This window comes from Hemiscyllium ocellatum, chromosome 6 (genome assembly GCF_020745735.1).
Source record: "Hemiscyllium ocellatum isolate sHemOce1 chromosome 6, sHemOce1.pat.X.cur, whole genome shotgun sequence".
In the NCBI taxonomy this organism is placed as follows: domain Eukaryota; kingdom Metazoa; phylum Chordata; class Chondrichthyes; order Orectolobiformes; family Hemiscylliidae; genus Hemiscyllium; species Hemiscyllium ocellatum.
Window position 1 is genome coordinate 2,519,720 of NC_083406.1, and position 60,948 is coordinate 2,580,667.

The following is a 60,948-nucleotide window of genomic DNA, read 5'->3' on the forward strand; positions in this document are numbered from 1 at the left end:
TCCCACTTCCCTCTCGAGGGACTTACTCTATTTATTCGACACAACTCCTGGACGAATGTTTTTACTCTTCAAACATTGCGTTTTAAAACATACAGGCGCCTGCGCTCCTGCAGCTGCTAGCACACATTCCCACCGAGTCATAACTGCCACTCGTACTATCTTGCATTTGTATCAGTGTCCCAACTTTCATCTACCCCGTGTAGTGCTGCTGCTCAAATGGACACGGATTATCCTACTAATTGTCTTCCACAGTCTGCGCACACTTGATTTTAACTTTGTCAGAATATTGCGACTTGACACCGTTTGCGTGACTGCTCCCCGACACTGAACCAGTGTCGTGGTTGAGTTTTTTACATTTTTCCGCTGACTCTTCGTAATTCGACGAACATTAAAACACCTATAGTACAATCTGGCTACCCTTGCCTCGACTGCCTTTTTGTGGCAGCCCGTGCTGGGGAGCCTTTTTTCTCTGATTTGAGATCACGAATTCCTCTGACTTCCTTTGTGTAAAGTTGTACCCTTTCCCTTACATGAAACCACTCCTTCTACCTCACACAGAGTTCACTCTATTTTTATGTGACTCCTTTGGTGGATATTTGAAATACTGCCACGTACAGGTCCGCAACTCATAAGAATGGTTAAGGGTTTCACACTACCTTCATTATTTTCACCATTGTCTTTTTATATCTGCCCCCATTCCTCTTACACAAATGGTTGAGTACACTCTTCCTGGTTGCATTTGACTGTCCACATGAGCACAAACCTTATGTTCAGGAGTACTGACTGGAGAATTTGGGGACCGCCTCCCGTCCATTCCGGTCTCCCAGACATGCCACCCCAAACACCCTATGCAACACAACACTTTATTTCCCATAGTAGTCACATAGTTCCTGACTGACCCCGCCATATATCACCCTGGTGATGCGGGGACTCCTTTTTACTGCATTCCCACAGCCCCATCTCACTGGTTTAAAGGTGATGAGGTATCATTACTTTTCAACCGGACCCCCATACGTTGAGCTCCACCAGGAGACGCCGCTGCCACCAACTCCGACAACACGACAGCCTGTGTGTGACCTCCTACAAACGGACAGGGACATATCCAATACATGCTGTAATGCGACTTCCACTCGTGAGCCATGATACCGGGTTTCTTGCTTACGGCTGGTTGCGATAAGGGCGGGCGAGTGGGGACCTCCCAATTCTTTTCTTCATTGCTATAGTACCGCCGTTGCATGAGCTCGGGGTTCGGGCGTAGTAGAGGCTATCTCTCCGGGGCGTGTCGGCTCCCTCAATGGTTTTCTTTCGAATTCATATGATCCTGTTGTGCATCCTGTTGTGCTCATGACTAAATTTTCACCTTCATGTACATTGAATGAAGCCTGGTTGTCCAAAGAGCCCTTACTCATTTATTTTGCCCGTCTAAATTGGGGATATGTCAATTGATCCTTCCATAACAGCGGGTGGGGGAGATGTACTGTGTGCCTTGGCAATTGAGACACTGCTGTTCTCGCAAGCGGCCTTTGCGGACTGTCCAGTATTCCTGACTGGCCTCAGCCACCCTCGGAGGCCACTGACCATGCTACTGAGCTGCCCATGCCTGTCCTTGGGGTGGTGAAATGGATGTCGGCATCGAGTACTCAATGCAGCACGACTGGTAAGCCAATGACGGGTAAGATCCCTCGGGCGAGGGACAACCTAAGACAGGCACAGTCGCGCATTGACATCGGAACGCGTGGCCTCCGTTCGTCTCCATTTGATGAGATTTCTGCCTGCCTGCATCCGTGTCGGACGGTTGGACAGCACTGCTGCTCTCCGGAACATACTGATCTACGGGACCACCGGGGCACAGTACAGTTTCACACTGGGTTTCAGATCTCTAGCAGGTACCTACCTGCTGGTACCAGGCTGTTCCTACTCCCTTTCCAAACTTACAACGCCTATTTACATTTGCCGGCTCTTTGGACTACAGACTTGCGTTTACTAAATGGCTTACTCATTCTAACGCACTCGCGTACATTCCACCAGCTCTGAATGACTTATTGCAATGCTTGTCTAATCCTGTGCTTTTCGTTATTTCTGCAGACACTGCCTCAATTACTTCAACTATTAGTTTAGCTTAGCATGCAGCTGTGACCATCTATTGCTTAATTGTGTAGCGGCGCGTTTTTCAGGGCACCCTTCATCCCCACGTGACTGTCTCCTTAGAACCGGTGAGTCTGGTCGATACAACACCGGGCACCGGTCGCCTCGTGGGGTTGCGTTCCTTACGGGATAAGGGGGTGTGGCCTCTTTCGAGGCCAAGGGAGGGAATGTTGGGGATAATCTGCTATCGGGGTACCTACATTGGGGCTAGGGAGGGGAGCACCATTATTAAAGCAGACACTGTCAGATACCAGCTAAAACACAGCCATGTAAAGTAAACCCAGCCACTGCAGGACTGTCTGCCTGGGGCCACATTCCTGGGGGATTAGAACATGTCCGTCAGTTTCAGATCATCCTGTTACACTCTCATTGTTAATAAAGGAAACCAGTAACTATCGGATAGTGTAAATCGCACCGATACTACACTTGATTGATAAAGTACTTGCTAATGCCTCCGCTGACGTCAAACTCATTCGGGTCCTGTGTTAAATGATAATACCTGTATATTCAACTATGGAGAACTATTGTGAACACCCAGACAGCCAGGCGCATAGCAATGAGGAAACCCTTCCAAACAATAAACTTTTAAATTACAAGATCGGAAACTGCTGAACCCAGGATGTCTACCCATTGTTCAGCACAGCAGGAGCTGGACAGGTATCTCGGGGCAGCCAATAGAGACACTAATCCCTTCACAGACAGGTGAACCGACCAATGAGAGAACCGAACGAGGGGAACCTGACCGGGAACTCGAGGAAGCGCGAAGTATAACTGCACCAGATCCGAAGGGAAAGACAGAACGCCTTCTCCAACAAATTGCATGCCTTTGAATTCGTTGTATAGTTTGCCAGTCTTGATTCTGTAATAAACGGTGTTTTTGCTCCAAACTCTAGCCGGTCTGATCTCTCCTTCCAAAAGAACACGTGGAGACGAGACCCTACGGGTCCGTCCCAACAGACTCTATAACTCTAACCTAATCTAACCTAATCCAAACACCTGAAAATTGTTTAAGTGCTTAAATGCACCTTGTTGTGATTGCAAAATGACTGAGCAACTATGTGAGGCAAAGGTGCTGTGAAAAAATAATTAGTGCCCTGGAATGCTATGTTGCATTAAATGTTTCACAATGTCAAAATCTGACTAAGTTCTTCAAACGTACTTTATGTTCCATCATCTTTATTTATACTTCTTTGGTATATGTCATTATTAAACTATGATGTACGAAGGATACCTGTTGTAATTCCAGATATTAGAGGTGGAAACGTGAAAGAAGTGAAGCTATCACTGTATTCTAACAGATGAAAGGCTTAGCAGACAATCAATTTTTCAATGTATAATTTCAGTTACATCACACTGTAAATTTTTGCTATAAATTCTGTGTTACGATCGAGCCCTCCACTATCACCTGATGAAGGAGCATCACTCCGAAAGCTAGTGTGCTTCCAATTAAACCTCTTGGTCTCTAACCTGGTGTTGTGTGATTTTTAACTGTCTCCTACAATTAAGCCAATTTTTTTTCCAGCTGGCTTTCTCTCCCTGGATCCTAGGTGACCTAACTTACTGACGAATCCAGCATGCAGAACCTGGTCAAATGCTTTGCTGAAGTATTTGTAGACAATGTCTATCATTCTGCCTTTATCTATCTTCTTGGTCACCTCTTCAAAAAACTCAATCAAATTTGTGACTCCCCATTTACAAAGTCATGCTGACTACTCCTAACCAGTCCCTGCCTAACCAAATGCATGTAGATCCTGTCTCTCAGAATCCAGTCCAACAACTCACCCACTACTGATGTCAGGCTCACTGTCAGTAGTTCCATGACTTTTCCTTGCAATCTTTCTCAACAAATGGCTCAACATTAGACACTCTCCAGTCTTCTGACCCCTGCGACTTAGTTTAAACACACCTGTGCTGCAATGGCAGGACTATCATATGTTGAAAGATTGGAGCGACTGGGCTTGTATACACTTGAGTTTAGAAGGATGAGAGGGGATCTGATTGAGACATATAAAATTATTAAAGGATTGGACATTCTGGAGGCAGGAAGCATGTTTCCGCTGATGAGTGAGTGCAGAACAGAGGATACAGTTTAAAAGTAAGGGGTGGGCCATTTAGAACAGAGTTGAGGAGAAACTTCTTCACCCAGAGAGTGGTGGGTGTATGGAATGCTCTGCCCCAGAAGGCAGTGGAGGTCAAGTCACTGGATACTTTCAAGAAAGAGTTGGATAGAGCTCTTAAAGATACTGGAATCAAGGGTTATGGGGATAAGGCAGGAACAGGATACTGATTGAGGATGATCAGCCATGACCATAATGAATAGTAGTGCAGGCTCGAAGGGCAGAATGGCCTACTCCTGCACCTATTGTCTGTTGTCTTTTGTCTGTTGTCGAGACATCATGGCGGCACTTGATTATGTGTGATTTCATGAAGATCCAGTAACACTGGAATAATGGGTGTCGGGGGTAAACTCTCTGCTGGTTAGAGTCATATCTGGCACAAAGGAAGATGGTTGTAGTTGTGTAGAGTCAGCCATCTCAGCTCCAGGACATCTCTACAGGAGTCTCTCAGGGTAGTGACCTAGGCCCAACAATCTTCAGCTGCTTCCTCAATGACCTTGCCTCCATCATAGAATAGAATAGAAAAGTATAGCACAGATCAGGCCATTTGGCCCATGATGGTGTGCCAAGGTTTAATCCTAATGTAAAATATAGTAACTTAACCTACGCACCCCTCAACTCACTGCTGACCATGTGCATGTCCAGCAGTCGCTTAAATGTCCCCAATGACGCTGCTTCCACCACCACAGCTGTCAACACATCCCATACATTCACAACTCTCTACGTAAAGAACCTATCTCTGACATCTCCTTTATACCTTCCTCCTAATACCTTCAAATTATGATCCCTCGTGCCAGTCAAACCTGTCCTGGGGAAAAGTCTCTGGCTATTGACTCGATCTATTCCTCTCATTACCTTGTACACCTCGATCAGGTCTCCTCTCTTCCTCCTTCTCTCCAGAGAGAAAACTCGTGGCTTATTCAACCTTTCTTTGTAAGGCAAGCCCTCCAGTCCAGGCAGCATCCTGGTAAACCTTCTTTGCACCCTCTCCAAATCCTCTGTATCTTTCCTATAGTAGGGAGACCAGAACGGGACAATATTCCAAGTGTGATCTCATCAGGGCTGCAGCAAAACCTCGTGCCTCTTAAACTCGATCCCCCTGTTAACAAAAGCCAAAACACCATATGCTTTCTTAACAACCCTATCCACTTGGGTGGCAACTTTGAGGGATCTATGTACTTGCACACCCAGACCCCTCTGTTCCTCCACACTGCCAAGAATCCTGTCTTTAATCCTATATTAAGCATTCGAGTTTGACTTTCCAAAATGCATCACTTCACATTTATCCATGTTGAACTCCATCTGCCATTTCTCAGCCCAGCTCTGCATCCTGTCTGTGTCACGCTGCAGCCTGCAGTAGCCCTCTATTCTATCGACGACACCTCCAACCTTTGTGTCATCTGCAAATTTACTAACCCACCCCTCATCCAAGTCATTTATAAAAACTACAAAGAGCAGTGGCCCAAGAACAGAGCCCTGCGGGACCCCACTCAACCCTGACCTCCAGGCAGAATACTTTCCATCTACAACCACTCTCTGCCTTCTGTCAGCCAACCAATTCTGAATCCAGATAGCCAAATCTCCCTGTATCCCATACTTCCTGACTTTATGAATGAGCCTACCATGGGGAACCCTATCAAATGCTTTGCTGAAGTCCATATACACCACATCCACTGCTCAACTTTCATCAACCTGCCTTGTCACCCCCTCAAAGAATTCAATAAGATTTGTGAGGCATGACCTGCCCCTCACAAAGCCATGCTGACTGCCTTTAATCACACTATGCTTTGCCAAATAGTCATAAATCCTATCCCTCAGAATTCTTTCCAAAACTTTGCTGACCACAGACATAAGACTGACTGGTCTGTAATTGCCAGGGATTTCCCTATTACCCTTCTTGAAAAGAGGAACAACATTCGCCTCCTTCCAATTCTCCGGTATGACTCCCGTGGAGAGTGAGGAAGGAAAGATCTTTACCAGCGGCCTAGCAACCTCCTTTCTCACTTCCTGGAGCAGCCTAGGATAAATCTGGTCTGGACTTGGGGACTCATCAATCTTAATATTTGCCAGAATATCCAGCACTAAAGAAGGGCTTATGCCCGAAACGTCGAATCTCCTGTTCCCTGGATGCTGCCTGACCTGCTGTGCTTTTTCAGCAACAAACATTTTCAGTCCAGAATATCCAGCACATCAACCTTATCAATCTTGATTTGGTCAAGACTGTATCCCAGCTCCTCTAAGTTTTCATTTACAACAAGTTCCCTTTCCTTGGTGAAAACTGAAGCAAAAAACTCATTTAAGGCTTCCCCTATTGCTCAGACTCCACGCAAAAGTTCCCTACACTATCCCTGACCGGCCCTACCTTCTCCCTGATCATCCACTTATTCCTCACGTATGAGTAAAATGCCTTTAGGTTCTCCCTAATCCTTCTTGCCAAGCCTTTTCTGTGCCCCCTCCTAGTCCTCCTCGGTCTATTTCTGAGTTCCTTTCTAGCAAGCCTGTAATTATCTAAAACTATGCTAGATCCTTGCTTCCTCCACCTTATGTAAGCTGCCTTCTTCCTTTTGACGAGAAGCTTCTCTCTTCTCGTCATCCAAGATTCCCTAATCTTGCCCCTTCTTACCTGTCTCAGAGGAACAAATTTGTGCATCAATCACAACAACTGCTCCTTAAACAGTCTCCACATGTCTGCTGTGCCCTTTCTGTGGAACAATTGCTCCCAGTCTATACTTCCCAACTCCTGTCTGATAGTGTCATAATTTCCTATTCTCCAATTAAATATCTTCCCTTGGTAACTGCTCCTTTCCCTCTCCAAGGCTATGGTAAATGTGAGGAAGTTGTGATCACTTTCACCAAAGTGCTCTCCCACCGCGAGATCTGACACCTGTCCTGGCTCGTTGCCGACACCAAATCCAAAATGGCCTCTCCCCTCATTGGCCTGTCTACATACTAAGGAAACTCTCCTGAACACACCTGACAAAACGGCTCCATCCAAACCATCTGTATTTAGGAGGTTCCAGTTGATATTGGGAAAGTTGAAATCACCTATAACAACAACCCTGCGACATCTGCATTTTTCCAGAATCTGCCCACCTATGAGTTCTTCAATCTCTCTACTGGTATTGGGTGGTCTGTAGAAAGCCCCAATGTGGTGGCTGTTCCCTTGCTGTTCCTAACTCCCACCCATACTGACTCAGCAGACAAACCTTCCTCAACAACCTTCCTTTCTGTAGCTGTGATGCAGTCTCTGATTAGCAATGCTACACCCCCTCCTCTTTTTCCACCTTCCCTGTTCTTTTTAAATGCTCTAAACCCTGGATCATCAAGCAACCATTCCTGCCCCTGTGAAACCCACATCTCCGTTATGGCCACAACATCATAGCCCCAAGTACTGATCTATGCTCTAGGTTCATCACTCTTATTCCAGACACTCCTTGCAATAAAGCAGACACACTTCAACCGATCCCTTTGTTTCATCACGTGAGAAACCTTCCTGATAGATTCAGTATATCCTGTCACTGTCCTGTCTGCAACTGACCCCCTTTCAGACCGGTGGCTCCGATTCCCATCCTCCTGCCAAACCAGTTTAAACCCTCCCGAATCACACGAGCAAATCTCCCACCCAGGACATTTGTTCCCCTCCAGTTCAGGTGCAACCCGTCCTTCATGTACAGGTCCCAGCTTCCCCAGAAGGTATCCCAATGGTCTAGGTATCTGAAGCCCTCCCTCCTGCACCAGCCTCGCAGCCACGTGTTAAGCTGCACTCGCTCACTGTTCCTCACCTCACTATCTCGTGGCACCGGTAACAAACCTGAGACCACTACTCTACTCGTCCTGCTCTTCAGCTTCCAACCTAACTCTCTGTAGACACTTTTCAGATCCTCAATCCCTTTCCTAGCTATATTATTGGTGCCAATATGAACCATGAGTTCTAGCTGCTCACCCTCCCCCTTCAGTATCTTGTAAACCCGATCGGAGACATCCTGGACCCTGGCACCAGGGAGGCAACATACCTTCCGGGTGTCCCGTTCCTGACCACAAAATCTCCTGTCAATCTGTCTAACTATTGAGTCCCCTACCATTAGCATTTTTCTATTCTCCCCCCCTTCCTTTCTGAGCCCCAGTGCCAGGCTCAGTGCCAGAGACCTGACAACTCTGGCTTTCCCCTGATAGGCTGTTCCCACCAGCAGTATCCAAAACAGTATACTTATTGCTATGTGGAATGGCCCCAGGAGATCCCTGCTCTGACCGTTGGTTCCCTTTCCTCCCCCTGGCAGTAACCCGTCTGTCCTTATCCTGTGCCTGGGGAGTGACCACCTCCTTATACATCTTCTCAATTTCCCCCTCAGCCTCCCAGATGATCCGTAGTTCATCCAGCACCAGCTCCAGTTCTGGAGTTGGAGTTGTGTGTACTTCCCGCAGATATAGTCGACAGAGACATGTGAAGTGTCTCTCACCTGCCACATTCTGCAGGAGGACATCCATATCCCGCTATTCTGAAAGCCTGCACAGAACGACACAAAGGAAGAGAAGAAGAAGAAAAAAAGAAACCTGAAAACTTACCGAGTTTACAGACTCTTAGTAAGGTTAGAGGAGGTGAGTGGGAGGGAAGCCCTACGGTGTAGGGTTTCAGGTTTAGATCTCACCCACTTAAAAACTCCCCAGAAGTCCTTCGCTTCTCCCTCACACCTCTCGACAAAAGTCATAAGTCAGAGTGGGAATGGTCACCGATGATTGCATAACGTTCAGCACCATTCACAACTCCTCAGATACTGAAACAGTTCTTGTTCAAATGCGACAAGATCTGGACAATATCCAGGCTTGGACTGACATGGCAAGTAACATTCACCCACATATATGCCACACTATGACCGTCACCAATAAGAGACAATCTAACAACTACCCTTTAACATTCAATGATGTTACCATGACTGAATGCTTCACTATTAATATCCTGGGCATAGCCATTGACCATGAACTCAATGATACTCACCACATAAACACAGTGGCTACAAGAGCAGGTCAGAAGACAGGAATACTGCAGAGAGTAACTTACCTCCTGACACCCCAAAGCCTGTCCACCATCTACAAGGCACAGGTCAGGAGTGTGATCGAATACTCCCCACTTGCCTGGATGAGTGCAGCTCCAACAACACAAGAAGCTTGACACCACCCAGGACAAAGCAGACTGTTTGATTGGCACCATATGTGCAAACATCCCCTCCCTCTATCACTGACCCTCAGTAGCAGCAGGGTGTACCATCTACAAAATGCACCAAATATCCTCAGACAGCACCTTCCAAATCCACAGCCACTTCCATCTAGAAGGGCAAGGGCAGCAGATACATTGAAACACCACCCCCTGCAAGTTCGCCTCCAAGCCACTCGCCATCCCGACTTGAAAATATATCCCTGTTCCTTCACTGTTACTGGGTCAAAATCCTGGAATTCCCTTCCTAGGGACATTGTGGGTCAACCATCAGCAGGTGGACTGCAGTGGTTCAAGAAGGCAGCTCACCCCCACCTCCTCAAGGGGCAAATAATGGAAGGATGATTAACGCTAATCCAGTCAGCAATACTTACATCCTGTGAATGAATTTGAAACAGTGGAAACAAGCAAGGTCCCCTTGAAATACTACAGTTTCCATTTGGAAGATCCACTGAGAATGGAGCAGAGACTATGGCCTTCTTGTTGCTCAGAGGGAGAGGTTAATCAAAAAGGCAGCCAAGGCTTTAATTCCAAAGTTCTTGTCCTGAATCCTGCTCCTGCTGTCTACTCCGCGGGGTGGGGGCGCGCTGTCTACTCCGCAGGGTGGTGGGGGGAGGGGCGGCCTCTCTTCTGGGGTTTACGGAGGTAAGTAAAGTTCAGCTGTATCAGCCAGATTGGAGTTTTGTGAAGGGGATGTCCACACGTACACTTGTGTGTGTGAAACGTGGTGGGAGAAGCTCTCTTTTGCAGTTCTTTGAAGATGTAGATTATCCTCCTGGAGAGGAACGGTTTCTGTTTGAACTGGTCCCTGTACACCTTTTGGAAAGGTTAGGTGAGTTTTGGGAGAGTTCAAATATCTTCAGTCTGATTAAAAGTGAATGTAACTGACTATGAAATGCATATCAACTCTTTGGAACTATCGTGCTCAACAAAAGTGTTAAGGAAACTGTTAAGATAACACTCAAGTCATAAAGACCTTTCCACGTTCCATCTTTTAAATACAAAAAAATAGATTCTGGTATGTTAAAACAATTCTGTGCCTGGCTTCTGGCTCTATCAGCTGCTGCCAATCTCAGGATTAGAACAGCAACAGAAGATGTGACAGGTCAGAATTTTCACACCAGAGCATTGCACACAATCTCAGATCCCTGCACCACCCAATCTATAAATAGCTGGAATGGCAAAGGCAACGAAACAAAGGCTGACTAAATCATCATGTGGAAACAGTTTCGAATGACAGAAATGCCTCCCTCAAACAATTACAGAATATTTGAGAGTTTCCAGAACAGTTGACAAACATAAAGAGAATGTCCATCAACTTTGTGGTGACGGGACCCTGGTAAAATGTTGCAAGAATGAGCTTGAGACTGATATCTATAAAAGTGAAATAATCGCAACTAACTTACTACATTAGATTCCCTACAGTGTGGAACAGTCCCTTCGGCCCAACCAGTCCACACCGACCCTCCGAAGAGTAACCCACACAGACCCATTTCCCTCTGATTAATGCACCTATGGACAATTTAGCATGGCCAATTCACCTGATCTGCACATCTTTGGACTGTGGGAGGAAACTGGAGCACCTGGAGGAAACCCACGCAGACACGGGGAGAATGTGCAAACTCCACACAGACAGTCACCCGAGGAATGGAATTGAACCTAGGACCCTGGTGCTGTGAGTGCTAACCACTGAGCCACTGTACCACTCTAGCTACTGTTACCAATTAACAATCCATTTGGGTGCATCAACAAATGATTATTACATTCAGCAAATTTGACCCCAGTAGCAGAGCAGTAACAGCTTTGCCTTGAAACTCACATAACAATCCCCTTTATCCAGTGCAGCTACACATCTCCTGACAGCAAACTAGCCTCAATGAACCTTCAGATCCCAAACTCTCCAGTCATTCAATTCTCAATGCAAGGATAGACTCAAAGCTCAGACAATACAGAAACTTCAGGAGGATTGCATAGGTATACCTGCAGATTATTACCTGGCTTTCGATGAAAATGTAGGATCTCTGATGAGGTAATTTGTTCTTTGAAAAAGAAGTATTACATACAAAAAAATGTAACCCCTGATAGTGATGATGTTGGACTGAAGTGACAGCTTTTTCTGCCTGTGGTAGGACTACCTCGCTGACAGAGTACATATACAACAAGGACCACAGGCAATGCCCTGCTTTCAACCCCAGCCAGTCTCTGCCAGGCATAGCCAGCACACAGACTCAATATTGCCTAATTCCTCCAAACAATATCTGTCTCATCATTGACAGTTATTGTTCTCAGCAATGAAGGCCATCATGATCTCGACTAAGATTATTCTGAATATGTACAGGTATAGAGAAAGAGCAATGGAGAGTGAGAGGCAGATGTCGTCCATTAATATGTCTTGAAATATTTTGAAAGAAAATAAAGAGAAGCAGGTTCCAGAGGAGGATAGGCCAGTCACCGAAGGTTTAAGATAATTGACAAAAGAACATAACGTGAAAGAATGAATCATTTTTTGACACAAGTTATGATTTGGTATACATGGCTTGAAAGGGTGGGTGAAGTAGATTTAATAACCTTCCAAAGGAAATTTGATACATTAGATAAAGGGAGGATGGTTTTCATAGCAAAAGAGAAAGAGCAGTGGAATTGAACTATTTAATAGCTTCTTAAAGACCTGGCAGGCACATGGACTGAGTTGCCCCTTTCTGTGCTGTGGCTCACTTTCTTTGCTTATTCTGACTGTCTGGAGAATTTGAACTTAAGTCCCCTAAATATGAGTTGAGTTTCTGGATTAATAATCTAGTGACAAAAACCTCTAGGCCAGTGTCTCATCAAGGAGTCTAGGTTCGAATTTGAATTCTATGCTTTAAAACATTGGAATTAAGTGTCTAGTGATGACCATGAATCCATTGTCAATTGTAGGAAAAACCTATCTGATTCACGAATGCCCTTTCGGGAAGGAAAGTGCCATCCTTACCTGGGTCTCCAGACCCATAGCAATGTGATTGACACTTGGCTATCCTCTGGGATGGGTAACACATGCTGGGCCCCCCAAGACCCCCTCATCCTGTGAATGAATAAAAAGAAACCTGGGCCTCTGGACTAACAGTCGAACCATAATACCAGTCGGCCATCTTCTCCCCGTTATGATTATCTGCAAACTTAGAATACTCTCCAGTCTAAAAATCTCATATTGCTCTTAAAGATTTGCCTACTAAATAAATTACCATATTCAGTAAATACCTGCACTATCTCATGTTTTTAAAATGATTTTCCTCATGGACTCTTTTAGTTTTGCCTTCTTATTTTCTCACATTTTTCTTTTGTTTTTGAATTAATTTTCACCTTAAAACATTTTGGTTTGTCCATGGTATCTTAAAAGCAGGAATAGATTCTTCATTGTACTTAATAAATACCTGTCCATGCAATCTCTCTAAAACCATTCCACGGTTGTACTGTGTGGCAGTTTCCTCCTCCAGCATGTCATTCCCTCCCAATCAGACAGAATGATTGAATCTGACTTGCTTTTCTAATCACTTTTTAATTGGATGGTACATACTATGGTCAGTACTCATGAGATGTTCAGGCACACCTAGCTGGTATTTTCCATGAGTCATAAAGAAGATCATGTTGCCCATTTAAGGAGCCAGTATTAGACACAATACTCTGAGTGGCACTCTGTAACTCTGACAGAGGATTTCTACATTAATTTTCTGGATTGATTTTCCCTTAATTCTGATCAATAGATAATTAAAGTAGCCCAAAACACAACTTTATCATAAATCTATAACCAGGTTAGAGTGATGATTGGAATAATAACATTCAATTCTGGGTAACTTTTGGCAGGTTATTGAATCTACTTCACCCTTTCAAGCCATGTATACCAAATCATCACTTACCTTATGTTTATTGTCGATTACCTTAAACTTTGGAACCTGTTTCTCTTCATTTTCTTTCAAGATCTTTCAAGACATGTGACTGAAAGGCATCAGCCTCTCACTCTCTATTGCTCTTTCTCAATACCTGCAACTATATTGCCAGGGTTGGAGGGTTTGAGCTTATAGGGAGAGGCTGTTTTCCCTGGAGCATCGGAGGCCGAGGGGTGACCTTATAGAGAGGTGTATAAAATCATGAGAGCATGGATAGGGTAAATAGGCAAAGTCTTTTCTTTGGGGTTGGGGAGTCCAGAACTAGAGGACATAGATTTAAGGTAAAAGGGGGAAAGATACAAGAGACCTAAGGGACAACTGTTTCACATAGAGGAAGTGGTGGAGGCTGGTACAGTTGCAACATTTAAAAGGCATCTGGATGGGTATATGAATAGGAAGGGTTTGGAGGGATATGGGCCGGGTGGGACTAGATTAGATTAGGATACCTGGTTGGCATGGATGAGTTGGACCGAAGGGTTTGTTTCCGAGCTGTACACCTCTATGACTCAATGGTGAATAATGTATGAGTTCTAATCCTACATTGAAGGTAAGATACTGAATTGGAACAATGTCCTTTTTGAAATGTTTGTTGCAAGTCGCTAGCTCACCCATGCTATTGGATTGGCTGTACACATTGACAGTGGGCCTGCCTTCCTGAGTTGTCAGCCTGCTCCTCTAAATACATTGCAGTCACAAGAGTTGGAGGCAGATGCTTCAGAAGACAAGCTGGGTGCTAATGCTTGGAACAATGCACGACCATCTGATCGAGCCAGCATGCAGGTTATCACACAATACAGTGGGTGTCTCAGCGGAAGAGCTGGAAAGGAGGGGAGTGATCAGTGAGAACCGAAAGGTCAGCTCAGGAGACTCTTGAAACAGAAGTGCCACAGGTCAAGAAGGTGAATGCAGTGGAGGAAGTATCACGATGAAATCACATGAGTTATCATCTTTAAACTGCACCACCTGCCTTACACCTCCCTCAATTCTCCACATCCACTTACCAAATCATTTTATCAATACTCAACTTAACAACCATACATTTAGCATGACTCATCACGCTCCCTGGCCTGCATGCTGACAACTCTTCGATATTCAAGGGGGAACAATCCTGATAGACCGCAAGACACTGACTACACACTCTGCTCCTTCACAGAGTAGACCATGGGAGACGATTCCAAGCACTAGCACAGACCTGGAGGAGGCTAACGGCACCTGCATGGCGAAGTGGCTGCTGCCCACTTTGTATAAGGACATCAGTGAGCTCTGGTCACTAGTCAGGATACGGGAATTGGGGATGCATCTGTCAGCTGACCAACATCTTTCTGTCATTCCTTCCACCTCACCTTGGTTAGGCCACTGTTGGAATACTGCGTGCAATTCTGGTCTCCTTCCTATTGGAAGGATGTTGTGAAACCAACCCTGCCCCCTGTAAAAACGCCATCCCTTATTCCCAATTCCTTCGTCTCCGCCGCATCTGCTCCCAGGAGGACCAGTTCCAATACCGTACAGCCCAGATGGCCTCCTTCTTCAAGGACCGCAGATTCCCTCCAGACGTGATCGACGATGCCCTCCACCGCATCTCCTCCACTTCCCGCTCCTCCGCCCTTGAGCCCCGCTCCTCCAACCGCCACCAAGACAGAACCCCACTGGTTCTCACCTACCACCCCACCAACCTCCGCATACAGCGTATCATCCGCCGTCATTTCCGCCACCTCCAAACGGACCCCACCACCAGCGATATATTTCCCTCCCCTCCCCATCAGCGTTCTGCAAAGACCATTCCCTTTGTGACTCCCTCGTCAGGTCCACACCCCCCACCAACCCAACCTCCACTCCCGGCACCTTCCCCTGCAACCGCAGGAAATGCAAAACTTGCGCCCACACCTCCTCCCTCACTTCTCTCCAAGGCCCCAAGGGATCCTTCCATATCCGCCACAAATTCACCTGCACCTCCACACACATCATCTATTGCATCCGCTGCACCCGATGTGGCCTCTTCTACATTGGGGAGACGGGCCGCCTACTTGCGGAATGCTTCAGGGAATACCTCTGGGACGCCCGGACCAACCAACCCAACCACCCCGTGGCTCAACACTTTAACTCTCCCTCCCACTCCACCGAGGACATGCAGGTCCTTGGACTCCTCCATCGCCAGAACATAACAACACGACGGTTGGAGGAAGATCGCCTCATCTTCCGCCTGGGAACCCTCCAACCACAAGGAATGAACTCAGATTTCTCCAGTTTCCTCATTTCCCCTTCCCCCACCTTGTCTCAGTCGGTTCCCTCAACTCAGCACCGCCCTCCTAACCTGCAATCTTCTTCCTGACCTCTCCGCGCCCACCCCACTCCGGCCTATCACCCTCACCTTGACCTCCTTCCACCTATCACATCTCCATCGCCCCTCCCCCAAGTCCCTCCTCCTTACCTTTTATCTTAGCCTGCCTGGCACCCTCTCCTCATTCCTGATGAAGGGCTCTGGCCCGAAACGTCGAATTTCCTGTTCCTAGGATGCTGCCTAACCTGCTGTGCTTTAACCAGCAACACATTTTCAGCTGTTGTGAAACCTGAAAGGGTTCAGAAAAGATTTACAAGGATGTTGCCAGGGTTGGAAGGTTTGACCTATAGGGAGAGGCTGAACTGGCTGGGGATGCTTTCCCTGGAACATCGGAGGCTGAGGGGTCCATTATAGAGGTTTATAAAATCATGAGCAGCATGGATAGAGGAAAGAGACAATGTCTTTTCCCTGGGGTCAGGGGGTCCAGAACGAGAGGGCATAGGTCTAGGGTGAGAGGAGAAAGATAAAGAAGAGACCTAAGGGACAATGCAGAGGATGGTATGTGTATGGAATGAACTGCCAGAGGAAGTGGTTGAGACTGGTATAATTACAGCATTTAAATGGCACCTGGATGGGTATATGAAAAGGAAGCGTTTGAAGGATACGGGCCGGTTGCTGGCAAATGGGACAATATGAGGTTGGGATATCTGGTCGGCATGGACAGGTTGGACCGAAGGGTCTGTTTCCATGCTGTACATCTCTATGACTCCATGATTCTAAATGGTTTAACTTGTTCAGTACAGCCACAACATGACCTCCAACTCCTGCACTCACTACTCTGACTGATAAAGGAAAGCATACCACACACCTTCTTCACTATCCCATCTACCTGCGACTCCACATTCAAGGAGCTATGAACCTGCACTCCAAGGTCTCTTTGCTCAGCAACACTCTCTAGGACCTTACCATTAAGTGTATAAGTCCTGCTAAGATTTGCTTTCCCAAAATACAGCACCTCGCATTTATCTGAATTAAACTCCATCTGCCAATCCTTGGTCCATTGGTCCATCTGGTCAAGATCCCGTTGTAATCTGAGGTAACCTTCTTCGCAGTCCAATTTTGGTGCCATCTGCAAATTTACCAACAATATCTCCGATGTTCACGTCCAAATAATTTATATTAATGATGAAAAGTAGTGGACCCAGCACCGATCCTTGTGGCACTCCACTGGTCACAGGCCTCCAGTCTGAAAAACAACCCACCACCACCACCCTCTGTCTTCTACCTTTGAGCCAGTTCTGTATCCAAGTGGTTAGTTCTCCCTGTTCTGTGAGATCTAATCTTGCGAACCAGTCTCCCACGAGGAACCATGTCAAATGTCTTACTGAAGTCCATATAGGTCACATCCTCCATTGCTTTGCTCTCATCAATCCTCTTCATTACTTCTTCAAAAAACTCAATCAAGTTTGTGAGACATGATTTCCCGCGCACAAAGCTGTGCTGACTATCCCTAATCAGTCCTTGCTTTTCCAAATAGATGTACATCCTGTCCCTCAGCCATCTCTCCAACACCTTGTCACAGTTATAAAAGCCCATGGCCTCCATATGTCTCCAGGTGTCTGACCCCAGAGAGACGATCGATTCCAGAGCAAATGTTGGCCACACCAGTGACCCCCTGGTGCTGCATGAGAATTGAAGATCAATCTCAGCCTCCAATGTACTGCAGCTGCAAACTCACAGGAGGAACAAAGCTCAGGACGGTTCACAAAACCAGAATGCTGCAAATGAAAATAACGTCCAAAAGGACAGCAGAGGCTCGCACCAATCAAAATTAAACCCCAGAGTGTACCTCTGAGAGAGGAAGTGAGTTTAGACTGCCCCAGGGACTGGTAATGGTGACAGAAGAGAGTGTGGAGCAGCAGAAATAAGGCAGAGCCTGGGACTGTGCAAAGTACAAAATCCTGAAATGTTGCATTGGGAGGTGTGGAGGAGGAGAGGTCCAGAGAGGCTCCAGTCGCTCCCACAAGACAGTGGGACTGTTCTCTATCCTGGACAATGGCAGCGATGCCAGCACAAGGACATCAGTGTACAGAAACAATTCGTCAGCTCACACACCAACCGCCGTCCGTTTCTGTGGATACGTTTTCCAAATACAATATTCTGACGCAATTAAAGCCAATCAACATTATGCAAGACAACCATTAATGACATAGGAATTGTTTTAATCAATTATAGTACATAGCTAACCATCACGACTTTATTCCACTCAACGTCAGCTCTGAACCACAGGAATAACAACATCCAAACAGATTGAACCACTCACTCACTCCCTCACTCCCTCACTCACTCCCTCACTCCCTCCCTCACTCCCTCCCTCACTCACTCACTCCCTCCCTCACTCCCTCAATGACCCTTTCATTTAGCAGAGAGCAGGTGCTGGACAGCCAAAGGCAACAGACCCTGAACTGGGGGCAGTGTCAGGGAGACGGGTCAGGGAGGGGGTCAGGGAGAGGGGACATGGAGTGGGGACAGGGAGAGGTGACAGGGAGAGGGGTCAGGGAGTGGGGACAGGGAGAGGGGACATGGAGTGGGGACAGGGAGAGGTGACAGGGAGAGGGGTCAGGGAGAGGGAGCAGGGTGAGGGGATAGGGAGAGGAGACAGGGAGAGGGAGCAGGGTGAGGGGACAGGGAGAGGGGACAGTGAGAGGGGTCAGGGAGAGGGAGCAGGGTGAGGGCTTAGGGAGAGGGGACTGGGAGAGTGAAACAGGCAGAGGGGGCAGGGAGAGTGGACAGGGAGAGGGGTCAAAGTGAGGGGTCAGGGAGAGGGGACAGTAAGGGGGGACCGAGAGGGGGTACAGGGACGGGGGAAACAGGAAGAGGGGACAGGGAGGGGGGACTGGGAGGAGGGACCAGGTGAGGGGACGGGGAGAGAGGACAGGGGGAGGGGGCAGGGAGAGGGGGCAGGGAGAGGGGACAGGGAGTGGTGACAGGGAGAGGGGTCAGGGAGAGGGGACAGGGAGTGAGGTCAGGGCGGGGGGGGGTTTCAGGGAGAGCGGACAGGGAGAGGGGGCAGGGAGAGGGGACAGGGAGAGGGGGCAGGGAGAGGGGGCAGGGTCAGGGGACAGGGAGAGTGGACAAGGCGGATGGACAGGGAGAATGTACTAAAATGTGTATACAAGAATGAAACGTGCCTGCAAATAATGGTAGATGTTACAGACAAACAGATAAGGTGCTGTGAGGATATCGGTTAAGCCAGGTATGATTGTACAAGGGGGTCAGAGAGAGGGGGTCAGAGAGAGAGGTCAGGAAAAGGGCAAGTAAGGGACGAGGCATGAGCAGGGGCAAGAGAGGAGCCGGGGAGGGGAACAGAGGCCAGGGCAGGGTCGATGAAGGGATGGGATCAGGATAGGGGCAGGCAGAGAGGTCAGTGGTGAGCAGAGGGGTACGACACGTATAAATGTCTTTACTAACATGGGGCAGGGAAGGCGATCATCATCATTGCGTGTGTGTGACTGAGAACATAGACCTCTCTGGACCTGAAACACTCAACGTGCTTCATACCGAGTCACTCCCTCACAGCCCCACTCCCCTGCAACTCACAATCACCTTTGATGACACCAGATGGTATAAACATGCCTGTCTTCTCTTCCTTAACCCCTCGATACAAACCTCATCTGGTGACACAGAAACAGAAAATGTTGGGAATTCTGGGGCAGGACTAGTGACAGCTGGAGAGAGAGAAATAGAGTTATCGTTTGAGTCCGATATGACATTTCCACAAAACAATTCTTCCTCACTTCTGAGGAACAGTCTGGTCGGATGGGAAATGTTGTGCTGCAACTCACTTTTTTTCGTCTAACTGTGAGTTGTGTTCGTCTTTATGGAGGGATTCTTATCGTGAAGTCTTGTGAGATTTCTCATTGTACCTTATTAAACTTGCCCCATTACCTCGGTAAATTCCCTCACAGCCAGATCAACCCTCCACCCATTGGATTTCTGCCAAGACCAGCATCGCTTGGACCTACACCATCTCCATTGGCTTTCCAAGGCAGCTCGATTCAGCCAAGGCCCAAATCTGAACATGTCAGAGAAAGGAAACATGGCAGCACCATTCTCTGATAAGGGCTTTGAGGTCCTGGTCCAGGGGGAGCTGCAAATTAGGGCTCCCCTTGATTGGGAGGACTGCCATCCAATCAGAGGTTGCCATCGGAGTCAGTACCATCCCAGCGGTGTGGGGGAATTTGCAGCAGTGCTGAAAGAAGGTCAATGACCTTCTCTGTTGGGCCAGGCTAAGGGCCACACTCTTCTCTCTGGCACCTGAGACTCTGTCACTGCGGCCACATGGTTAACATGAAGCAGAGAGTAGGAAGAAGGGGTCTTACTCAGGCTGACACAATGTCATGCGTGGTGTGTCACAGGAGTCACTGCTGGGTCAATTCCAATTTATTTAATGATTTTGAGGAGGTGTCAAAGGTGAGGCAGTTAAATTTGCTAATGTCATAAAATGGGTTGTGAAGAGGAATTAAGGAGCTTACAAAAGGACAGGGGTAGGATCTGTAATGGCCAAAGGCCTGGTAAATGGAGTATAACATGGAAACGGTGAAATTCTGTCTAAAAGAATGACGAAAAAAATTATCTGAACAGTGAGAGGTTGCAGAGCTCTGGGAAACAAAGGAGCTGGGTCTCCTCATGTGTGAACCAGCGAAGGTCAGTATGCAGGTACAAAATGATCAGGAAAGCTCAGAGAATGTCTTATTTGATTGAGGGGAATTGAATACAAGAGTACAGAGGTTAGGCTTCAGTTTGGCAGGGCATTGGTGAGATCATGTCTGGTCTCACCGTACTTGCAGAAGGATGTTAATGTGTTGGAAGGTGTTCAGAGAATGTTTCCTGGACTAATCCCTGAAGTATGAGGAAAGGCCAGGCAGGTCAAGCCTATATCCTCTGGAGTTTAGCAGAGTCTGAATCCTGAGGGACCTGATTGGGTGGATGTTAAAAGGATGTTTTCTCTTGTTTGAAAATCTCAAACTCGAGGTCATATTTTAAAATAAGGAGGCACCCATTTAATACTGTGGTCAGGTAGCCAGCAAGGGAAAGACGGTTTCAGAACTAAAATCAAGCATGCTGGGAAATTTGGTCAAGCTAGTTTAGAATCATAGCATAGCATGGAAAGAGGCCATTCAGCCCATTGAATTCACACTGATTCTCCCAAGAGCCTGGTACTTAGGCCACTCCGCATAACCTTGCTATCCCCATGGCTAACCCACCCAGCCTGCACATCCCTGGATACTATAAGGCAATTTAGCATGGCCAATCCACTCTAACCTGCTCTTCTTTGGAATGTGGGTAGGAACCCATGTAGAAATGGAGAGAACGTACTAACCCCACACAGATAAGGGCTCAAAGGTGGAATTGAACCTGTGTCCTTCACCACTGAGCCGCTCAGGAGTTTAAGTTCTGACTTTGGTTCAATCTGCACCTAGGACAGAATGTGATCTGTCCTGAAACTGCGACCTGTAGTTTCCTGTGTTGACCAAATAAGGAAGTTGTACGTTGGTCTGCTCGACCATGTTACCTTCCATAGAGGGTGGGCATGTGGCTGTTTATGATTTGGTTTCAACATTTGAGAGTTGTTTACCAGTAAACTCCACTGGCTGGGACCCAACATTGGGATCAGGTTTGGTCAATTCCTTGGCTGACTGCCAGAAAAGTTTCCAGAAAATGAGCACACTTGGGGAAAACGTCACCAGCACAGATGATTTTGCAGGAGTGAGCCCTTGAGAGCCACATTTGAGAAGTACGCACCTTGACATTACGTTCTCAGGGACAAAGAACCACCCAGCCAGGCCAACACTGACAGCGATAACTGGCCGTTTCACCCGAATCAAGGTGGTATTGACTTCAAGCCAACCCTTATTAGAGTTAAAGTTAGCTTTAAGTGAAGATTAAATTAAAGTTAACTAAAGTGAAGTTCAATGAAGTGAATTAAAGTTGAAATTTAGTTAGATGAAGTTCGAAGTAAATGATTCAATTAATTTCAGTTTTACATTGAGTATTGGTACCTCAAGAGTTAAATAAGGAAGGGTTTGTTTAATTAAAGTCTGAGTTGACTCACTGTCTTTTGACTATTGCCCAATGGAAGAATTCCTGGGGACAAGGCTCCACCCTCCATTCGGGGAATCACACAGAGATGCAGAGTTTGGATTCTCTCACACGTTTGTAAATCTTTGGTGAGCAGGAAGCTGAAGATTATTCAGGGAATGCAGGAATGTAGAGCTGAGGTTAAAGTCAGACCCAGGTTAGATCTTATTGAATGGTGGAGCAGGCTTGAAAGGACAATGCCCTACTCTTGTCTCAGTTTTTTATGAAAGTTTTTTTTGTCTTGGAGAATTGAGGCAATTTGTTAGCAGTTGAGATTTGTTAGCAGTTTTGTCTGGGAGAATTGTGGAGATTTGTTAGCAAAGAACAAAGAACAAAGAAAATTTCCAGCCCAGGAACAGGCTCTTCGGCCCTCCAAGCCTGAGCCGATCCAAATGTTCTACCTAAACCTGTCATCTGATTCCTAAGCGTCTGTATCCCTCTGTTCCCCACCTGTCCACCCTGTCTATACCTTTCATAATTTTGTAAACCTCAATCAGGTCCCCCCACAATCTCCATTTTTTAAATGAAAATAATCCTAACCTACTCAAGCTCTCTTCCAGCTAACACCTTCCATACCAGGCAACATCCTCGTAAACCTTCTCTGCACCCTCTCCAGAGTGACCACATCCTTTTGGTAATGTGGGGACCAGAACTGTACACAGTATTCTAAATGCAGCCGAACCAATGTCTTGTACAATTTTAACATGACTTGCCAGCTCTTATACGCAATACCCCGTCCAATGAAGGCAAGCATACTATAAAGTTAAAAATCACACAACACCAGGTTACAGTCCAACAGGTTTAATTGGAAGCACACTAGCTTTCGGAGCGATGCTCCTTCATCAGGTGATAGTGGAGGGCTTGATCATAAATTCTGTGTTACAATCGAGCCCCAGTCCAACACCAGCATCTCCAAATCAAGTATACCATATGCCTTCTTGACCACTCTATCCACCTGTGCAGCCACCTTCAGGGTGCAGTGGACCTGCACTCCCAGATCTCTCTGCCCATCAACTTTTCCCAAGGCTGTTCCATTCATTGTATAATTCGCTCTAGAATTAGTCTTGCCTAAATGCATCACCTCCCATTTGTCTGGATTGAACTCCATCTGCCACTTTTCTGCCCAACTCTCCAGCCTATCTCTATCCTCCTGTATTCTCTGACAGTCCCTTATGCTTTCTGCTACTCCACCAGTCTTCATGTCAGTTTTGTCTGGGAGAATTGAGGAGATTTGTTAGCAGCTTTCAAAATTAAAAGGGTCCCCTTGATAAAATCGCAAAGGAGAAACTGATCCGATTGGCTGAGGTCAGAGGGCACCAACTTAGATTGATTGCCATTCGATCAAAAAGTGCCACGGGGAATAATTTTGTTCCATCACACGTGGGTCAATCGCCTCTGGGAGGAACTAAATACAACTGTGCTTTTCAACATTATATCAATTATCTGAATAGAAAACAATTGCAGGGCTCCAGAGTGAGTGTGAATGAAGGGATGTGAATAACATATATTGACAAATTAAAGGACACCTCCCCCAAGCAGTGCTGCTGAAGTCATTCTTCATCCATTTACAGGGAACACAATTCAAATTAAACAGGATATAGGGGAAGTGTCCTTTTGGAGCCGTGAACAGAATATAATAATGTTTTAAGACCAAACACAAAATAGAAGTGAGCTGAGGAGAACAGAAACGAAGTTCAGTGTGGGATTCTTAAAATCCAGTGAAGATCATGAAAATATCGAATTAATCCAATAAAGAAAGCTGATTGCAAAGCCTGAATTCTTCTCATAACTCACTGCAGTATCTCACTGGAAATCAAGCTCCATTATTGTTGGAGTCATCATAAAAGTTAAAGATTTGAAAATAGGTACACAACTTTTCCCAATTTACCTCATCTTCACACCCAGGTTAAGAGCAAACATTGACCATTTACAAGTAACTAGCCTCAAGCCGAATGTAAACAGTTATAAACTATCAGCAACTAACCCCATTAATGAAACTCCAACCCCCTTGTAAACTTCACACACACACACACACACACACACACAGAGCCAGGCAGCGCAGTGCAGAGTATTTGGAGGTTGCTAAGAATATCCTGATGATTCCTACTCAGGTGAGAACCATGCTGGGAGACCCCTGCTGGTGAGAACCATGCATTACACTTGTCTTCCTTCAGAAACTTACACTGGTTTGTGAAAGAGACATGAGGAGGCTTATTCATACAGTCATAGAGATGTACAGCATGGAAACAGACCCTTCGGTCCAACCGGTCCATGCCGACCAGATACCCCAACCCAATTTAGTTCCCCCTGCCAGCACCCAGCCCATCTCCCTCCAAACCCTTCCTATTCATATACCTATCCAAATGCCTCTTAAATGTTGCAATTGTACCAGCCTCCACCACTTCCTCTGGCAGCTCATTCCATACACGTACCACCTTCTGTGTGAAAAAGTTGCCCCTTAGGTCCATTTTAAATCTTTACCTTCTCACCTTAAATCTATGTCTCTAGTTATGGACTCACCCACCCCTGGAAAAAAAACCTTTTCTATTTGCCCTATCCACACACCCCCATAATTTTGTAAACCTCTATAAGGTTACCCCTCAGCCTCCGATGCTCCAGGGAAAACAGCCCCAACATGTTCAACCTCTCCCTATCGCTCAAATCCTCCAACCCTGGCAACATCCTTGTAAATCTTTTCTGAACCCTTTCAAGTTTCACAACATCTTTCCAATAGCAGGAAGACCAGAATTGTATACAATATTCCAAAAGTGGCCTAACCAATATCCTGTACAGCTGCAACAATACCTCCCAACTCCTCTACTCAATACTCTGACCAATAAAAGCAAGATATTGAACACCTTCTTCACTAAGGGTCAGTTAGACTCAAAACGTCAGCTCTTTTCTCTCCTTACAGATACAGCCAGACCTGCTGAGATTTTCCAGCATTTTCTCTTTTACCTTCTTCACTATCCTGTCTACCTGGGACTCCACTTTCAAGGAACTAGGAACCTGAACTCCCATGTATTTTTGTTAGGTAGCCTGCCCCAGGGCCTTACTATTAAGTGCTAAAGACCATAAGACTATAAGACATAGGAGCAGGAATTGGGCCATTCAGCCCATTGAGTGTGCTCTGCCATTTGACCATGGCTTCCATCAACCAAATTCTCCTGCTTTCTCCCTTTAACCTTTGATCCCTTTGGCAATTAAGAACTTTACTCTAAGGCTGTGCCTTCATGTCCTCATCTCTCCTGCCAATGGACACATTGTCCCAACATCCACTCTGTCCAGGCCATTCAGTATTCTGTAAGTTTCAATGTGATTCCTCCTTCATCCTTCTAAACTCCATCAAGTCTAGTCCCAGAGTCCTCAAATGTTCCTCATGTGTTCAGCTGTTCATTCCTGGGACCATTCTCATGAATCTCCTCTGGACACACTCCAGGGCCTGTACATTCTTCCTGAGATATGGGGCCCAAAATTGCTCACAATACTCTTAATATGGTCTGGCCAGAGCCTTACAGAGCCTAAGAAGTACATTCCTGCTTTAATATTCCAGTCCCCTCAAATAAATACCATCATTATATTTGCTTTCCTAACTCCTGGCTGAACCTGAAAGTTTACCTTCATAGAAACCTGGACCAGAAATCCCAAGTCCCTTTGCACTTCCGATTTCTGAATTTTCTCTCTATTCTTTCTACCAAAGTGCACGGTCTTTGTGAACGTCCCAATCCCCCGGCTTCACACTACACTGCACTACTTTCTACCAAAGTGCACAGTCTTTGTGAACGTCCCAATCCCCCGGCTTCACACCACACTGCACTACTTTCTCTTTTGTTGATACACTGTCCCTGATTTCCGTAGTCAGCCATGGTTGCCTCATCCTCCCTTTACTATGTTCCTTTTTCCTCGGGATGAATTGTTTCTGTGGCTCTCTAATTCCTCCCAGAAACTCCTGCCTTTGATGTTCCACTGTCTTTCCTGCTAGGCTTCTCTCCCAGTCAATTCCAGTCAGCTCCTCCCTCATGCCTCTATTGTTGCCTTTATTCAACTGTAGTCTACCTGGGAGAAGGTGAGGACTGCAGATGCTGGAGATCAGAGCTGAAAATGTGTTGCTGGAAAAGCGCAGCAGGTCAGGCAGCATCCAAGGAGCAGGAGATTTGACGTTTTGGGTGTAAGCCCTTCATCAGGAATCTTCTTTCTGATTAAGGGCTTATGCCCGAAATGTTGATTCTCCTGCTCCTTGGATGCTGCCTGACCTGCTGCGCTTTTCCAGCAAACACATTTTTTAGCTGTAGCACACCTGGTACTATTACAGCATTGATATGGCGCCTGGATGGGTATATGAATAGAAAGGGTTTAGGAAGATATGGGCCGGGTGCTGGCAGGTGGGACTAGATTGGGTTGGGATATCTGGTCGGCATGGATGGGTTGGACCGAAGGGTCTGTTTCTGTGCTGTACATCTCTATGACTCTACGAATTAGCCTCCTCGTGTCTCTTTTACAAACCAGTGTAAGTTTCTGAAGGAAGACAAATGTAATGCATGGTTCTCACCAGCAGGGGTCTCCCAGTTTCCCTAAACCACATGATGAAGGGGCAGCGCTCCGAAAGCTAGTGCTTCCAAATAAACCTATTGGATTATAACCTGGTGTGGTGTGATTTTTAACTTTGTGCAGCATCCCTCTGATTGTCAGTGGTGTTTGGAATTCTCTCTCCTCGCTCTCCCCTCCCCTGGTGAGCGAGGGGGGTCTAGATCATTGAATGTACAGAAGTCTGTGAGAGAAAGAGTTTTGATTGATAGGGAGAGAAGGTTTGTGGAAAGCCGATGGGGAAGTGGGGTTAAGTCAACCTCAGATCAGCCCTAATTTTATAGAATGGCAGGGCAGTGTTGAGCAACTAAGTGACCAATGCCTGTCCCTATAATTTACGTTCTTATGTTATGTTGGTTGCTGTAAGTCGGAAATTACAACAGAAAATTCTGAAAACACTTCTGTGTGTAGGGTGGAGGGATCAATGGAGTGAACATTTCACATCGATGGCCTTTCATTAAGATTGTAGACATAAAGGGTCACAGATCAAAAAGATTAACTGTGCCCCACCCCCCAGACATGGGCACTTCTTTTCATTTTTTTTGAGGTGGGATGTTTATGACTTCCCAAAGTTGTCCACACAAGGAAAACAATATTCCCTTCAGAATGGGATTGATGAAGAAAGATCACCATCTACTGGTGTGGTAGCAACAGTCACAAAGCACACATGACAAGAATCTCCAAAGTGATCCATCCAAGGTAAGTAATCTGGCATTGCTTATTCAGATTTATAAATCAGCATTTCACCAAGGGTTTCAGATCCCGATGTCGTTGTCAAATTGGGGTTATAAACGTTTGGCTCCAAAATCTACTCCTCCAGGCATTGGACAAAAACTTAAAATATTTGTAATTTCCTGCTAAATTCTGTCAGAGATGTTATTCACTGGGTGATGACAAATTAACCACCCATTTTGAATGCATCATTTGACATATGCTCATCAGCTTTCAGATTCCTGTGATTTCTCTAACCTGCCTAGAATCCTCTGAGACAACAGCCCCCACCAAATCTGATCTCTTCACAGCTTTGATTTTGGTAATTCTATCGTGATTTGCTGTGCTCTCATATACCATGACTTGAGCTTTTTAATTCTCCTTCTTATTCTTGATGACTCTGCCCCTTTTCCTTTTGTTGTGATGCTGTTTAAAGCACAAGTCTTTGACCAAGCTTTTGATCATTTGCCTAATACCTCCTTTTCCTTCTTTTCTCAGTTTCATTTTAGTTTCTAATGTTTCTGACCATTTGGAGTCAGCAGCAGTGATGGGGCGTGGCAGTGGCTGGCAGCAGTGCTGGTCAGCAACAAGGTGGTGGTCAGTGCTGAAACTTTGTGAGGTGGGGACAAAGCCTGGCATTCTGGGATAGGTCTCAGCCCAGCACCAGGGAGAGCAAGCTCTTCTGGGAAAAGCACCTGCAGGTCCATGGCTTAAAGGACTGTAATCTTTAACTTTCACCTCTATTTCTTTATTCTTCTACTTTTTATGCTAAGAACACCGTCATACTGAACTTTTTAATTTATTTCTTTATTTCTCTATTTCTGTAACTAAGACTTTGGTGCTGCGTGCGGTAATCCTGTACCCAGTATTGAGAACACATGACAATAAAACCTACATCTAATTCGAAATGTAAAAGTCTTATGTAGCTCAGTGTCCACATTATACTCATGTTAATTCATAGAGCTTGAAATATTTTACCACATTAACCTTACGGTATAAATACAGATTAATTACAGTAATTATTGCAGTTTTATATTCGATTTTGTTTATCTCGCTCAAATCTCCTCTCCAAGGTGAAGAAGACCCACTTCTTCCATCTCTCTTTGTAAATGAACTTCCTCATCTTTCCACAGAACCTCGAGACAATTTGGATTTGACCTTTAGCCTAAAATATACGTTGTATAGTGAGTCTGAATTCAGAGGCTCAGCATCCCAACCATTTGTTAGAATTTAACGTACGAACAATTTCCCTTCTCCAGTTGTCATATTCATACAGGCGTGACCCACTGAAGAAGTACAGCAATCCTAGGGAAAATAATCAGAAAAATATCACTGTATTCAATTTGCTTAAAAAACAGAATTGGCCCAATAATGTTATCTGCAGGAATCTTTGTGTTTCATCAGCAATTATAAAGGAGATCATTCCAATTGTACTAATTCTCCTGAAGTTTGTTATCCAGCAGAATTTAAATGGACAATGACAGTAAAAATCTTCTCCATTTGAAGTTTTAAGAAACTTTTGTCACTATGATACACTTACCATTATTTTGTAAGGCAGCATCTATGTTATCATCGATTCCTGGCCAGCTGCTATTTATCTGTTTTGGATAGCCATCGTCCATAGACTTTGTTTCATCATTATAACTGAACAGCCGAAAATAAAACAACTTTAGTTAATACAACTTGTATCATAATGTGTAAGATTACTAAATAAGTGAACAATTTTACACATTACCCATAACGTGGAAACTTGTGCTCCAGTATGTTCAAGTACTAAAGCCTATTTAAATTGCGAACAGTCTTTATTGGCGTTGAATTTCATTTGTTTTGTCTACTTTATTGAAACAACGTGGAACTTAAATTTAATACCACACTCATTCAAATGTAAATTTCAGTTATTATAACAGTGTGACTCAGATTTATCTCCCTCACACCACCTTCTGATAGACATCGTTGAAATACTATGGTCAGTGAGTTGGCTTGACAGTACTGTATACAATCCTCCTGTCTCAGCACAGCCTTCCCACTCAGGTGACTGAACCTATCTTTGGTTTTTTTATAATATTAATTAACTGCCAAATACGACAGCTAGAGCTTTTCCCTGTTTCATGTTCCCTGCCTCAACTTCAACAGAGTGAAATTTCCAGCCTTCACAAGGCTGTATCCCTGACTCTGATGTTGACGGGTTAACGACTGAAAGTATCGTTTGGATTCCTGGTCTTCAGCAAGTTGGCTGGGTATGTATTCAGTGAACTGTCCTGCGATATTATTTGTTCAACTTTGCTCATGTGTATGTAATTGCAAAACATGGATTCACAATGGTATTCCACTCGCTTATAATGGCAGAATACATTTGGTCAATCCCCAATATTGAATGCAGCAATTTCAACCTATAATCATTTACCATTATTTCAGCTTCTTTGTTCTATATTTTGGTTTCTCCCTGATGTTTGCTTTCAGCCAGATACCATCAGCACAGCTTTTGTTTCTTTGACCAGGATTTTCTAACAGCCCCGATGATCATTCCTACAACATGTACACAATGACCTTCTGAAATCACCAATACAGCACTTGGGAGAGAGGGGGAGAATTGCAAGACACATCAGTAAATCACGTTGGGACATTAATGAAATGAAAATATTTGGAAAGTTCCCATTTGTTACTGAGATACTGACCTTGTTATTGAAAACTCAAGAGAAAATTGTACTTGTTTCCAAAAGCAAAAAATCAAATTTCCTTTTTGTTCTCACCATGTGCAGCTCAGGAGGATCTGAGCGTTGATAACTGAGTCAACAATGAGCCAGACATATTGAGAGCAGTAACGCTTGTATCAGATGGAACAAGTGGAAGGCTATCCCAGGATAAGTGTTGGGAAGAGCTGGGGTTTCAAGGGAAGATTGTCACGGTCCCTCTACATCTGGGACTGATCTGGCAGTGCAGAGTAATCAGGGACTAACCTGACAGTGCAGAGTAATCAGGGACTGATCTGGCAGTGTAGAGTAATTGGGGACTCATCCAGCAGTGCAGAGTAAATCGGGGACTGATCTGGCAGTGCAGAGTAATCGGGGACTAATCTGACAGTGCAGAGTAATCGGGGACTGACCTCACAGTGCAGAGTAATCGGGACTGATCTGGCTGTGCAGAGTAATCGGGACTGATCTGGCAGTGCAGAGTAATCAGGGACTTACCGGGCAGTGCAGAGTAATGAGGGACTGATCTGACAGTGCAGAGTAATCAGGGAATGATCTGGCAGTGTAGAGTAATTGGGGACTCATCCGGCTGTGCAGAGTAATCGGGACTGATCTGGCAGTGCAGAGTAATCAGGGTCTGTTCTGACAGTGCAGAGTAATCAGGGACTGATCTGGCAGTGTAGAGTAATTGGTGGCTGACCTGACAGTGTAGAGTAAATCGGGGACTGATCTGGCAGTGCTGAGTAATCGGGGACTGACCTGACAGTGCAGAGTAATCGGGGACTGATCTGGTCATGGAAAGTAATCAGGGAATGATCTGACAGAGCAGAGTAATCGGGGGCTGATAAGGCAGTACCGAATAATCAGGGGCTGACCTGGCAGCGCAGAGTAATCGGGGACTGATCTGACAGTGCAGAGTAATCTAGGACTGATCTCACAGTGGAGAGTAATCGGGGACTGATCTCACAGTGGAGAGTAATCGGGGGCTGATCTGGCAGTGCAGAGTAAATCGGGGACTGATCTGGCCATGGAGAGTAATCAGGGAATGATCTGACGGTGCAGAATAATCGGGGGCTGATAAGGCAGTGCAGAGTAGTCATGGGCTGACCTGGCAGCGCAGAGTAATGAGGGACTGATCTGACAGTGCAGAGTAATCAGGGGCTGATCTGACAGTGCAGAGTAATCGGGGGCTGATCTGGCAGTGCAGAGTAATGAGGGGCTGATCTGACAGTGCAGAGTAATCAGGGGCTGATCTGACAGTGCAGAGTAATGAGGGACTGATCTGACAGTGCAGAGTAATCGGGGGCTGATCTGGCAGTGCAGAGTAATGAGGGGCTGATCTGACAGTGCAGAGTAATCAGGGGCTGATCTGACAGTGCAGAGTAATCAGGGATTGATCTGGCAGTGCAGAGTAATCAGGGACTGATCTGACAGCGCAGAGTAATCAGGGGCTGATCTGACAGTGCAGAGTAATCGGGGGCTGATCTTGCAGTGCAGAGTAATGAGGGACTGATCTCACAGTGGAGAGTAATCGGGGAATGATCTGGCTGTGTAGAGTAATTAGGGATTGATCTGGCAGTGTAGAGTAAATCGGGGACTGATCTGGCCATGGAGAGTAATCAGGGAATGATCTGACGGTGCAGAGTCATTAGGGGCTGATAAGGCAGTGCAGAGTAATCTAGGACTGATCAGGCAGTACAGAGTTGTCATGGGCTGACCTGGCAGTGCAGGGTAATCAGGGACTGATCTGACAGCGCAGAGTAATCAGGGACTGATCTGACAGTGCAGAGTAACCGGGGGCTGATCTGGCAGTGCAGAGTAATCAGGGACTGATCTGGCAGTGCTGAGTAATCGGGGACTGACCTGACAGTGCAGAGTAATCGGGGACTGATGTGACAGTGCAGAGTAATCAGGAACAGTTCTAGCAGTGCAGAGTAATCAGGAACAGTTCTAGCAGTGCAGAGTAATCGGGGACTGACCTGACAGTGCAGATAATCGTGGACTAATCTGGCAGGGCAGAGTAATCAGGGTCTGTTCTGGGAGTGCAGAGAAATGAGGGACTGATATGGCAGTGCAGAGTAATCGGGGTCTTATCTCACAGTGGAGAGTAATCGGGGATTGATCTGACAGTGCAGAGTAATCGGGGCCTGATCTGGCAGAGCAGAGTAATCATGGGTTGACCGGGCAGTGCAGAGTAATCGGGGACTGATCTCACAGTGTAGAGTAAATCCGGGACTGATCTGGCCATGGAGAGTAATCAGGGAATGATCTGACAGAGCAGAGTAATCGGGGGCTGATAAGGCAGTGCAGAGTAATCTAGGACTGATCAGGCAGCACAGAGTAATCACGGGCTTACCTGGCAGCGCAGAGTAATCGGGGACTGATCTGGCAGTGCAGAGTAATCAGGGACTGATCTGACAGTGCAGAGCAATCTGGGATTGATCTGGCAGTGCAGAGTAATCAGGGACTGATCTGGCAGTGTAGAGTAATCAGGGGCTGATCTGGCAGTGCAGAGTAATCAGGGATTGATCTGGCAGTGCAGAGTAATCAGGGATTGATCTGGCAGTGTAGAGTAATCAGGGACTGATCTGGCAGTGCAGAGTAATCAGGAATTGATCTGGCAGTGTAGAGTAATCAGGGACTGATCTGGCAGTGTAGAGTAATCAGGGGCTGATCTGGCAGTGCAGAGTAATTGAGGAATGATCTGGCAGTGCAGAGTAATCGGGGACTGATCTGACAGTGCAGAGTAATCGGGGATTGATCTGGCAGTGTAGAGTAATCGGGGATTGATCTGGCAGTGTAGAGTAATCAGGAACTGATCTGACAGTGCAGAGTCATTGGAGACGGATCTGGCAGTGCAGAGTAATCAGGGATTGATCTGGCAGTGTAGAGTAATCAGGGACTGATCTGGCAGTGTAGAGTAATTGGGGAATGATCTGGCAGTGTAGAGTAATCAAGGGCTGATCTGACAGTGCAGATTAATCAGGGGCTGATCTGGCAGTGTAGAGTAATCATGGACTGATCTGGCAGAGCAGAGTAATCATGGGCTGACCGGGCAGTGCAGAGTAATCGGGGACTGATCTCACAGTGGAGAGTAATCGGGGACTGATCTGGCAGTGTAGAGTAAATCCGGGACTGTTCTGGCCATGGACAGTAATCAGGGAATGATCTGACAGAGCAGAGTAATCGGGGGCTGATAAGGCAGTGCAGAGTAATCTAGGACTGATCAGGCAGCACAGAGTAATCACGAGCTGACCTGGCAGCGCAGAGTAATCAGGGACTGATCTGGCAGTGCAGAGTAATCAGGGACTGATCTGGCAGTGCAGAGTAATCAGGAGCTGATCTGACAGTGCAGAGTAATCAGGAGCTGATCTGACAGTGCAGAGTAATCGGGGGCTGATGTGACAGTGCAGAGTAATCAGGAGCTGATGTGACAGTGCAGAGTAATTGGGGACTGATCTAGCAGTGCAGAGGAATCAGGGACTGATCTGACAGTGCAGAGTAATTGGGGACTGATCTGGCAGTGCAGAGTAATTGGGGACTGATCTGGCAGTGCAGAGTAATTGGGGACTGATCTGACAGCGCAGAGTAAACGGGACTGATGTTAGATTTCAGGTTTGAGGAATGAGGGAGTGTTGGATCTGACAGTAGACAGTCTCTGGGTCATAGTCTGGAGGTTTACGTGGTCAGGGGAAGGTATAGTTGTGAGGTTGGTAAGTTGTGGAAGAGGTACCAGTTTATAAGTTACCTAGTGGTTAGACCCTGAATTTAATCGTCCACCTTTTCCTGGGTAGCTATTAACCTAAATGCAGCAGAACCCTCTGATTTCTCCGGAGTAACTGGAATCTTTCAGAGCTTTCAATTCCCTTCAGTTGTCTGGAGTCTGCTGTGTTAAGGGTTCTGCAGAGTCTCCACACATTACCACAATCTATGCTGCAGAAATGGTTATCCTTTCCTCAGAAAATTGAAACTACATCGAAAAGGAGAGAAGGTGATTGAGGACATTGATGGCTGCAACCGATTCCTGGTGAGTGGGAGATTAAAGGCTGGACAGCAAAAACAATAACAGCGAACAATACTTACCTCCAGTACATCGTCCCCACAAAGAATATTAGTTTTTTTGTCTGTTGAATAAATACTACTGCATCGATTTGCTTCACATATGTTGGAAATCCAAACAGGGAGATGGATTGAGAGGAGTTTTGGCTCCGTCCAAAATGGCTGTAAGTCCAAAATTTTGATCCTGCAAATGAAAGAAGTGTTTCATATAAATCCCATTCAAGGACAATCGGGAGTGTATCCCAGGTCAGCAATCAGCTCACATCAGTTTGATAGCCATGCTGAAGTTATGTTGCTGTCTTAATTGTATTTATTTTGGATTTTGAAATTTATTGGATGAACCACGATGGTCTTTGCCTCTCCTTCTGTATAAAGTTAAAACATTCGGCAGTTAAATACAAATTCTACTAATTTAATCTGAATCTTGCTAGTTTCAACCTAGTGTCAGGGTTAGAGTGGTGCTGGAAAAGCACAGCAGGTCAGGCAGCATTCGAGGAGCAGGAAAATCGCCGTTTCAGTCAAAAGCCCTTCAAACCCTTACTCAATCTAGTGCCAGTGTTGCTCTGTGTTAGTTGTATTCATATCGTTTCAATTCATCTCTACTTTGGAAGCAATGCAGAATAAATTGAGTTACCTTTGAAAAAATAAATAATATTGTCCTCAGGAATTTCACAAGCAGCGTCGATGCTCGATGGGAGACCATGCCAGACATCTTGGATAGCGATGAACTTGGCATCAGCTACTTTTGGTTCTATTCGCCAGAAGTATCTAACCAACACATCAAACCACATGCACCATTCATCAAACTGCTTAAAAATCAAGCAGCAATGTCAACATCCATATTATACAAAGGTGAGCATATAAATTATAAACTTTTACTTATTTTTGAAGAGCAATATTTCACCGTGTGCACTGATGGCAGCATCAAATGATGTGGAGGGATCACATTTATCTGTTATTAGTGGTTCTGCAGATTGTTGACGATACATTTGTATGAATCCTAAAGAGAGAAAGAAGTATTTATTGCAAAAGAAGAGATTAAGGTTACAATTGAATAATATTGATAAAACTATTGAAAATAGACATGGATTTCACTATCCCCTCATTGTCATGATTAGTGAAAGAGTTTGTGAATTTGGACTGGGCAGGAAAGGGAGATGTGAGGCTGCTGGAAAACTGAGGGGATCTCAGGATGTCATCCTTAGTGTTATGCACCTGCCAGAAGCATGGAGTGTAATAAAATATTTTGTAAGGCATATTTGGTTGTGTTTGTTAATTAATTAAAAATGACATTGAATTTGGGGTTTCAGTAGCCTGTTAAGTAATGTTTAGTCTATGTCCCTTTCAGTTTGCTAGTTATATAAAAGTTCAAAAATCTGAAATGTTGTCTTTTGGCTGTTTCCATCAAATGTTGGTGATACACCTCTTTTTATGACCGAGTAGTCTCTAGTGCGATCTTAATACTCCGCTCCAGATGGAAACTGATACCAGGAATGAGAAAGTCTGTGCTACTGAGAATGCCACCTCATGCTAAGCAGCTTGTTCAGTTCAGGTCAATCATCAGCTGGTGCCCTGGACTCCCACACTGGGGCTCTGAGTGGCCTTGATTCCCCCAGGGCTGCTGTGGGACTTGTCCCTCTGGCTCCTCCAGGAGAAAGGCATTGCTGAAAAATTGAGAAAAAATGAGCATTGTTTTCCATCTCAGGTGTTGATGGAACTAAACAGCTGGGAACCAAGATTGATCATCCTTTCCTATTCAAATGGGCAGTGCTACTTTTCAGCAAAGTTTGGAATTCCACACGGACACACCTTTCTTCCCTGATCTTTCAGGATTCCAAGATTTCTTAAAAAAAAGTCACAACGTATTCACTATGCTGCGAAATGTTGGTGAACAGGAGGTGAAATCTCTTGTTCAAACAACAACAAATTGGAAAGTTCTTTCCTGGATTGATGACCATCTGATTGATTCGGATGCGGATGCTCTCAAAACAACTGGGAATCATTGATGTTCAAATTTGGCAGATATTGACAGTGTATTGTCTGTGATAAAATTAAGCTGCAGGTCTAATGGGGGAACTATGTGACATCACTGCATCATGACACGCCTTAAAAAACCACAGTTTCCAGAAGCACCTTTCCTTTAAGTGTGGACTGTTTGATTTTGCTGTAACTGTTTGTATCTATTTGTTTCTGTTGTATTTGTTTGATTTATTTATTTTTCTTTGTCTGTGTTTGTTTCTGTTGTGACCAATTTAGGAAAAACTGGGCTAACACCCCTCCATAGATATTAATATCCCTCACTTCACAAAGCAGTGACACAAAATATTCCCAACGGGAATTAGCCGTATTAAGGGAACCAAGGGGAGGCACTAATGTATGCAGAATGAAAAAGCAAGGGGAACAATTGAGATTTAACCACAAACATTGACAATACTCTCTCTGACCCTCTTTAAGCTCACACCTGTATACAACACACCATCTGCAAACCATGAACATTCTATTTAAATGAATAAGTGATTATAACAGTGAAAAATCAAGCAAAATATGACATAAAATAAGAGTGTATGATGTTGATATGCTATTTTTAAATCAAGTACTTAAATCTGTTTCCAACCAAGAAACATAATCTACATGCATTTTGGAACCGTGCAAATTAAGTTTGTAACTTTGGAGATGATGAAAACATCATTAGAGACCGTTTTAAAATAATAACTATTCAGCTTTACTGAGTCAGTATCCAACTGTTAAGAAGTGGACAGGGCAACATCTTTTGTTTTCTAATATTCATTCTGTGAATAATTTAATAAGCGTTATACCTTTTCTATTTGTTATGTTTAAAAAAATAATGCTCATACCATACAGATCCTGCACAGCTATGATATCATCCCATGAAAGAGAGATTATATTTGATCGACCGTATTTGTACGTAGGATACATCACAGCAGAACGATGCCTGGAGTGACCAAGCCCCAGTGCGTGACCAAATTCATGGGCAGCAACATGAAATAGATTGACACCTTAAAGGAAATAATTTCATGAGAAACAAACTCACAATGTGTGACATGTATTGAATGGTGATACATTCTACAGCATGAGATTTCCACATCCTTCTCTTTCTGCCTACTTTATTTTGTCTGTTATAAGCAGCACCTCCTGCAACAAGGATTCCGAAGTAACTTAGTGGCATGAAATTGACATATTAATATTTCACAATTAACAGGCATTTTTCTCCCAATGAGGTCAAGCCCAGTTAACAATGTTTCAGGTTAGAAGATAAATTAGTTTTCCTTTAACTTTGGAAAGTCATGATTGTCGGGGATGGTTAGCATGGCTTCGTTCATGGAAGGTCAAACCTCACAAACTTGATTGAATTCTTTGAAAAGGGGATTGACAAGATGGATCGATGATGGCAGTGTAGTGGGTGCTGTCTTTTAGTAAGGGACAGTCCCACATGGCAGACTGCTCAATAAAGTCAAAGCCCATGGCATCCAGGGCAATGTGTCCAACTGGATCCTGAGTGACTCAGCAACAGGAAACAAAGGGGAGTGATCGATGGCTGCTGTTGTGAATAGAAAGCTGTGTTAAGTGATGTTCCACAGGGCTCAGTGTTGGGATCCCTGCTCTCTGTTTTATACATCAATGATTTGGACCTGAATGTGAGGAGGCAACAATTGGGAAGTTTGTAGATGACATAAAAACTGGCTGCGTAGTGTATAGCAGAGCTGTAAGCTCCACCATGATATAGATGGGTTGGAGTGGGCAGGTTAGTGGTAGATGGAGTTCAACTCTGATAAGTGTGAGGTCATGCATTTAGGGAGGTTAAACAGTGAAAGGGAATAACCAATAAATTGGCAGAAACTGAGAGGGGGAGATGAAGTGAGAGATCTTGGTGTGCATGTAGAGAGGTCCCTGAATGCAGTAGGACGAGTGGATAAGGTTTTACAGAAGGCATTTGGAAAGCTGTCCTTCATTAACAGAGGCATACAATACAAAAGGACCTAATGATGAAACTGTGTAAGACACTGGTGAGGCCCCAACTGGAGGATTGTATACAGGGCTGGTCACCACATTACGGGAAAGAGGGAATTGCTTTGGATAGAGAGCGGAGAGGATTAACCAGAATGTTGCCAGGGCTGGCAAATTGTAGTTCTGAGGAGAGATTGGAGAGGTTGGGGTTGTATTCCATGGAACAGAGAAGGCTGAGAGGTGACATGATTGAGGGGTACAACACTGTGGGGGGCAGAGACAGACAGGAGGAACCTGTTTCCCTTGGCAGAGAGTTCAAACACCAGGGGCCAGAGCTTCAAGCTAAGTGGCAGAAGGATTAGTGAGGAAAAAGATACATGGAGGGTGTTTGGAATTCACTGCCTGAGTTGGTGGTGGAGACAGAGATCCATACACCTTCAGTGCTGTAAGCTGCAGGCCCATGGGTCCTGTGCAGGAAGAAGGGATGAGAAAGGGTATCTGAGTGCCCTCGGCTCAGCATGTACAAGATGGGCCAATAGCCCTATTCCGTGCTGGATCATTTCCACGGGTTGATGGCTCTAACTGTAGAACTTTGCCCTTTGGAGAACCACAGATTAAAGGAGGTTGGGAATTCAAATTATTTCAAGCACTTCCAGAAAAAAAACTATCTACTTCGGTGGACAAGGGGTCAATGCATTGGATTTACAGTATCAATTGGATGTTTCTGTCGTTTAACCCTCACTATAAGCCCTAGATTTTCAGTGCATTTGTTGAGAATCTTTACCATAGTGTCCTATTGTCCAATCCTCGTCCTGATCAAAATGAATATTCCCTCCAATACCCGGTCCAGGTGAAAATGCATGAGCCAAAGTTCCTCCACGTCCATCAAATGGAAAATTATCACCATGAGCTACCAAAGGAGTGAAGATAAAAAAAGCAGCAATGTCAAAAACAGAACCACAGTCCAAATGGTTTATTGTTGCATTCAGTTCATAATGCATGGTGGTAATATATAACAGCGGACTCAACAAGACCAACACACTCAGGAATAAGGAGAAAGTGAGGACTGCAGATACTGGAGATCAGAGCTGAAAAATGTGTTGCTGGAAAAGCGCAGCAGGTCAGGCAGCATCCTGAAGAAGGGCTTATGCCTGAAATGTCGATTCTCCTGCTCCTTTGATGCTGCCTGACCTGCTGCGCTTTTCCAGCAACACATTTTTCAGCTCACACTCAGGAATAACCATAATCAACAAAACAGAAACTGCTGGTAAAGCTCAGCAGGTCTGGCACCATCTGTGGGAAGAAATCAGAGTTAACATTGTAGGTCCAGTGACTTTGTTAGTAACAATATTACCTAACAACATATTTAATGTAATGAAATGTTAATAATTAACCCTTCAGCCAAGCGTGCAGACCCCAAGAACAGTATGAAGTGAAAGAATACTCCTGTTATAAGAGGAACTATTAGGGCAAATGATTATATAAATGATTTGGATGCGAGCATAAGAGGTACAGTTAGTAAGTTTGCAGATGACAACAAAATTGGAGGTGTAGTGGACAGCGAAGAAGGTTACGTCAGATAACAACAGGATCTTGACCAGATGGGCCAATGGGCTGAGAAGTGGCAGATGGAGTTTAATTCAGATAAATGCGAGGTGCTGCATTTTGGGAAAGCAAATCTTAGCAGGACTTATACATTTAATGGTAAGGTCTTAGGGAGTGTTGCTGAACAAAGAGACCTTGGAGTGCAGGTTCATAGCTCCTTGAAAGTGGAGTTGCAGGTAGATAGGATAGTGAAGAAGATGTTTGGTATGCTTTCCTTTATTGGTCAGAGTATTGAGTACAGGAGTTGGGAGGTCATGTTGCGGCTGTACAGGACATTTGTTAGGCCACTGTTGGAATATTGCGTGTAATTCTGGTCTCCTTCCTATCGGAAAGATGTTGTGAAACTTGAAAGGGTTCAGAAAAGATTTACAAGGATGTTGGGGGATCTGAGCTATAGGGAGAGGCTGAACAGGCTGGGTCTGTTTTCCCTGGAGCGTTGGAGGCTGAGAGGTGACCTTATAATTTACAAAATTATGAGGGGCATGGATAGGATAAATAGACAAAGTCTTTTCCCTGGAGTGGGGAGTCCAGAACTAGAGGGCATAGGTTTAGAGTGAGAGGGGAAAGATATAAAAGAGACCTAAGGGGAAACTTTTTCACACAGAGGGTGGTGCGTATATGGAATGAGCTGCCAGAGGATGTGGTGGAGGGTGGTACAGTTGCAACATTTAAGAGGCATTTGGATGGGTATATGAATAGGAAGGGTTTGGAGGGATATGGGCCAGGTGCTGGCAGGTGGAACGAGATTGGGTTGGGATATCTGGTCGGCATGGACGGGTTGGACCGAAGGGTCTGTTTCTGTGCTGTACATCTCTCGGACTTAATGACTTTAAGAACTTGATTAGATTATTTACAGTGTGGAAACAGGCCCTTCGGCCCAACAAGTCCACACTGACCCGCCGAAGCACAACCCACCCAGACCCATTCCCCTACACGTAACACTACGGGAAATTTAGCATGGCCAATTCACCTGACTTGCACATCTTTGGACTGTGGGAGGAAACTGGAGCACCCAGAGGAAACCCACACAGACACGGGGAGAATGTGCAAACTCCACACAGAGAGTCGCCTGAGGAGGGAATTGAAGCCGGGTCCCTGGCATGGAGAGGCAGCAGTGCTAACCACTGTGCCACCATGTCACCCCATGATGAAATTGTTCAGTCTGAAGAAGAATCTCAAACACAAGGCCGAGATATTTAGGGCAGGAATTCCTTGACTAAGGTGGAGTGATTAAAATTGAGGATGCTCAATAGTTAGAATAAGAGGGGTTCCGGTATATCAGGGGGTTGTGAGGCTCCAGGGGAATACAGACAGAAGGAAAGTTTGAAAGCAAAGATGAGAATTTTCAAATCAATGTTTTGTTTAATTATTTGTGTGTATAAATCAGTGACCAGAGGATTGATAGTGACTGTCTGAAAGTTAGGACTATTACAACGGGGATTCGATAAGTTCAGGTTTACCAAGAGTGAGGAAGCAGTCCGTCAGAGTAAATTAGTCTGGACATAATAAAGATATGGATGAAAGTCCCATGGTGGTGGGACTGGTCCGTGGTCAGAAACTTATCAGATGGTAGACAGTGACCCACGTTGTTGCATCTGGTTTGTCATTGCTGGACCGGGCTGATTGGACTGAGGTATAGGGCTGAATCTCTTAGAGCTTACCCAACCAGTGCTACCTATGGGCTGAGTGGGGCTGCACCTTGTCTTGCTTTGATTAGATTAGATTACTTACAATGTGGAAACAGGCCCTTCGGTCCAACAAGTCCACACTGACCCGCCGAAGCACAACCTACCCAGACCCATTCCTCTACACTTACCCCGTCACCTAACACTACGGGCAATTTAGCATGGCCAATTCACCTAACCTGCATATTTTTGGACTGTGGGAGGAAACCGGAGCTCCTGGACCAAACCCATGCAGACACGGGAAGAATGTGCAAACTCCACACAGACAGTCACCTGAGGTGGGAATTGAACCCAGGTCTCTGGCGCTGTGAGGCAGCAGTGCTAACCACTGAGCCACCATTAGCACACATACATGCCCTGGCAGGTGACCTTGCTGGTCAGTAGTCCTCAGTCCACGGGAAGGGCAGCCTGCTCACATCGACATGACGTGCCAGAAGCCTACATGATCAACCTACTACATGTCAGCAAAAGGTCCCAATGTCTGAGGGGAGCGATTTTTACTGAAGGGCATGGAGCTCCCCAACAGTGCAATAAGTTCACGGCAGCCGCTGGATCAGCCCAAGGGAACTGGCCACCATCTGGTGCTGCTTGGCATGTTGGATCAGTGTCTGTGCCTGTGCAGTCCGGGGGTAGGTCATGGTCAATCCTGTGGCTCTATAGTGACCAATCTGGGGAGATAACGTGGTCACATTGGTGTCCACATTCCCCTCCCCATGAGGGCTCTGGGTAATCCTCCCACAGGCCTGTCTGAGTAGGTCTCTCAAGGGTTTAACATCCATGAAAACTGAGGGGTAAAGGAGATGGGGGCAGGACTCAGCACTGGGGTCTGCAGGCTTGGCTAAAGGGTCAATTATTAATGATGAAGGCGGGCGCCATGAGCAGGAAATGGTGTTATGGGGACTTGTGAATGAAAACAGAGAGGAGCATGTGGGAGGGGCATTCACCCATGGTCCAGAGGCAGCTGACCTCATGGAGGCTAGTATATGACCACCCGTGACCTTTACCCTCATCGACAGAGACTGGGAATATGGCGACCCAAGGGAGCTGCATCCAGGTCGCCTTGGGTGGGGGTTACAGAGCCTGGAGGTTTTATAGGGAAGGAATCTGGAGGGTTATGGTGTCACTGATATACAGAGGCAGAGGATGGATACTACAGGCCAAGGAGTGCTCACTGTCACCTTCTATCGTATTAGAAATCACGCTGAGAAGGAAAATGGCAGTGAGTTCAAGGAATGTCCCAGCCTGTGAGGGAGGGCTGGTGAGAGGATCCTTACACATGACACACACAGACCCTGCAGTGTACAGGACAGGGTTCTGTCATCCTAACACATTGGCTCTGTCTCAGCCCCTGCCTCAGACATCACTGATCGTCTCATTCATAGTATCTCCTTTATGCAGGGGCCAAGGAAAGGATTGGCATGTTGGAGGGTGAGGGCCAATGGTCTCAGTAGGATTGCCCTGGACACACAGGGCTGCAGCAGGCTCCATACAAGCATAGGCCCCTGGTCTACCCCGGGCTGGCTCTGAATGTATGCTTCATGCTGGCCCCATTACACAAATACTCAAACACATAGATGTCATGCAAAACCAATCAAATCTCTCCAAAGATGATACGCACTGTGCTGTCACCCACACCAACAAAGGGCCCACCCCTCACCCTCTCTCTCCCCCTCTCCCTCCGTCTTCCTTTCTCCTTCACTCTCCTCCTCTCCTTCTCCTTCTACCTCCCTCCCTTTGTCCCTCTCCCTCCCCATCTCTTTCCCCCTCCCCTTTTCCTCACTCTTTCCCTCTCCCTCCCCTTTCCCTTTCCCTCTGCCTCCCCTACCCCTCCCTCCCCTTGTCCCTCTCCACCCCCTCTCCCTTTCCCTCTCTCTTTGCCTTCCCCCCTCCCTCCCCATCTCCCTTCCCTCCCCTTGGTCTGGGTCCACAGCTGGGGTGGAGGAGCCCTCCCAGCAGGGGAGAGCTCACTGGCCATTCGGGCCATCTCTGGGGAGGTGTGTGGCTGAGAACAGGGTCAAACCAAGAATTTCTGTGCTCGAGGGAGGTGGACTGTATTTGGTTTCCATACCAAGGGTCTGATTGGGCAAATAGAATGGGGCTGCAGCATTCTGTCTGCCCTTCCTCCTTCGCCTGGGTACCTTCTGGCACAGCGTCCTCCTGTGTCCTTGTGAGAATGGGGCACTGGAGCGGGCACTGTTGAGATAGTATTGACCCAGATGGCAACCTCAGACTGGGGGGGGGTGGCAGTCCTCCAGATAAGGGAGAGCCCTAATCTACAACAGCTCCTGTAGCAGGGCCTCAACACCCCGGTCAGAGAACGCTGCTGCCAACTTCCCTTCCTCCACTTCCTTCAACAAATGTCCTCGACCAAACAGGGGCAGCTTCAGATGCCAGCGCTTGCCTGGCCTTTCGATAATGGTCTCGATCCAGTTATTACTGGTCTTTCAGTTACACATTTACTGTGTGGCAAATTGTTCCAGAAATGTCACATGGTAAGATGGGGTGGGAATGAGACCATCCCTGGGGATGCCATGGGGCAGGAAGGGCTCTTTATGAAGTGAGATACAGGAAGAAATGGCACCAAGTTTCACAGTGAGAATCCATTTGAAAACACAACTCACAGCTACCCACACAAAAACCAGCCTTTCAGTACAATCCTGTGGTAAAAACTGGAGTGGGGCCAAACAGAGAATTTATACAAATTCAGGACATAATTAATGGTCACTTGAGTAAATGCAAGTTATTGAAGCAAAGCCAGTATGGGTTTGTTAAGGAGGTATTGTGATTTACTGACTTGTTGGTGTTTTTTCGATGAGGATTGATGAGAATAAAGCTGTTGATGTGGTGTGAATGGGCTTCCAAAAGGCACTTCTGTAAAATACTGCACAAAAGCTGTGTCCAAAATTGTGTGACAGGAATTGAGCATAATGGTGAAATGACTTGGAGTGTACTTGGACTGGGGTGTACGAAGTTAAAAATCACAAAACACCAGGTTATAGTCCAACAGGTTTACTTGGAAGCACTAGCTTTTGGAACGCTGCTCCTTCATCAGGTGGTTGTGGAGAATAAGATTGTAAGACACAGAGTTCATAGCACAACTTTCCAGTGTGATGTAACTGAAATTATACAGTGAAAAATCCCTTGATTGTTTGTTGAGTCTCTCATCTGTTAGAATGACCATGATAGTTTCACTTCTTTCATGTGTGAATCACAAAACTTTTCTTTAACATAGTGATGAAAGGTTGCTTTTGTTAGATATACCATAAAGCTCACCAAAGGTCACTGTTAGAACCCCAATTCTTCCTGCTATACATTAATGATTGAAACTTCAGGTCATAATTACAAAAGTTATGGGTGTTATGGTGAAGTGTTGTGAACCATGAGGAGGACATAGACAGACCAATAGGGTGGGGGGGACAAATGGGGTATCACAATTAATGCAGAGACTATAATGTGTCAGATGAGGTTCAATGCAGAGAAATGGGAGACTAGGGAGAAGCAATCTAAAACCCAGGGTAAAACAGGACCAGACCAGCTTGACACAGGAAGGATGTTCCCACTGGTGGGGGAGTTCAGAACTAGGAGTCAGAGCTTGTAGATAAGGGGGAAGCCTTTTAGATCTGAGATGAGGAGAAATGTCTTCACCCAGAGTGGGATGAACCTTTGGCATTCACCAGCACAGAATGTAGCTAAGGCTAAAACATGCTGGGTTTTCACCAAGGAGGGAGTATAACTGTTGTGGCTAAAGGGTTCAAGGGACATGGGGATGGGGGTGGGGGTGAGGTGGAATTAGGATCATAGACACGTAGATATATACAGCATGAAAATAGACCCTTCAGCCCAACTCATACATGCTAACCAGATATCTGAACCTAATCTAGTTCCATTTGCTAGCACTTGGCCCACATCCCTCTAAACCCTTCCGATTCCTGTACTTTCCAGATGTCATTTTCATGTTGTAATTGTACCAGCCTCCACCACTTCCTCTGGCAGCTCAGTCCTTGCACACACCACCTTCTGTTGAACAAGTTGCCCCTTGGATCCCTTTTAAAACTTTCCCTTCTTACTTATGGCCTCTCATTTTGGACCTCCTACCTATCCATACCCCTCATGGATTTTATAAACTTCTCTAAGATCACTCCTCAGTCTCCAACACTCTAGGGAAAAGGACTCCAGCCTATTCAGCCTCTCCAGACAGTTCAAATCCTCCAACCTGAGCAACATCCTTATCAATCTTTTCTGCACCCTTTCAGGTTTCTAAAGAAGGGAGACCACAATTGAACACTATTCCAATAGTGGCCTCACCACAGTCCAATGCTCCCAATTTCTACACTCAATACACTGACCAATAACACCAAGGTTTACCAAATACCTTCTTCACTATCCCAGGAGAAGGTGAGGTTTGCAGATTGAAATCAAAGAGTGTGGTGCTGGAAAAGCACAGCAGGTCAGTCATCATCCGCGGAGCAGGAGAATCAATGTTTCAGGCAAAGGCCCTTCATCAGGAATGAAGCTGCTGAAGGGCTTCTGCCCATAACGTGAATACGTCCTGCCCTGATTTGCCTTTGCAAAATGCAGCACCTTACATTTATCTGAATTAAACTCCATCTGCCACTCCTCAGCCCATCGGCCCATCTGATCAAGGTCACGTTGGACTCTGAGGTAATCTCCTTCACTGTCCACACCACCTCCAATGTTGGTGTCATCTGCAAACTTACTAGCTATACCACTTATGCTCACATCCAAATCATTTCCATTAATGATGACAAGTAGTGGACCCAGCACTGACCCTTGTGGCACACCACTGCTCACAGGTCTCCAATGCAAAAATAAAATCCTCCACCACCACTCTCTGTCATCTACTTCAAGCCAATTTTGTCTCCAAATAGCTAGTTCTCCCTGGATTAAGGGCTTATGCCCAAAACAACAACTTTCCTGCTTCTCAGATGCTGCCTGACCTGCTGTGCTTTTTCAGCACCACACATTTAGACTCTGAGTCCAGAACTTGAGGGCATAGGTTTAGGGTGAGAGAGGAAACTTATAAAAGAGACCTAAGGGGTAACTTTTTCACAAGAGGGTGGTATGCATATGGAATGAGCTGCCAGAGGAAGTGGTGGAGGCTGGTACAATTACAGCATTTAAAAGGCATCTGGATGGGTATAGGAATAGGAAGGGTTTAGAGGGATATGGGCCAGGTGCTGGCAGGTGGGACTAGATTGGGTTGGGATATCTGGATGGGTTGGACCGAGGGTCTGTTTCCATGTGTACATCTCTCTGACTCTAAGTTAGTGAGACATGATTTCCCACGCACAAAGCCATGTTGACTATCCCTAATCAGTCCTTGCCTTTCCAAATACATGTAAATCCTGTCCCTCAGGATTCTCTCCACCAATTTGCCCACCACCGAGGTCAGGCTCACTGGTCTATAGCTCCCTGGCTTGTCCTTACCATCTTACTTTAATAATGGCACCACATTAGCAACCCTCCAGTCTACCAGCACCTCACCTGTGCCTAGCGATGATACAAATATCTCAGGAAGGGGCCCGACAATCACTTCCCTAACCTCCCACAGAATTCTGGGATATTATTTGATCAGGTCCTGGGGATTTATCCAGCTTTAAGTGTTTTAAGACATCGAGCACTTCCTCCTCTGGACACTTTTCAAGGTATCATTGTTTAACTCTTCAAAGTCTCTCGTTTACATATCCTTCTCCACAGTAAATACTGACTTGAAATACCCATTTAGTACCTCGCCTATCTCCTACCTTTCCACACATAGACTGCATTGCTGATCTTTAATGAGCTCTAGTCTGTCCCTATTTGCTCTTTTGCCCATAATGTATTTACAGAATCGCTTAGGATTCTCCTTAACCTTATTTACCAAAGCTACCTCATGCTGCCTTTTTATCCTTATGATTTCACTATTGCTAGCCTTCTCCCCCTCTAAGGATTCACTCGATCTCTGCCGTCTACACCTGACATATGCTTCCTTCTTTTTCTTAACCAAAACCTCAATTTTTGTCGTCATCCGGTGTTCCCTATACCTACCAGCCTTGCCTTTCACCCTGACAGAAACATATTGTCTCTGGACTCTCATCATTTCATTTCCGAAGGCTTCCCACTATCTGACTGTCTGTTTGGCCTTGCTCTAATTTAGATATTTAACTTTTACATTAGTTCCATCCTTTTCCATCACTAGTTTAAAACTAATAGCATTATGATCACTGGCCCCAACGTGCTCCCTCACTGATACCTCAGTCATTTGCCCTGCCTTATATGACTGATTGATTGATTGTGACATGTACCTAAGTACAGTGAAAAGTTTTGTTTAAGAGCCGTACAGGCAGATCATGATAAGCAAGGACTTACAGATCATAGGGTGTGAAAAAGCTTAGAGGCATACAGATTACATGCACAGGGTGTGCGCAAGACAAGGTCAACATCAGCAAGATCAGTATTATTCAAGGTTAGAGAGTCCATCCATTAGTCTAATAACGGCTGGGAAGAAGCAATTCCTGAACCTGCTGGTGCATTTGTTCAGGATTCTGTATCTTCTGCCTGATGGAAGAGATTGTTGGGGATTGTTACCGGGGTGCGATGGGTCTTTGATGATGTTTGCAGCCTTTCTGTGGCAGTGAGTCGTGTAAATGGAGTCCCAAGAGAAGGTTATGTTTTTCTCCTTCTGTAGTAGGTTCATCCATACACTGAATACAAACAGCTTGAGGGTTTTGAGGTCAATAAGCAGCCATGATCATATTGAGGGGTGGAGCAGGTTTGAAGTGTTGACTAGCCTCCTCTGAGCCTATCCTCTATTTAAAGTCTGGTTGAAGATTTGTAGCTCGGGTGTCCGTTGTTGTGGTTCTGCTCGCCGAGCTGGAAGTTTTTGCTGCAAACGTTTCGTTCCCTGGCTAGGGAACATCATCAGTGCTATTGGAGCCTCCTGTGAAGCGCTGCTTTGATGTTTCTTCCAGTATTTATAGTGGTTTGTTCTTGCCGCTTCTGGGTGTCAGTTTCAGCTGCAGTGATTTGTATGTGGGGTCCAGGTCGATGTGTCTGTTGATGGATCTTCTTGCCGTTTCCGGGTGTCAGTTTCAGCTGTAGTGGTTTGTATATGGGGTCCAGGTCTATGTGTCTGTTAATGGAGTTTGTGGATGAATGCCATGCCTCTAGGAATTCCCTGGCTGTTCTCTGTCTGGCTTGTCCTATGATGGTAGTGTTTTCCCAGTCAAATTCATGTTCCTGGTTGTCTGAGTGTATGGCTACTAGGGATAGCTGGTCGTGTCGTTTTGTGGCTAGCTGATGTTCATGGATGCGGATTGTTAGCTGTCTTCCTGTTTGTCCTATACAGTGTTTTGTGCAGTCCTTGCATGGTATTTTGTAAACTACGTTAGTTTGGCTCGTGCTGGCTATTGGGTCCTTTGTTCTAGTGACTCTAGTGTTGTCCCAGTTGAATTCATGTTGCTTGTCATCTGCGTGTGTGGCAACTAAGGATAGCTGGTCGTGTCGTTTCGTGGCTAGTTGGTGTTCATGGATGCGGATCGTTAGCTGCCTTCCTGTTTGTCCTATGTAGTGTTTTGTGCAGTCCTTGCGTGGTTTTTTTTTATTATAGGACACTACTATTATAGAACAAGCCAAACAGAGAACAGCCAGGGAATTCCTAGAGGCATGGCACTCATCCACTGATTCAATCAATAAGCACATCGACCTGGACCCAATATACCGGCCACTGTAGCGGACAGCTGGAACTGACAACCGGAAGCGGCAGAGACAAACCACTATAAATGCTGGAGGAAACATCACAGAAGCGCTTCGCAAGAGGCTCCCAAGCACTGGGGATGTCACCTAGAAAGGGGATGAAACGTCTGCAACGCAAATTCCCAGCTCGGCGAACAGAACCACAACAACGAGCACCCGAGCTACAAATCTTCTCCCAAACTTTGAAGATTCATGCAACCTCATCTGCTATATCGTAAACAGTTTAGGAAGAATATGATGACGTTATAGATGCAGCAGAAAAGCTTTATGAAAATGGTTCCTCAGATGAGGGGCTTCAGTGACATTGAAATATTGCAGAAGTTCAGATTATTCTCCTTGGTAAAAATTAAATGGAATCTTGACAGAGATGGCAAATCCCTAAAAATCAGATCAGACTCCAAACAGTAACTCAGTTTCTCTCTCCACTATTGCAGCCAGAGCTGCTGAGTTTCTCCAGCACATTCTGTTTTTTTTTATTTCAGATCGCCAGTAGATTAGATTAGATGAGATTAGATTCCCTACAGTCCAACAAGTCCACACCGACCCTCCGAAGAGTAACCCACCCAGACCCATTCCCCTACATTTACCCCAGACTAATGCACCTAATACTATGGGCAATTTAGCATGGCCAATTCACCTGACCAGCATTTGGCATATTTTATTTTTAAATCTCCTTGAAACATCTTGCCATCCTGCTCACAAGAAACATTTCAAACACATCTTGTGCCACCTGTAAACGACAAAAATTATAACACCCCTCATTCAGCACCATTGATTCCTCTTTCTCTTTTCTCCCTGTTAACCAACCTTCCCTTCAGTGTATTATCTCCAGTCCCATCTCTCCTGTGTGGTACTTTATGAAAAGCCTTCTGAAAATCCAAATCACCTTATCTACTGCTTCACTCTGCTAGGAACATACTCAGGAGAAAGTGAGGACTGCAGATGCTGGAGATCAGAGCTGAAAAATATGTTACTGGAAAAGCGCAGCAGGTCAGACAGCATCCGAGGAGCAGGAGAATCGACGTTTCGGGCATGAGCCCTTCTTCAGGAATGAGGAGGGTGTGCCAAGCAGGCTAAGATAAAAGGTAGGGAGGAGGGACTTGGGGGAGGGGCGTTGGGAATGCGATAGGTGGAAGGAGGTTAAGGTGAGGGTGATAGGCCGGAGTGGGGTGGGGGCGGAGAGGTCGGGAAGAAGATTGCAGGTCAAGAAGGCGGTGCTGAGTCTGAGAGTTGGGACTGAGATAAGGCGGGGGGAGGGGAAATGAGGAAGCTGGAGAAGTCTGAGTTCATCCCTTGTGGTTGGAGGGTTCCAAGGCAGAAGATGAGATGCTCTTCCTCCAGGCGTCATGTTGCCATGGTCTAGCGATGGAGGAGGCAAAGGACCTGCATGTCCTTGGCAGAGTGGGAGGGGGAGTTAAAGTGTTCAGCCACGGGGCGGTTGGGTTGGTTGATGTGGGTGTCCCAGAGGTGTTCTCTGAAACGTTCTGCAAGTAGGCGGCCTGTCTCCCCAGTGTAGAGGATGCCACATCGGGTGCAGCGGATGCAGTAAATGATGTGTGTGGAGGTGCAGGTGAATTTGTGGCGGATATGGAAGGATCCCTTGGGGCCTTGGAGAGAAGTGAGTGTGGAGGTGTGGGTGCAAGTTTTGCATTTCTTGCGGTTGCAGGGGAAGGTGCCGGGAGTGGAGGTTGGGTTGGTGGGGGGTGTGGGCCTGACGAGGGAGTCGCAGAGGGAGTGGTCTTTTTGGAACGCTGATAGGGGAGGGGAGGGAAATATATCCCTGGTGGTGGGGTCTGTTTGGAGGTGGCGGAAATGGCGGCGGATGATATGACGTATCTGGAGGTTGGTGGGGTGGTAGGTGAGGACCAGTGAGGTTCTGTCCTGGTGGCAATTGGAGGGGCGGGATTCAAGGGCGGAGGAGCGGGAAGTGGAGGAGATGCGGTGGAGGGCATCGTCGATCACGTCTGGGGGGAATCTGCGGTCCTTGAAGAAGGAGGCCATCTGGGCTGTACGGTGTTGGAATTGGTCATCCTGGGAGCAGATGCGGCGGAGGCGAAGGAATTAGGAATATGGGATGGCGTTTTTACAGGGGCAGGGAGGGAGGAGGTGTAGTCCAGGTAGCTGTGGATGTTGGTTGGTTTATAGTAAATGTCCGTGTTGATTCGGTCGCCCAAGATAGAAATGGAAAGGTCTAGGAAGAGGAGGGAGGAGTCTGAGACAGTCCAGCTAAATTTGAGGTCGGGATGGAAGGTGTTAGTAAAGTGGATGAACTGTTCAACCTCCTCGTGGGAGCATGAGGCAGCGCCGATACAGTCATCGATGTAGCAGAGGAAAAGGTGGGGGGTGGTACCGATGTAGCTGCAGAAGATGGACTGTTCCATATATCCGATGAAGAGGCAGGCATAGCTGGGGCCCATGCGGGTGCCCATGGCAACTCCTTTGGTTTGGAGGATGTGGGAGGATTGGAAAGAGAAATTGTTCAGGGTGAGGACCAGTTCAGTCAGTCGAAGGAGGGTGTCAGTGGAAGGGTACTGGTTGGTGCGGCGGGAAAGGAAGAAGCGGAGGGCTTTGAGTCCTTCGTGATGGGGGATGGGGGTGTACAGGGACTGGATGTCCTTGGTGAAGATAAGGCGTTGGGGACCGGGGAAGCGAAAATCCTGGAGGAGGTGGAGGGCGTGGGTGGTATCCCGAACGTAGGTGGGGAGTTCTTCGACTAAAGGGGACAGGACCGTGTCGAGGTATTGGGAGATGAATTTGGTGGGGCAGGAGCAGGCTGAGACAATGGGTCGGCCGGGGCAGGCAGGTTTGTGGATTTTGGGCAGGAGGTAGAAACGGGCGGTGTGGGGTTGTGGGACTATGAGGTTGGAGGCAGTGGATGGGGATCCCCTGAGGTGATGAGGTTATGGATGGTCTGGGAGATGATGGTTTGGTGGGAGGTGGGGTCATGGTCAAGGGGGCAGTTAGAAGGAGGTGTCCATGAGCTGGCGTTTAGCCTCAGCGGTATAAAGGTCGGTGCGCCAAACTACCACCGCGCCTCCCTTGTCTGCGGGTTTGATGGTGAGGTTGGGATTGGAGCGGAGGGAGTGGAGGGCTGCATGTTCTGAGGGTGAGAGGTTGGAGTGGGGGAGAGGGGTGGACAGGTTGAGTCGGTTAATGTCACGGCGGCAGTTGGCTATAAATAGATCGAGGGCAGGTAAGAGGCCGGCACGGGGTGTCCAGGTGGATGGGGTGTGTTGGAGGCGGGAGAAGGGGTCGTCAGAGGGTGGGCGAGGGTGGGCGAGGGTGGGCGAGGGTGGGCGAGAATCCTGGTTGAAGAAGGAGGTGCGGAGGCGGAGGCAAAGGTGACGGAAGAAACGCTCCATGTCACGCAACAAGTTCCACATGCGGCGAGACATCGAGCATTTTTTCCGCCACCTTCGCCTCCGCCTCCGCACCTCCTTCTTCAACCAGGATTCTCGCCCACCCTCTGACGACCCCTTCTCCCGCCTCCAACACACCCCATCCACCTGGACACCCCGTGCCGGCCTCTTACCTGCCCTCAATCTCTTCATATCCAACTGCCGCCGCGACATTAACCGCCTCAACCTGTCCACCCCTCTCCCCCACTCCAATCTCTCACCCTCAGAACGTGCAGCCCTCCACTCCCTCCGCTCCAATCCCAACCTCACCATCAAACTGGCAGACAAGGGAGGCGCGGTAGTAGTTTGGCGCACTGACCTTTATACCGCTGAGGCCAAACACCAGCTCGCGGACGCCTCCTCCTATTGCCCCCTTGACCATGACCCCACCTCCCATCAAACCATCATCTCCCAGACCATCCATAACCTCATCACCTCAGGGGATCTCCCATCCACCGCCTCCAACCTCATAGTCCCACAACCCCGCACCACCCGTTTCTACCTCCTGCCCAAAATCCACAAACCTGACTGCCCCGGCCGACCCATTGTCTCAGCCTGCTCCTGCCCCACCGAACTCATCTCCCAATACCTCGACACGGTTCTGTCCCCTTTAGTCGAAGAACTCCCCACCTACGTTCGGGACACCACCAACGCCCTCCAACTCCTCCATGATTTTTGCTTCCCCGGTCCCCAACGCCTTATCTTCACCAAGGACATCCAGTCCCTGTACACCTCCATCCCCCATCACGAAGGACTCAAAGCCCTCCGCTTCTTCCTTTCCCGCCGCACCAACCAGTACCCTTCCACTGATACCCTCCTTCGACTGACTGAACTGGTCCTCACCCTGAACCACTTCTCTTTCCAATCCTCCCACTTCCTCCAAACCAAAGGAGTAGCCAAGGGCACCCACATGGGCCCCAGCTATGCCTGTCTTTTTGTAGGATATGTGGAACAGTCCATCTTCCGCAACTACACTGCCACCACCCCCCACCTTTTCCTCCGCTACATCGATGACTGTATCGGCGCTGCCTCATGCTCCCACGAGGAGGTTGAACAGTTCATCCACTTTACTAACACCTTCCATCCCGAACTCAAATTCACCTGGACTGTCTCAGACTCCTCCCTTCTCTTCCTAGACCTCTCCATTTCTATCTTGGACGACCAACTCAACACAGGCATTTACTATAAACCGACTGACTCCCACAGCTACCTGGACTACACCTCCTCCCACCCTGCCCCCTGTAAAAACGCCATCCCATATTCCCAATTCCTTCGCCTCCGCCGCATCTACTCCCAGGAGGACCAGTTCCAATACCGTACAGCCCAGATGGCCTCCTCCTTCAAGGACCGCAGATTCCCCCCAGACGTGATCGACAATGCCCTCCACCGCATCTCCTCCACTTCCCGCTCCTCCGTCCTTGAGCCCCGCCCCTTCAATCGCCACCAGGACAGAACCTCACTGGTCCTCACCTACCACCCCACCAACCTCCAGATACATCGTATCATCCGCCGTCATTTCCGCCACCTCCAAACGGACCCCACCACCAGGGATATATTTTCCTCCCCTCCCCTATCAGCATTCCAGAAAGACCACTTCCTCCGCGACTCCCTCATCAGGTCCACACCCCCCACCAACCCAACCTCCACTCCCGGCACCTTCCCCTGCAACCGCAAGAAATGCAAAACTTGCATCCAAACCTCCCCACTCACTTCCCTCCAAGGCCCCAAGGGATCCTTCTATATCCATCACAAATTCACCTGCACCTACACACACATCATTTACTGCATCCGCTGCACCCGATGTGGCCTCCTCTACATTGGGAAGACAGTCCTCCTACTTGCGGAACATTTCAGAGAACATCTCTGGGACACCCGGACCAACCAATCCAACCGCCCCATGGTGGAACACTTTAACTCTCCCTCCCAGTCCACCACGGACATGCAGGTCCTTGGCCTCCTCCCTCACCAGACCATGGCAACACGACGCCTGAAGGAAGAGCGCCTCATCTTCCACCTAGGAACCCTCCAAACACAAGGGATGAATGCAGATTTCTCCAGCTTTCTCATTTCCCCTCCCCCCACATTATCTCACTTCCAACCCTCGGACTCAGCACCGCCTTCTTGACCTGCAATCTTCTTCCCGATCTCTCCGCCCCCACCCCCACTCCAGCCTATCACCCTCACCTTAACCTCCTTCCACCTATTGCATTCCCAACGCCCCTCCCCCAAGTCCCTCCTCCCTACCTTTCATCTCAGCCTCCCTCATTCCTGAAGAAGGGCTCATGCCCGAAACATCGATTCTCCTGCTCCTTGGATGCTGCCTGACCTGCTGCGCTTTTCCAGCAACACATTTTTCAGTTAGGAACATTCTCATAAAGTCTCAGAGTCTAGATTAGAGTGGTGCTGGAAAAGCACAGCAGGTCAGGCATCAAACTCTGGTTTCCAGCATCTGCAAACCTTGTTTTTCCCTCAAAGTCCCAGGTTTGTCTAATCTCTGTAAATCCCTTGTTCACTTTTGCCAATCAGACAATGATCTTTTAAATATCCAGTAATGACAGGCTTGATGATAGATTCAACCAAGACTGACATCAAGCTAGCTGTCTTATAGTCCCCCACTTCTCTCTCTCTCCATCCTTTCTCACATTGTAAGATTAGATCTACGTAAACCTCAAACTAAAGAAACCATTGCTGAATAAGAGAAATATTAAAGGTGATCACCAACTGACCCATTATCTTTGCGGCTATCTCTACAAACACCCATGGGTTAAGGTGGCTGGGCCTCCCGGGTAACTTCCAGTCCCATTGAGGTTGAAGCTAATTGGCAAAACACGCAATGCCAACACAAGGAAGGAGCTGTGGTACCGGGAATGCTCTTTCCGACACTCTGGCAGGCACGAGTGAGACTTTCACAAGGATATTGGATCATTACCTGAGGTAAGCTGCTTGGACAGTGAGGTGATGACAGGACCGTACGTGGCACTCTGGGAATTACAGCAGGGTAAGTTAAACACTGGGAATTACAGCAGGATCAGTGGCACATCCTGATGGAGGGCTTTTGCCCGAAATGTCAATTTTCCTGGTCCTCGGATGCTGCCTGACCTGCTGTGCTTTTCCAGCAGCAGGGTACGTGGCACTCTGAGAAGTGGTCTCTCTGAGGACCTGCACTGACACGACAAGGTGAATGCCTTTTTTCTGAGCTGCAATTATTCCATGAGACTATATGTTCCACCTCAGCTTGTGTCCAACAAAGATAGACCTTTTTGCCACTTCAGCCTGGAGCTTCACTTGCCTTAGAGTCATCCCAGGTACAGCATGGGAAGAGAACCAGCTGATTCCTTCTGACCAGATGTCCTGAATTAACTGAGCACCATCTGGCCCATATCGCTCTAAACCCTTCCTCTGCAAATGCCCATCCAAATGACTTTTAAATGCTATAATTGTACCAGCTTCCACCAATTCCTCTGGCAACTTATTCCATACACATACCACCCTCTACATGAAAAGAGTGTCGCTCACACCCTTTTAAATCTTTTCCCTCTCACTCTAAATCTGTACACTCTAGTTTTGGACTCACCTCCCCTCAGGAAAAGACCTTGGCTTTCCAGGGAAAACAGTCCCAGCTTGTTCAGCCTCTCCATCTAGCTCAAACCATCCAACACTTGCTTTGTAAATCTTTTCTTAACCCTTTTAAGTTTAACATTTTTTCCTATAGACCAGAACTGAATGTAGTATTCCAAAAATGGCCTAACCAACGTCCTGTACAGCCACAACATGACCTCCCAACTCCTATATTCAGTGCTTTGATCAATAAAGGAAAGCATACCAAACACCTTCTTCACTATCCTATCTGCCTGCAACTCCACTTTCAAGGAATTATGAACCTGCACTCCAAGGTCTCTTTGTTCAGTAACACACACCACTAAGTGTATAAGTCCTGCCCTGATTTGCCTTCCCAAAATGCAGCACATCACATTTATCTAAATTGAACTCCATCTGCCACTCCACTGCCCATTTGACCCATCTGATCAAGACCCCATTGCACTCTGAAGTAACCTTCTTCACTGTCCACTACACCTCCAATTTTGATGTCACCTACAAACTTATTAACCATACCTCCTTTATTCACATCCAAATCATTGATATGAAGTTTGCTTTCAGAAAGGCTGGAACCATATTACAAAATTTTGGGATGCCATGCTGTGTGTGGAGTTTCCCATGACTCTGTCACGGGGGGAAGCAACAATGAAATTCTAGTCAGTCAGCCGCACAGCATGAGGGACTGGTTCCAATGGCTGGATTTGCTTCATGCAGAAACAATTCACTGAACGTTTAACCTCAGAATAAAGGTGCAAAATCTCTTAAAATCTTGGGGAAGTAGCAGGAAATCAAGCAGCAAGATATGGAGGCTTTAAATTCCTGGAGATTCAGCACCTCTGCTTAATCTTTAATGGAACTCACATGACCCCACATGTAAATTAAATCTCTATTCTGAGGTAAAATGTTCAGTGTGGGTAATAATTCCAACCTTTGAAAGCAGCTCCTGGTGCAGGAGGTCTGACTGGCTGGAATTCAGTCATTGCTGCTCCCAGGACAGATTAGCAAGAAACAACACAGCATGGCATTCCAACATCCGGAAATTTAGTTCCAAGCCTTTCTGAGAGCAAAGTTTCCCTATCCAACAAAAATGGGGACAGAAAAGAGGATGGGCACAAAATTAGGTGGAGTTCTGATATCAGGGCTCTCCACCCTCTTTCCCACAGATACCTGTCTGATTACACTGAAACTTCAGGAAGACTGCAATTAAACCTCCTGGCTAAAATCCACAATTCACAATTCCTTATCCCAATTCAAATTTCTGCAGAGTTTCTTGTGGACAGTTTTTGCAAACAATAAAAATGGAAGATTTCACCACCTAGGGTTTAAGCAAGAAATGGAGGCAGAAAATAGGTGAACATTTTAATCGGTTTTCCTTAGATGCTCCAAATTTCAGTTCGTTAGGTTGTATCATCACAAATATAAAATTGTCTATGAAGCCATCAGAGAACATCTTAAAATGTAATCGTTTTCCTTACCTGCACTCACAAAATATTCCATCCTAAAATTAATAACTACTGCATGTTATTACTGATGTGGAGGCGCCAGTGTTGGGGTGGACATGTCTGAAGTCACATGATACCAGGTTACAGTGAAGACTTATTCTGGTGAAGGAGCAGTGCTCCAAAAGCTTGTGATTTCAAAAAACCTGTTGGACTATAACCTGGTGTCATGCGCTAACTGGCACCTTAATAATGCAGCTCAAATTTTATCACAAAAATTAAGTATTAAAGCAAATATTGTTTTCACAGGTTCTGGGACACAAGCATCAGCACTGACCTGGGGCTCCAGAGGCTGTACTCAGTGGATGAGAAACCAGGGAGCTCTCTCCTGCAGGTGGCTGTTGACTACACAAGGCCATGCTGTTGGCTCAGTCACAGCTTCAACACCTAACCAACCCTAAGGCAGAGACTCTCCTACTTACGAATTATTTTTGTGAATTATAACATGAGCAACACCATATCACTCAAGTTATTAAGCAATGTCAATATGCACATCATCACTGCAATTAGGAGAACAATGAATAGATTAAACAGGAATGATTATGTCTCTCAGAAATAGCTACCGTCAGTCAATTTTTTTCTATTAACTCATCGGATGTGGGCATCTCTGGCTGGGCACAGCAGATATTCCTGTCCCTCATTGCCCCTTGAGAAGGTGGGAGTAGCTGGCTTTTCGAACTGCTGCAGTCCATGTGCTGTAGGCAGACCCACAATATCCTTAGGGAGTGGACTCCAGATTTTTACCCAGTGACAATGAAGGAACGGCGATATATTTCCAGTAGGATAGTGAGTGCTACAGTTGCAACATTGAAGAGGCATTTGGATGGGTATGGGTCGGGTGTTGGCAGGTGGGACTAGATTGGGTTGGGATATCTGGTCGGCATGGACAGGTTGGACCGAAGGGTCTGTTTCCATGCTGTACATCTCTATGACTCGATGAGTGGCTTGGAGGGAAGCTTACCAGTGGTTGTGTTCCCATGTATTAACTGAGCTTGTCTTTCGAGATGGAAGTGGTCGTAATTTTGGAAGATGGCATCTAAGGATCTCTGGTGAGATTCTGCAGTGCATCTTATAGACAGTACACACTGCTGCTACTGGCCATTGGGGGCAGAGGGAGTGGATGTTTGTGGATATGGTGCCAATCAAGTGGGAGTTGCTCTTTCCTGGATGGTGTCCATCTTCCTGAATGTTGTCGCACCTGCATTCACCCAGGCAAGTGGGAGTATTACTGGCATACTCCTGCAGATCAGAGTTTACACCAAGATTACTATGTTTTCAACAAGATCGTCCCAATGAATATTGAAAATATTGCGCCTTGCTTGAAATAGTTGCACCAGCCTCTGCTATCACCAATGATTCCATAACTAACCTCTCAAATAACACTGTTACTTTTGAAAATGATGCTAGTTTACTCGAAAAATACAAGGAACTCAAATTCAGTGTTAAACACTGAAGGAGGTTATGATGAACAACATTAATATTTACTGTTAAATTATCACAACTTTCCAATAGATTTAATAAGTGCAATTTATGTTTTGCTAAACAGCCTATGTTACTGTGGATTGAATTTAAAGAAGTTAATAAAAAATAAACAGAGAAGTTTGTTCCTTGCTCGTGAGCAACAAGGTTAAAAATGATAACATACCGCGTCCTTCAAATGAAATCATGATATCAGCTTCAAAATTATGGACTCTGACAAAATTCAGTGGGGTTGCTTTTTGCCAAATATTCACAGCCCTCCAAATGGCATCTTCTATTTCAAAGTAGCTTAGTTGAGGTAGATAATTCACTATACTTTAGGAAGGAAAAACATGGTTTTATCATCATTTTATAATTCAACTAAAATACAAAGAAACACATTGTTTGAATTCCTTACTTGTATGTGACAAATGGTTTCCTCCACCGAGGTCTCCCTGGATAGAGTTGATAGCGAGCGAGATCAGGAAAACCACATCGAGGTGCTTTCATTATTTCTATGGTTTCACGGTTCAGTTCCCCTGTTTCCTGCAGCCCATAAAATTGTTGCAGTTCTTTAATCTTTCCTGATAGGGAGCCCTTACTTTCTATGAGATTTTCTGAACCATCTCCAAAGGTATAGAACTGTTTAATGTATTTCTGTTCAAAAGAAAAAGTAAAATCAGAGTAACTCTTGTATAACTTTCTTCTCTACATTTATAAAAAAGGCAAAATTATTACAACATCAAACTTACCAACATTTCAACAATCTGTGAAGGATTGTTAAGTATTACAAACCTGTGCATAGTTCAAGTCGTTTTGAAACATTTCCTTTACTTCAATTTGAGGAAAGATGGGCATAGAGGTAACAAGATTCACAAATGAGAAACAGAATGTCAAGCAAAGACACTTCATCCTCAGAGTTATTCTGATGAACTAAAACATTTCTTGCTGGGACTGGAAACCTTTCTACATTTAATTGTTTAACACCTTGATGACTCATTTCTTGTCTAACAAAGCTTACACCAATATTTTACAATTAAATTAAGAGGGAAATGATGTAAGAATAATTGGTTATGTACCTCATTTAAAAATATTGGCTAACATAATCATGAATCTATGTTCCCTCGTTTGGAATTGTAAATTGTAAATATGTTCAGGCACAATTAGGTGGTTTTAATTAGTTTAATATATTACAAATATGCTGACATTGCAGTGCTGAAGAAACATTAGGAAAATCCCTCCTTGTCATAGTACAATCAAGATGGCAACAGAGAATGCCAGAAATACAAAAAAACAAGGAGTTCTTTAAAGACTCTCTCTTAATGAATCATTGAGCAGCTGAACATCACAACTGAGGTAGATTCCAAGTTTGACCCCTACGTTTTGTCCAGTTCACCAGCCATAGTGCAGAGCTCACAAATCTCTGAAAAGATCATGGGGTAAGAGGAGAAGGAATGGTTAGAATTCCCTCTGATCTAGATTGGAAACATACACTTGTGTACGTGGGGTGAAACAAGATTCTGATTGAACAGTGATGGTTCCCGGCGTGGACTAGATTCCCACCGATGTTCGCATGTGGATGAGAATGTTTGGTGAGATCTGTACCCAGGAATAGAATCACTTTTTCTCAGCTGGAAAAGTTAGCACAGGGGCTGTGTCATATCATGCGATGGAGGGTATTCTCAATGTGAGGCAGAATTTTTGTCTCTTATTCCTTCATGTAATTCATTCTTGTATATCGATAATGAAAAGCTCAGGCCCCAGTACAGATCACTGGAAAAGATCACTTGCTATGTTTCACCAAACAGGGAACATTGCTTCTACCTCGACTCTATCCCTTCTGCTGCTCAATGAATTATAAAACGTTGCTATGATGTTGTCGACACCCTGTCTCGGTAAGCTGATCAGGTGCCTTCAGAAAATCCATCGAAGCAGCCAGGCTCAATTTTTGCCCTCAAAGAAATTTCCTGACCCAAGACAGAAGCGGCCCCTTTAATCATGCGATCCACGTGTCACCTTTTAATTTGTGGGTCCCTGAGCCATCACCCGCTCAGTCAGTCAGAGACAGGCAGAAGGAGAGGCCCACAGCAGGGCAGGCTATTCGGAAAGTTGACCTGGGTGTTCTGGG

The 60,948-nt window shown here is 46.1% G+C and overlaps 1 protein-coding gene across 1 annotated transcript; it reads right to left on the bottom strand.

Moving 5' to 3' along the window:
• Window positions 1-26,740: 26,740 nt before the first annotated feature.
• Window positions 26,741-59,623, bottom strand: LOC132816609 (matrix metalloproteinase-20-like). Its single transcript, XM_060826424.1, has 10 exons — window positions 59,573-59,623; window positions 59,239-59,477; window positions 59,008-59,156; window positions 38,608-38,733; window positions 36,718-36,874; window positions 34,492-34,625; window positions 33,882-34,041; window positions 28,649-28,752; window positions 28,348-28,413; window positions 26,741-26,757 (listed from the first exon to the last, which is right to left on the bottom strand). The coding sequence occupies exons 1-10, from the start codon at window positions 59,621-59,623 to the stop codon at window positions 26,741-26,743; spliced, it is 1,203 nt and encodes a 400-aa protein (XP_060682407.1).
• Window positions 59,624-60,948: the final 1,325 nt, after the last annotated feature.

What these genes read in the sequence shown, in the direction of transcription:
- LOC132816609 (XM_060826424.1), bottom strand. Translation starts at nt 59,623, where the DNA reads ATGCACAGGTTTGTAATACTTAACAATCCTTCACAGATTGTTGAAATG. An exon ending in CACAGATTGTTGAAATGTTG is followed by an intron (nt 59,478 to 59,572) that starts GTAAGTTTGATG and finishes TCTTTTGAACAG; the next exon opens with AAATACATTAAACAGTTCTA. An exon ending in TATTATTTATTTTTTCAAAG is followed by an intron (nt 34,042 to 34,491) that starts GTAACTCAATTT and finishes TTTCATTTGCAG; the next exon opens with GATCAAAATTTTGGACTTAC.